At 46.7% G+C, this 70,987-nt stretch overlaps 5 protein-coding genes across 5 annotated transcripts; 1 reads left to right on the top strand and 4 right to left on the bottom strand.

Annotated features, from left to right (window-relative positions):
- Positions 1–25,995: 25,995 nt before the first annotated feature.
- On the bottom strand, positions 25,996–27,602 carry LOC103654249 (uncharacterized). Its single transcript, XM_008681080.4, has one exon. The coding sequence runs from the start codon at positions 27,346–27,348 to the stop codon at positions 26,335–26,337; it is 1,014 nt and encodes a 337-aa protein (XP_008679302.1). The 5' UTR covers positions 27,349–27,602; the 3' UTR covers positions 25,996–26,334.
- A 1,068-nt stretch (positions 27,603–28,670) lies between these two features.
- LOC103654250 (protein ALP1-like) lies at positions 28,671–30,290 on the top strand. Its single transcript, XM_008681081.4, has 2 exons — positions 28,671–28,943; positions 29,022–30,290. Exons 1-2 carry the CDS (start codon positions 28,696–28,698, stop codon positions 30,061–30,063), a joined length of 1,290 nt encoding a protein of 429 aa, XP_008679303.1. The 5' UTR covers positions 28,671–28,695; the 3' UTR covers positions 30,064–30,290.
- A 260-nt stretch (positions 30,291–30,550) lies between these two features.
- On the bottom strand, positions 30,551–32,800 carry LOC103655750 (glutathione S-transferase T3-like). Its single transcript, XM_008682451.2, has 3 exons — positions 32,703–32,800; positions 31,227–31,662; positions 30,551–31,141 (listed from the first exon to the last, which is right to left on the bottom strand). Exons 2-3 carry the CDS (start codon positions 31,659–31,661, stop codon positions 30,551–30,553), a joined length of 1,026 nt encoding a protein of 341 aa, XP_008680673.1. The 5' UTR covers position 31,662; positions 32,703–32,800.
- A 4,770-nt stretch (positions 32,801–37,570) lies between these two features.
- LOC100282651 (wound/stress protein) lies at positions 37,571–38,604 on the bottom strand. The gene is made up of 2 exons (NM_001155559.2): positions 38,448–38,604; positions 37,571–38,345 (listed from the first exon to the last, which is right to left on the bottom strand). Exons 1-2 carry the CDS (start codon positions 38,538–38,540, stop codon positions 37,875–37,877), a joined length of 564 nt encoding a protein of 187 aa, NP_001149031.2. The 5' UTR covers positions 38,541–38,604; the 3' UTR covers positions 37,571–37,874.
- A 2,233-nt stretch (positions 38,605–40,837) lies between these two features.
- LOC100280116 (uncharacterized) lies at positions 40,838–44,111 on the bottom strand. The gene is made up of 3 exons (NM_001153052.1): positions 43,700–44,111; positions 41,438–41,597; positions 40,838–41,292 (listed from the first exon to the last, which is right to left on the bottom strand). Exons 1-3 carry the CDS (start codon positions 44,067–44,069, stop codon positions 41,076–41,078), a joined length of 747 nt encoding a protein of 248 aa, NP_001146524.1. The 5' UTR covers positions 44,070–44,111; the 3' UTR covers positions 40,838–41,075.
- Between the last annotated feature and the right edge of the window lie 26,876 nt (positions 44,112–70,987).

The following is a 70,987-nucleotide window of genomic DNA, read 5'->3' on the forward strand; positions in this document are numbered from 1 at the left end:
CTTGAGGGTCCCTTGGGTTTCAGACTTATCCTGCAAAAAGAATACCCAAGTGAAGCGGGAAAAGTCATCAACAATAACTAAACCATACTTACTCCCTCCTATGCTCAGATAGGCGACGGGTCCGAAGAGGTCCATATGCAGCATCTCCAAGGGTCTTGATGTCGTCATCACATTTTTGGTGTGATGAGAGCCTCCCACCTGTTTCCCTGCTTGACAAGCTGCACAAGGTCTGTCTTTTTCGAATTGAACATTAGTTAGACCTATCACGTGTTCTCCCTTTAGAAGCTTGTGAAGGTTCTTCATCCCCACATGTGCTAAGCGGCGATGCCACAGCCAGCCCATGCTAGTCTTAGCTATTAAGCATGCATCTAGACCGGCCTCTTCTTTTGCAAAATCAACTAAATAAAGTTTGTCGTCTAATACACCCTTAAAAGCTAGTGAACCATCACTTCTTCTAAAGACAGACACATCTACATTTGTAAATAGACAGTTATATCCCATATTGCATAATTGACTCACAGATAGCAGATTATATCCAAGAGACTCAACTAAAAACACATTAGATATGGAGTGCTCATTAGAAATTGCAATTTTACCTAAACCTTTTACCTTGCCTTGATTCCCATCACCGAATATAATTGAATCTTGGGTATCTTTATTCTTGACGTAGGAGGTGAACATTTTCTTCTCCCCCGTCATATGGTTTGTGCATCCGCTGTCGATAATCCAGCTTGAACCCTGTTGGGGACTTGTTCTCAAATGCTAAGAATTAAGAACAAGGCAACACAAAAAATGTTAAGTGTTGAGGTCCTTCGTCCTCCATAACGATATATCCCTTCGGGATATAAAGCATCTCGGACGAAGGTTACGAAGGACATACCTTCGTAAGCATAACAACGAAGAATGAAGCATTCACATAAATCATGGAATAAACATTTAAATATTGTCATAGAATTATCTATACTTGTATTAATGAATATAAATGACTTTGATTTACAAATGTACCTTCGGTCCTGCGGAAGGCAGAAGTACAAGCGTAATGCAAAAGCAAATGACAGGTTCACGTGAACAGTACAGAGGTACTGTTCATCTATTTATAGGCACAGGTCGCAGCCTGTGACAAATTACAATTATGTCCCTTGCGAAAATTTACAGCATTGACTCAGACCTATATGTATAAAAAGGTCATTCTATCTCTATGTCGGTTTAAAACGCCGAAGCTCCATGAAAAGGGACCTTCGGCCATCTCTTGGAGACGACTTCAGCCGAAGCTGTTTCTTCGTGTGAGACCTTCGGCGCACCGAAGCACAACCCCAACAGTAGCCCCTTTCGCGGTGCTAGATCGTTCTTCGTAACGAGCTTGACCCGTGAAAAAAGCCTCTTCAGCTTCGGGAAGCCGAAGGTCCAAAAAACACCTTCCCTGAGCTCGTTGCGGAGAAACGATCCGACTTCCGAGCGCGTGTCGGTCCCACCTTGCAGAGTCACTGTTTGATCCTTGCGGCCCACTGCGCAGCGAGTACAAGTTACTGCGCGCCTGGTGTAACAATTCCGCCGCTTCGCCTTCTTACCTGCAGCACTATATAAACTGACAAGTAGTTGTGAAGTTACCACAGCATTCATTGCTATTTGCACTGTTTTGCTGCCAAAATTTTTAACCATCGCCGAAGCTTGTTTGTCAGAATTGAACGAAGCTCCATCTTGAAACCTGCTTCGGAGAAAAAAGTATTAAAGTTTCACAAGTTCATAGTTAAATGGCCAGAATCCGTTCTACTGCTAGGATTGAACGCGAGGGGGAGGAAACTGGAGCTTCGGAGACCGTCCCTATCTCCGAAGCCATGCAACGGTCCGGGCTGGTGATTTCGGAAAAGATTCCTACTGATGATGCAGAACAAGCAATCGCTGAAGCAGAAGGAGAAGAAGCTGAGGAAACAGACTCCGAAGATGATTATCACCTTGCCACACCAAGCAAACCCAGCCATTTGGACTTCGGGAAATCTACTGTTTCGAAGGCTGACTTGTCCAAGATGGTAAAGTCAGGCTATTTTACTGAAAATCAAAAGAAGTTACTACGCTTCGGAGGAGAAGAGACTACCCCAAAGCCGGAGAAAGATGAAATTGTTATTTTTAAAAGCTTCTTAAAGGCTGGGTTGAGATTCCCCCTTCATGGGATTATTGCAGAGATATTGAATAATTTTGGAATCTACTTTCACCAGCTAACCCCTAACGCTATCGTTAGGCTTAGTGTTTATATTTGGGCACTCCGAAGCCAGGCGGTGGAACCGTTTGCGGACAGCTTTTGCCGAGTTCATGAACTGCACTATCAGACAAAGGCTAGAAAGGATGGATTACATGACAACTTTGGTTGTTATAATTTTGCTTATCGGAAAACTACAAAGTGTCCTGTGATTAGCTACCGAAGCAAATGGGCAGCGGGGTGGAAATCGGAATGGTTCTATGTTAAGGTTGATGATGATAAAGAGAAGCTTGTGCAAAGCCCACTGGAACTGACCTTCGGAGAAACCCGCCCCCAGTGCCACATGTTACCAGAGGGTGCAACTCAAAAAGCAATGTATGAATTCAAAATAATTGCAGAAAATATCAGTACAAGGGACCTGGTCCAGGAATTCTTGGCTTTCAAAGTTTTCCCTAGTGTAAAAGAGTGGGAAATGCCGAAGCTGGAGGGGGAAAAGAAAAAGGGTGAACTTGTACGCTTGCCTTACTACTTCAAATTTAAGAAATTCTTTAAAACTCCTTGCCAAGAGTGGCTAGATACGATTGAAGTGATGTGCAACGAAATACTTGGTAATTATTCCAAGAAAGAAGATCAATTGATGACTGCAGCCTTCGGCAGCCGTCCAAAACGAAGGCTGAATCGAGTATTGGACGCCCTGGGCTTCGAATATCCAGACTACGAAGATCTGAACAAAGGTGCCAAGGGCCAAAAAAGGAAAAGAGCAACTGAAGCCTTAGATGAAGGTGAAAAAGAGCCAATAAAGAAGAAAATTCAAAAGAAAAAGAAAACTTCTTCTCCGAAGCAACAGATGTCCGAAGCAGAAGAAACCCCCGCATCGCCTTCTGCTGCTGTTGTTGGGGAAATTCTGAAGGTAATGACTGAATCCTTACCTGCGAAGCTAAGTCCACTAGGTCCTCAACTGACAAAGTTTTTTCAGAAGGACAAGGAGCCCGAGAAATCAAGGAAAACAATCAAGGCAAAGAAACAAAGAATCATTACCGTGACAGAGGTAATTGACAAAACGCCGCCAAGAGCTTCGGCCCAAAAAACACGAGCGGCTGGAGAGGGAGCAGATATTGAAATTGCACCTTCGGAGGCCGCAGCCGCCGAAGTTACTTCAGCTGAAGATTTTAATTTAGAGAGCACAATTGAACATATTGACCAAATGCTGCTAGACATGGCTGCAGAAGAAGCTACTACTGCTGTCGGAGAAACTGTGACCGTAGCGTCAAAGAAAGGAAAAGAAATTGCTGACGAAGCTTCAAAAAACGAAACCTTCGCGTTTCGAAACTTAGTTGGAGAACATCTAACAAAAGCTGAAATAGAAGAGCTTAAAGAGTATGCCCAATCCTGCGGATACAAACCTGGGGCACTCCTCTTCGGAGGTGTTGATGATGAGAAGTTAAAGTGTATTCGGGACCAAACAGGGGCCAGAGTTATTAGCACTCTGTCCAAGAGTATTGGATTTCCGAAGCTAGAAGCAGATATCAGCCGCTACCGACGACAGCATGTCGTTGGTAGTTTGTTTTACTCCAACTTCAAGGTAAATGACTTGTCCCCTAACTTTTATTGCTCCTAACAAAAACACGTCTGATGAAGGTTGTGTTTGTGTAGAGTATGCTATTGAGCAAGGCCTTGCAAATGCAGCAGGATCTTGAAGATAAAAAGCATGAAGTTATAATTGAAAATTTGGAAAACAAAATAAAGGAACAATCAGATGCTTTTGAGAAAAAGAACTTCGAACTCCAGGCAGCCGAAGGTTTACTGGCGGAAGCTGAAGCAAAAATATTAGAACTGAACACGAAGCTTCTCCGCCAGTCTGAGCAGTTCGAACAAGAAAAACAAGATCTCAATGCAAAACTTGAAGCCGAAGCTCAGCAAAATTCGGATTTGAGAAAATTACTGACAAATCTTCAAGAAAAATGCCTAGAATTTAGCAACAAGTGCATTCAGCGACTAAGAAAGATTTTTCATTCGGTTGGAGCTAGCAGCGAAAAATTTACCCCCTCAGCTGAAGACCTACCACAAACCTTCGAACACATTGAGGGGGAAATTGACGAGCTCGACGAAGTCATAGCTGGGCATGGTGATTTCTGTGCCTGGGTAGCTTCTCGAGGGACTGCTGCAGCCTTCATGAAGGCTGGCTGTGAACATGGAAAAGTTGTTAACAGGCCCAACTTCGCCTTATCTCCATCAATCCTGGATGATATGCCTGACCTTGCCCGAAGTATCTCTAACAGATTTATAAAAATGATATGGACAAAAGGCGGGCGGGAGAAGGCTGGAGATGAAGCACGAAGCCATCTTGAACCAGTAAGAGATAATACTTCGTACTTACCTTTTTCTTTGCACTTGATTTTTACTCACGATTCCTTGATTTATGTAGGATGACGAAGGTGAAGATGATGCCTAAGCTAAGTCGCCGAAACTGTCGCCGAAGCTGAAGCTTAATGAAGATCAGTAGAAATGTACTATAGGAAAAAACTCAGGATACTTTTGTAACAAGTTTTGTAAATACAACTGAACTGTTCTCAAGGAACTTTGTACATACCTTGTAATGTATCCTTACCCTTCGATTGAGTCGCTTTGATGTGGACGAAATCAGTATTTTGAGCCGAAGGCGAAAAAACACCTTCCCTTCTTTTCGTACACAACGAAGCCTAAACGGTCGCTTCCTCTTTTTGCCAAAGCTTTTCTTCACATAGCAAAACATAAAAAACTACTTCTTCTTTCTGCCGAAGCTTTTACATAGCAAGACATAAAAGACTACTTCTTCTTTCTGCCGAAGCTTTTACATAGCAAGACATAAAAGACTACTTCTCTTATATACAACGATTCATAAAAACCACTTCTTCGAAACCTTTCTTTTACATAACAAACCATTTATCCGAAACTTTTTCTCTGTGCCGAAGCAACCATTTAAGAACACAAATGCTATGAATGAATGCTTATGCATGCAAATGCCATGATGCAATGTGCAAATGAATGTCCGAAGCGTATGTCCGAAGCCACACTCATCCATCATTTTCTTAGGAGCAAACACACGTCAGCTCTGCATTCCCTTAGGAACGACTTTGGAGCATCTTTGCCTTTTACTTAGGCAGTATCAGCGTTGACTTTTCGCTGTAAGCTCTGCATCCCCCTAGGGACGTCTTTGGAGCTTCTTCGTCCTTTACTTAGACGGTATAAGCTCTGCATTCCCTTAGGAACGACTTTGGAGCTTCTTCGCCTTTTACTTTCGGCGGAATCAGCGTTGACTTTTCGCTGTAAGCTCTGCATCCCCCTAGGGACGTCTTTGGAGCTTCTTCTCTTTTTTAGTTTCGGCACTCGATGGTGCGTTCTCAGCTTTTACATGTACATCTTTGGGGGATTTTGCTCTTATAAAACTAAAAAGAAAAATTACATGTGATGGCCCCATTAAAAACCTTTCTCCCCCTTTAGAAAGGAAAAGGGTGCCATGAAAAAGAAAAGAAAAGTCAAAATTACATCGAGTTATACATAAAACCGCCGAAGCTCATCCGCATTCCAAGATCTTGGAATTTCATTGCCATCCATGTCCTTCAGTCTGTACGAACCAGGCCTTGACGAAGATGCTACTAAGAAAGGCCCTTCCCATTTCAGTTGCAATTTGCCCACTGTATCCGGATTGGCCACTCTCCGAAGCACCAAGTGTCCTGGCTCAATATTTTTTAGCCGGACCTTTCTATCTCGCCATTTAACTGTTTCAGCCTGGTACTTATTGATATTCTCCACGGCCTGAAGCCTGATCCCTTCTAAGGCATCTTTTTCCACGAGACAAGTATCTTCGGGACCTGATTCTGCCGAAGCTACCACTCTTATTGATCCAGCTTTGGCCTCTTCCGGGGTTATTGCTTCGTCACCAAATAACAACTTAAATGGGGTAAAGCCTGTAGATCTTGATGCTGTTGTGTTATGGCTCTATACCACTTTGGTAAGCTGATCTGGCCACTTTCCCCTTGGTTGATTGAAGATTAGCTTCATTATTCCTGTCATTATGATGCCGTTGGCCCTTTCAACAAGCCCATTCGACTCCGGGTGCCTGACTGACGCAAAGTGGATCTTCGTGCCAATTTGATCACAAAAATTTCTGAATTCTTCGGAGTCGAATTGTGTTCCATTATCTACAGTTATAGCCTTCGGCACTCCGAAGCGACAGACAATATTCTGCCAGAAAAATTTTTGGACAGTGGCCGAAGTTATTGTAGCTAATGGCTTCGCCTCAATCCACTTGGAAAAATATTCCACAGCAACTACAACATATTTCAGATTGCCTTGAGCCGGTGGTAATGGGCCCAGCAAATCGAGGCCCCACCTTTGCAATGGCCAGATGGGTTGTATTAGCTGTGTTAAAGACGAAGGTTGTTTTTGATCTCTTGCACATTTCTGACAACCTTCGCACTTTTGAACTAACTCAGCTGCATCCGAAGCTGCCTTCGGCCAATAAAATCCTTGACGGAACACTTTTCCAAGTAACGGCCTGGATCCGATGTGGGATCCACAAAGGCCTGCATGTATCTCCTTCATCAACTCTATACCTTCGGCTCTAGACAAGCACTTGAGCAGCGGGGCACAAACTCCATGCTTGTATAACTCCCCTTCTATAATGATATACGGGCGAGCTCTTGCCTCTATTCTTTTATTATAAGCTTCGTCATCTGATAGGAAGTTGCCCTGAAGGTAAGAAATTATTTCAGTTCTCCAATCTTCACTGTATACAGGAGAAATAGTAAGAACTGCTCTTTCAAGTAACTCTACTGAAGGTGCCTTTATTGTTTCGAAGAATACATCCGAAGGTAACGGCAGCCCCTGTGCTGCAGACCTGGCTAACAAATCAGCATGTTCATTTTGCCCTCGAGGGATATTCTTAACAGAAAATCCTTCGAAGGAAGCTTCGATCCTTCGGACTGTGTCTAGGTATTTTTCAAGCTTCGGGTCTTTAGCCTTGCAACTTTTGTCAATATGACCCGAAACAATCTGAGAGTCAGTTTTAAGGATCGCCCTCCTGATCCCCATCGCCTTTAGTTTCCGAAGACCCAGGAGCAAGGCTTCGTACTCAGCAATATTATTTGTGCAGCTGAAATCCAGTCTTGCTGCATAGCAAGTTTTAACCTTGGACGGCGAAACCAAAACAGCAGCTGCTCCTGCTCCGAAGGTTCCCCAGGAGCCATCACAAAACACTGTCCAAGCTTCGGCATCTTTATTCGCTTCTTCGCCCTGAGCCCCTGGCGTCCAGTCGGCAATAAAATCTGCCAATGCTTGAGACTGGATCGAGGATCTGTGCACATAATCAATGTAAAATTCATTAAGCTCCGCAGCCCATTTTCCAATTCGGCCAGTAGCTTCTTTATTTCTCATGATATCTTTCAACGGCTGCGAAGAAGGAACAATAATATTATATGCCTGAAAATAATGCCGAAGCTTCCTGGATGCCATTAGAACGGCATACAACACCTTCTCCAGTTCTGTATAATTTTTCTTTGAGACACTAAGGACCTCAGATACAAAATATACTGGGACCTGCTTCTTGATTTGTCCATCAAACTTCTCCTGCACAAGTGCCGCACTTACTGCTGAGTGCGAAGCTGCCACATACAACAACAGAGGAGCCCCTGGCATTGGTGGAGTTAATGTTGTTAGATCTATCAGGTATTGCTTGAGTTCTTCGAAAGCTTTTTGTTGAGCTGGGCCCCATTGAAAGACTTCAGCTGATTTTAGCACCTCGAAGAAGGGTAGATTTCTTTCCGCTGATCTGGATATAAATCTGTTAAGAGAAGCCAGTCTTCCTGTCAATCTTTGGGCCCCCTTTCTTGTGGTTGGTGGCTCCATTCGAAGTATAGCTTCGATTTTATTTGGGTTAGCTTCAATTCCCTTTGTTGAAACCAAGCATCCAAGGAACTTACCCTTCTTCACTCCGAAGACACATTTTTCTGGATTCAGCTTCAGACCAGCTTGTCTGAAGCTGGCGAAGGTCTCCTGCAGATCAGCAATATGGTCTTCTTGCTTCGTGCTTTTTACAATAATGTCATCAACATAGGTCAACACATTTCTGCCTATCTGAGATTGGAGAACCTTCGCAGTCATCCTGCTGAAACTCCCTCCAGCATTCTTAAGCCCCTCAGGCATCCGAAGATAGCAATATGTACCACTTGGGGTTATGAAACTAGTCTTCGGCTCATCCTCCTTTTTCATCCAGATTTGATGATAGCCTGAGTAACAATCCAGGAGACTCATGAGTTCCGAAGAAGCTGCTGCATCAACTAAAGAGTCTATCCTTGGCAGCGGGAACTCATCTTTCGGACAAGCTTTGTTGAGATCTGTGAAATCAATACACATTCTCCACTTTCCATTGGCCTTCTTCACCATAACAGTGTTAGCTAGCCATTCTGGATACTTGACTTCTCTGATAACTCCTGCACTTAGGAGTCTTTTCACTTCGTTGCGAGCCCCTTCGGCCTTGTCATCAGACATTTTCCGAAGCCTCTGCTTGCGGGGTCTGAAGGATGGGTCAACATTGAGCGAATGTTCAATAACATCCCGATTCACTCCACAAAGATCGTTGGCTGACCATGCAAAAACATCTTTATTGTTGAATAGAAACCTTATCAAGGTTTTCTCTTGATCTTCAGATAATTGCGAGCCCAATAGCACCTTCTGTTCTGCTATATCCTCACACAGCAGCATGGGCTTCGGCTGATCAGCCGAAGCTGCTTTTTCCCTCCTGAACTTGTACTGTTCACAAGCTTCAACTCCATCTATATTATGAATTGCCTTGGAATCAGTCCAGCTTCCTTCGGCCCTTCTGGCAGCTTCCTGACTCCCATGAATAGCAATAGGCCCTTGGTCCGAAGGTATCTTCATGCAGAGATAAGCTGGGTGAAGAATTGCTTCAAAAGCATTTAGGGTGCCACGACCAATGATGGCGTTGTAGGGGTATTCCATGTCAACAATATCAAACACAATTTGCTCAGTCCTTGTGTTATTAACAAATCCGAAGGTTACCGGCATGGTAATCTTCCCGAGTGCCACAATCTGCCGCCCTCCAAAGCCACAAAGAGGGTGCGTAGCATCATGAATCTTGTCTTCAGGCTCCTGCATCTGTCTGAAGGCTTTGGCAAATATAATGTCAGCTGCACTGCCTGTGTCAACTAGGACATTGTGAACCAGAAACCCTTTGATCACACAAGAAATGACCATAGCATCATTGTGAGGATAGTCCTTGAGCTGAAGATCTTCCTGAGAGAAGGTAATTGGAATGTGAGACCATTTTGACTTAATAAAGGGTCCCTGCACTCCAACATGCTGCACCCTTCTCTGAGCCTCCTTCTTCTGCTTTTTGTTGGCTGGCTCTGAGCAAGAACCGCCTGTTATCGGGAGCACCAGCTTCGAAGCCGAAGCAGCTCCAGCTTGAGTGTTGAACGAAGCCATCAGCTCAGAAAGGTGGAAGTGAGTTGACCGGAGGTGGGCGCCAATGTTGGGGACTTGTTCTCAAATGCTAAGAATTAAGAACAAGGCAACACAAAAAATGTTAAGTGTTGAGGTCCTTCGTCCTCCATAACGATATATCCCTTCGGGATATAAAGCATCTCGGACGAAGGTTACGAAGGACATACCTTCGTAAGCATAACAACGAAGAATGAAGCATTCACATAAATCATGGAATAAACATTTAAATATTGTCATAGAATTATCTATACTTGTATTAATGAATATAAATGACTTTGATTTACAAATGTACCTTCGGTCCTGCGGAAGGCAGAAGTACAAGCGTAATGCAAAAGCAAATGACAGGTTCACGTGAACAGTACAGAGGTACTGTTCATCTATTTATAGGCACAGGTCGCAGCCTGTGACAAATTACAATTATGTCCCTTGCGAAAATTTACAGCATTGACTCAGACCTATATGTATAAAAAGGTCATTCTATCTCTATGTCGGTTTAAAACGCCGAAGCTCCATGAAAAGGGACCTTCGGCCATCTCTTGGAGACGACTTCAGCCGAAGCTGTTTCTTCGTGTGAGACCTTCGGCGCACCGAAGCACAACCCCAACAAACCCCCGGATGCATAAACCTGCAAGGCAAATTTAGGCTTGGGACTTAGGTACCCAACTCTTGTTGGGTCCTACAAGGTTAGTCACAATTTCCTTAGGGACCCAAATGCAAGTTTTATCACCTTTGCATTTTGCCCCTAACTTCCTAGCAATTACTTTTCTATCCTTTCTACAAATTGCAAAGGAAGCATTCAAAGCACAATAAATTGTAGAGGGTTCATTCACTACTTCTCTATGAACATTTGCAACATTTCTTTTAGAAACAACATTTCTCCTAGTAACATTTCTATCATACATATAAGAAGAACTAGGAGCAAACATGGCATGAGAATCATAAACATATGAATCAAAAGCATCATAACTTCTATTTACATTTCTAGTTTGTCTTCTATCATGATACAAAAAGGCATGGTTCCTTTTAGCACTAGTAGCCATAGGGGCCTTCCCTTTCTCCTTGGCGGGAATGGGAGCCTTATGGCTTGTTAAGTTCTTGGCTTCCCTCTTGAAGCCAAGTCCATCCTTAATTGAGGGGTGTCTACCAACCGTGTAGGCATCCCTAGCAAATTTTAGTTTTTCAAAGTCACTTTTGCTAGTCTTAAGTTGAGCATTAAGACTAGCCACCTCATCATTTAGTTTTGAAATTGAAACTAAGTGTTCACTACAAGCATTAATATCAATATCCTTACACCTAGTGCAAATTTCAACATAATCAACACAAGAGTTGGATTTATTTGCTTCTACTAGTTTAGCATTTAAATCATCGTTTATGCTCTTTAAGTTAGAAATAGAGTCATGACATGTTGACACTTCACAAGCAAGCATTTCATTCCTCTTAATTTCTAATGCAAGAGATTTTTGAGCCTCTACAAACTTATCATGTTCTTCATACAACAAATCCTCTTGCTTTTCTAAAAGTATATTCTTTTCATTCAAGGCATCAATTAATTCATTAATTTTGTCTATCTTAGATCTATCTAAGCCCTTGAACAAACATGAATAATCTACTTCATCCTCATCACTAGATTCGTCCTCACTTGAAGAAGCATAGGTAGAGTTGCGAGTACATACCTTCTTCTCCCTTGCCATAAGGCATGTGTGACGCTCGTTGGGGAAGAGGGTTGATTTGTTGAAGGCGGTGGCGGCGAGTCCTTCATTGTCGGAGTCGGAAGAGGAGCAATCCGAGTCCCACTCCTTGCCTAGATGTGCCTCGCCCTTTGCCTTCTTGTAATGCTTCTTCTTTTCCCTCTTGTTTTCCTTTTCCTGATCACTATCATTATCAGGGCAGTTAGCGATAAAATGACCAATCTTACCGCACTTGAAGCATGAGCGCTTCCCCTTCGTCTTGGTCTTGCTTGGCTGCCCCTTGTGACCCCTTAGCACCGTCTTGAAGCGTTTGATGATGAGAGCCATCTCTTCATTATTAAGTCCGACCGCTTCAATTTGTGCCACCTTGCTAGGTAGCGCCTCCTTGCCTTTTGTTGCTTTGAGAGCAAAAGGTTGTGGTTCGTTGATCGGTCCATTCAAGGCGTCGTCCACGTACCTTGCCTCCTTGATCATCATTCGCCCGCTGACAAATTTTCCTAAGACTTCTTCGGGCGACATTTTGGTGTACCTGGGATTCTCACGAACATTATTCACCAAATGAGGATCAAGAACGGTAAAGGACCTTAGCATTAGTCGGACGACGTCGTGGTCCGTCCATCGCGTGCTTCCGTAGCTCCTTATTTTGTTGATAAGGGTCTTGAGCCGGTTGTATGTTTGAGTTGGCTCCTCGCCCCTTATCATCGCGAACCGTCCGAGCTCGCCCTCCACCAACTCCATTTTGGTGAGCAAGGTAGCGTCATTTCCCTCATGAGAGATCTTGAGGGTATCCCAGATTTGCTTGGCGTTATCCAAGCCACTCACTTTGTTATATTCATCCCTGCACAATGAAGCTAGAAGAACAGTAGTAGCTTGTGCATTCTTATGGATTTGCTCATTAATGAATATAGGACTATCCGAACTATTAAAGTGCATTCCACTATCTACAATCTCCCATATACTAGGATGGAGAGAGAATAGGTGACTACGCATTTTGTGGCTCCAAAATCCGTAGTCCTCCCCATCAAAGTGTGGGGGCTTGCCGAGTGGAATGGAAAGCAAATGTGAATTTGAACTTTGAGGAATACGAGAGTAGTCAAAGGAAAAGTTAGAATTGACCGGTTTCCTTTGCTCGTAGTCGTTGTGGTCGTCGTCCTTTTGGGAAGAAGTAGACTCATCACTGTCGTCGTAGTAGACGATCTCCTTGATGCGCCTTGTCTTCTTCTTCTTTCCTTCCTTCCGTCTATGACCCGAGCCAGAGTCGTTAGGCTTGTCATCTTTGGGCTCGTTGACGAAGGACTCCTTCTCCTTATCGTTGATCACGATTCCCTTCCCCTTAGGATCCATCTCTTCGGGCGGTTAGTCCCTTTCTTGAAGAGAACGACTCTGATACCAATTGAGAGCACCTAGAGGGGGGGGGGGTGAATAGGTGATCCTGAATAACTTCAAAACTTAAGCCACAAAAACTTGTTAAGTGTTAGCACAATTATGACCAAGTGGCTAGAGAGGAGTCAAAACACAATAACCACAAGAAATCAATCACAGAGATGACACGGTGGTTATCCCGTGGTTCGGCCAAGTACAAAACTTGCCTACTTCCACGTTGTGGCGTCCCAACGGACGAGAGTTGCACTCAACTCCTCTCAAGTGATCCAATGATCAACTTGAATACCACGGTGTTCTTGCTTTTCTTTTCTCAATCCCGCTTGCGAGGAATCTCCACAATTTGGAGCCTCTCGCCCTTACAAAAGATGTTCACAGAGAATCACGGAGCAAGGGAGGGAATGAGCAACGCACACAAGACTTCAAAAGATCAGAGCAACACGCACACAAGCAGCAATAAGAGCTCGCAACACAACTCAAAGAGTACACAACTCCACAAGAGCTCTATATGCTATCACAATGAATCGAATGCGCTAGATCAATGTCTTGGTGCTTAGAAAGGTTGTAGTAATACTTGGTGTGCTCCTCCATGCGCCAAGGGGTCCCTTTTATAGCCCCAAGGCAACTAGGAGCCGTTGGGAACAAATCTGGAAGGCCATCTTTGCCTTCTGTCTCGTGGCGCACCGGACAGTCCGGTGCACACCGGACACTGTCCGGTGCCCGATTTGTTTCCATAAAAAACTCATCCGACCGTTGCTTTCTGATGCAGATCTGCGCACAGTTGGCGCACCGGACATGTCCGGTGCACACCGGACAGTCCGGTGTACCTTTCCGACCGTTGGCTCGGCCACGTGTCGCGCGCCGATCGCGCGGCCGACCGTTGGCCCGGCCGACCGTTGGCTCACCGGACAGTCCGGTGCACACCGGACAGTCCGGTGATTTTTAGCCGTACGCCGTCAGCAAATTCCCGAGAGCGGCCTCTTCGGCCGAGGCATCCTGGCGCACCGGACACTGTCCGGTGCACCACCGGACAGTCCGGTGCCCCAGACCGAAACAGCCCCTTGGCTGCACACAGCCAAGTTTTCTCTTCTCTTCTTCTTTCTGTTTCTAATACTTAGACAAATATATTAGTACACAAAACCAATGTACTAAGACTTAGAAACTTACCTTTGCTCTTGATTTTCACTTTGTTCATCCATTGGCATTGATTCACATTTAAGCACTTGTGTTGACATTCAATCACCAAAATACTTAGAAATGGCCCAAGGGCACATTTCCCTTTCAGTCTCAAGAATCCCTTTAAAGTCTCTTGGGTTTGAGATTTTTCCTGTAAAAAGAATACGCAAGTGAAGCGAGAATAATCATCCACTATTACAAGACAATACTTACTCCCGCCGATGCTTATGTAAGCAATCGGGCCGAATAGATCCATGTGGAGCAGCTCAAGCGGCCTGTCGGTCGTCATGATGTTCTTGTGTGGATGATGGACTCCAACTTGCTTCCCTGCCTGGCATGCGCTACAAATCCTGTCTTTCTCAAAATGAACATTTGTTAATCCTAAAATATGCTCTCCCTTTAGAAGCTTGTGAAGATTCTTCATCCCAACATGGGCTAGTCGGCGGTGCCAGAGCCAACCCATGTTAGTCTTAGCAATTAAGCAAGTGTCGAGTTCAGCTCTATCAAAATCTACCAGGTATAGCTGACCCTCTAACACTCCCTTAAATGCTATTGAATCATCACTTCTTCTAAAGACAGTGACACCTACATCAGTAAAAAGACAGTTGTAGCCCATTTGACATAATTGAGAAACAGAAAGCAAGTTGTAATCTAAAGAATCTACAAGAAAAACATTGGAAATAGAATGGTCAGGAGATATAGCAATTTTACCCAATCCTTTGACCAAACCTTGATTTCCATCCCCGAATGTGATAGCTCGTTGGGGATCTTGGTTTTTCTCATATGAGGAGAACATTCTTTTCTCCCCTGTCATGTGGTTTGTGCACCCGCTATCTAGTATCCAACTTGAGCCTCCGGATGCATAAACCTACAAAACAAATTTAGTTCTTGACTTTAGGTACCCAAACTGTTTTGGGTCCTTTGGCATTAGAAACAAGAACTTTGGGTACCCAAACACAGGTCTTGGATCCCTTGTGTTTGCCCCCAACAAACTTGGCAACGACCTTGCCGGATTTGTTAGTCAAAACATAGGATGCATCAAAAGTCTTAAATGAAATGCTATGTTCATTTGATGCATTTGGAGTTTTCTTTCTAGGCAACTTGGCATGGGTTGGTTGCCTAGAGCTAGATGTCTCACCCTTATACATAAAAGCATGATTAGGGCCAGAGTGAGACTTCCTAGAATGAATTTTCCTAATTTTGTTCTCGGGATAACCGGCAGGGTACAAAATGTAGCCCTCGTTATCCTGAGGCATGGGAGCCTTGCCCTTAACAAAGTTAGACAAGTTCTTAGAAGGGGCATTAATTTTGACATTGTCTCCCCTTTGGAAGCCAATGCCATCCTTGATGCCAGGGCGTCTCCCATTATAGAGCATACTTCTAGCAAATTTAAATTTTTCATTTTCTAAGTTATGCTCGGCAATTTTAGCATTTAGTTTTGCTATATGATCATTTTGTTGTTTAATTAAAGCCATATGATCATGAATAGCATCAATATCAACATTTCTACATCTAGTACAAATAGTGACATGCTCAATGGTAGATGTAGATGGTTTGCAAGAATTAAGTTCAACAATCTTAGCATGAAGTATATCATTCTTATCTCTAAGATCGGCAATTGTAACTTTGCAAACATCAAAATCTTTAGCCTTAGCAATCAAATTTTCATTCTCTAATCTAAGGCTAGCAAGAGAAATGTTTAATTCTTCAATCCTAGCAAGCAAATCATCATTATTATCTCTAGGATTGGGAATTGAAACATTACAAACATGAGAATCAACCTTAGCATTTAAACTAGCATTTTCATTCCTAAGGTTGTCAATACTCTCACGGCATGTGCTTAGCTCACTAGACAATTTTTCACATTTTTCTACTTCTAGAGCATAAGCCTTTTTAACCTTAACATGCTTCTTGTTTTCTTTAATTAGACAATCCTCTTGGGAGTCCAAAAGGTCATCCTTTTCATGAATAGCACTAATCAATTCATTTAGTTTTTCTTTTTGCTCCATGTTAAGATTGGCAAAGAGAATACGCAAATTATCCTCCTCATCACTGGCATTATCATCACTAGACGATTCATATTTAGTGGAGGAGTTGGATTTAACCTTCTTCTTTTTGTCGTCCTTTGCCATGAGGCACTTGTGGCCGACGTTGGGGAAGAGAAGCCCCTTGGTGACGGCGATGTTGGCGGCGTCCTCGTCGTCGGAGGAGTCGCTTGAGCTCTCGTCGGAATCCCATTCTCGACAAACATGGGCATCGCCGCCCTTCTTCTTGTAGTACCTTTTCTTCTCCTTTCTTCTCCCCTTCTTGTCGTCGCCTCGATTACTGTCACTAGATATAGGACATTTAGCAATAAAATGACCGGGCTTACCACATTTGTAGCAAACCTTCTTGGAGCGGGACTTGTAGTCTTTCCCCCTCCTTTGTTTGAGGATTTGACGGAAGCTCTTGATGACGAGCGCCATCTCCTCATTGTCAAGCTTGGAGGCGTCTATTGGTTGTCGACTTGGTGTAGATTCCTCCTTCTTCTCCTCCGTTGCCTTGAATGCAACGGGTTTAGCTTCGGATGAGTCGCCAAGCTCGTTGATTTTCCTCGAGCCTTCTATCATGCACTCAAAACTTACAAAATGCCCGATAACTTCCTCGGGGGTCATTTTAGTATATCTAGGATTACCACGAATCAATTGAACTTGAGTGGGATTTAGAAAAATGAGAGATCTTAAAATAACATTTACCACTTCGTGGTCGTCCCACTTCTTGCTCCCGAGGTTGCGCACTTGGTTTACCAAAGTCTTGAGCCGGTTGTACATGTGTTGTGGCTCCTCCCCTTTGTGAAGCCGGAACCGACCGAGCTCCCCCTCGATCGTTTCCCGCTTGGTGATCTTGGTGAGCTCGTCTCCCTCGTGCGCGGTTTTGAGTACATCCCAAACCTCCTTGGCGTTCTTCAACCCTTGTACTTTGTTATATTCCTCTTTACTTAGTGAGGCGAGGAGTATTGTTGTGGCTTGTGAGTTGAAGTGCTCGATTTGGGCCACCTCATCCTCATCATAGTCTTGATCCCCTATTGACGGTACCTGCGCACCAAACTCAACAACATCCCATATACCTTTGTGGAGCGAGATTAGATGAAATCGCATTAAATCGCTCCACCTAGCATAATCTTCACCATCAAAAGTTGGTGGTTTGCCTAATGGGACGGAAAGTAAAGGTGTATGCTTTGAAATGCGAGGGTAGCGTAGGGGAATCTTACTATACTTCTTGCGCTCTTGGCGCTTAGAAGTGACGGATGCCGCGTCGGAGCCGGAGGTGGAAGGTGATGAAGTGTCGGTCTCGTAGTAGACCACCTTCCTCATCCTCTTGTGCTTGTCACCGCTCCGATGCGGCTTGTGGGAAGAAGATTTTTCCTTCTTCTCTTTGTGATGAGAAGAAGATTTCTTCTCCTTCCCTTTGTTGGAGGAGATCTTCTTCTTCTCCATCCTCTTGGTGCGGGACTCTTCCGATGAAGTGCTCCCTTGGCTTGTAGTGGGCTTTTCGCCGGTCTCCATCTCCTTCTTGGCGTGATCTCCCGACATCACTTCGAGCGGTTAGGCTCTAATGAAGCACCGGGCTTTGATACCAATTGATAGTCGCCTAGAGGGGGGGTGAATAGGGCGAAACTGAAATTTACAAATATAAACACAACTACAAGCCGGGTTAGCGTTAGAAATATAAACGAGTCCGCGAGAGAGGGCGCAAAACAAATCGCAAGAGAATAATGAAGTGTGTGACAAGCGGATTTGTTTTACCGAGGTTCGGTTCTTTCAAACCTACTCCCCGTTGAGGAGGCCACAAAGGCCGGGTCTCTTTCAACCCTTCCCTCTCTCAAACGGTCCCTCGGACCGAGTGAGCTTCTCTTCTCAAATCACTTGGGAATCAAACTTCCCGCAAGGGCCACCACACAATTGGTGCCTCTTGCCTCAATTACAAGTGAGTGTTTGATCACAAGAAAGAGTGAGAAAGAAAGGAAGCAATCCAAGCGCAAGAGCTCAAATGAACACGGCAAATCACTCTCACTAGTCGCTAGGGCTTTGTGTGGAATTGGAGAGGATTTGATCTCTTTGGTGTGTCTAGAATTGAATGCTAGAGCTCTTGTAGTAGTTGGGAAATGGAAAACTTGGATGCAATGAATGGTGGGGTGGTTGGGGTATTTATAGCCCCAACCACCAAAGGTGGCCGTTGGGAATCCTGTCTGTTCGATGGCGCACCGGACAGTCCGGTGCACACCGGACAGTCCGGTGCCCCCTGCCACGTCATCACTGCCGTTGGATTCTGACCGTTGGAGCTTCTGACTTGTGGGCCCGCCTGGGTGTCCGGTGCACACCGGACAGGTACTGTTTACTGTCCGGTGTGCCAGCATGGGCGATTCTGACTTCTGTGCGCGCTGTGCGCGCATTAAATGCCGCAGCAGGTAGCCGTTGGCGCGAAGTAGCCGTTGCTCCGGAGTCGCACCGGACAGTCCGGTGCACACCAGACAGTCCGGTGAATTATAGTGGACTAGCCGTTGGAGTTTCCCGAAGCTGGCGAGTTCCTGAGGCTGACCTCCCTTGGCGCACCGGACACTGTCCGGTGTACACCGGACAGTCCGGTGAATTATAGCCGAGTCGCCCTGGAAATTCCCGAAGGTGGCGAGTTTGAGTCTGAGTCCCCTGGTGCACCGGACAGGTACTGTTCACTGTCCGGTGGCACACCGGACAGTCCGGTGCGCCAGACCAGGGGTGCCTTCGGTTGCCCCTTTGCTCCTTTATTGAATCCAAAACTTGGTCTTTTTATTGGCTGAGGGTGAACCTTTTACACCTGTATAATCTACACACTTGGGCAAACTAGTTAGTCCAATTATTTGTGTTGGGCAATTCAACCACCAAAATTATTTAGGAACTAGGTGTAAGCCTAATTCCCTTTCAAAGTAGTGTCACAACTTTCGCCGCGTCAGAATTACTGCGTACAGTAGCTTCTGAATTTGCGGGTAGCGGATCTTGGTCTCGGATAGCACTTCACTTATGAAGTAGACCGGCCTCTGGACGAGCAGTGCATGCCCTTCTTCTCGTCTCTCGACTACGATCGCGACGCTGACCACCTGAGTGGTTGCGGCTACGTAGATCAAGAGGGCTTCTCCTGCAGCAGGGGGCACCAAGATGGGCGCATTTGTAAGGAGTGCCTTTAAGTTTCCGAGGGCTTTATCGGCCTCGGGGGTCCAAGTGAAGCGCTCGGCCTTCCTTAAGAGGCGGTACAGGGGTAGGCTTTTTTTGCCAAGGCGTGAGATGAAGCGGCTCAGAGCCGCAAGGCATCCCATGACCCTCTATACTCCTTTCAAATCTTTGATAGGCCCCATGTTGGTGACGGCCGCAATTTTCTCCGGGTTGGCCTTGATGCCCCGCTCGGAGACGATGAACCCCAGGAGCATGCCTCGGGGGACTCCGAAGACACACTTCTCGAGGTTGAGTTTCACGCCCTTCGCTCTCAGACACTTGAATGTCGTTTCAAGGTCAGAGAGGAGGTCAGAGGCTTTCCTCGTATTGACTACGATGTCATCGACGTAATCCTTGACCGTTCGGCCGATGTGCTCTCTGAACACGTGGTTCATGCACCTTTGGTATGTTGCACCTGCATTCCTCAAGCCAAATGGCATAGTAGTATAGCAGTACATGCCAAAAGGTGTGATGAAAGAAGTCGCGAGCTGGTCAGACTCTTTCATCTTGATTTGGTGATACCCTAAGTAGGCGTCGAGGAATGACAGGGTTTCGCACCCAGCAGTGGAGTCCACAATTTGATCGATGCGAGGCAGAGGGTAGGGAACCTTCGGACATGCTTTGTTTAGACCAGTGTAGTCTACACACATCCTCCATTTCCCACCTTTCTTTTTCACAAGCACAGGGTTGGCTAACCATTCAGGATGGAATACCTCTTTGATGAACCCTGCAGCCATCAGCTTGTGGATTTCCTCGCCTATGGCTCTGCGCTTTTCTTCGTCGAAACGGCGCAGAGGCTGCTTCATGGGTCGGGCACCGGCTCGGATATCCAGTGAGTGCTAGGCGACATCCCTCGGTATGTCGGGCATGTCCGAGGGACTCCACGCAAACACCTTGGCGTTCGCACGGAGAAAGTCAACGAGCACTGCTTCCTATTTGGGGTCGAGCTTGGAGCTGATCTGGACTTGCTTGCAGGCGTCGCTGCTGGGGTCGAGAGGGACAGACTTAACCGCCTCAGCTGGTTCGAAGTTGCCGGCGTGGCGCTTCGCATCGGGCACCTCCTTGGAGAGGCACTCCAGGTCAGCGATGAGGGCCTCGAACTCGGTGAGGGCCTCAGCGTACTCCACGCACTCCATGTCGCATTTGTACGCGTGTCGGTACGTGGATCCGACGATGATGACCCCGTTGGGGCCCGGCATCTTGAGCTTGAGGTAGGTGTAGTTGGGGACAGCCATGAACTTGGCGTAGCACGGTCTCCCCAGCACCACGTGGTAGGTTCCTCGGAACCCGACCACCTCGAACGTGAGGGTTTCCTTTCGGAAGTTGGAGGGAGTTCCGAAGCAGACGGGAAGATCGAGTTGTCCAAGGGGCTGGACGCGCTTCCCGGGGATGATCCCGTGAAAGGGCGCCGCACCAGCCCGGATCGTGGACAGATCGATCTCCAAGAGCCCGAGAGTCTCGGCGTAGATGATGTTGAGGTTGTTGCCTCCGTCCATGAGGACCTTGGTGAGCCTGGTGTTGCCGATGACGGGGTCGACAACGAGTGGGTACTTTCCTGGGCTCGGCACGCAGTCGGGGTGGTCACCTTGGTCGAAGGTGATGGGCTTGTCGGACCAGTCTAGGTAGACTGGTGCCGCCACCTTTACCGAGCAGACCTCCCGGCGCTCCTGCTTGCGGTGTCGAGCCGAGGCATTCGCCACTCGCCCACCGTAGATCATGAAACAGCCGTGGACCTCGGGGAACTCCTCTGCCTTGTCGCCCTCCTTCTTGTCGTTGTCTTGGCCTTTGCCACCTTTCGCCGGGGCCCGACCTTATGGAAGTAGCGCCGAAGCATGACGCATTCCTCAAGGGTGTGCTTGACGAGACCCTGGTGGTAGGGGCACGACTCCTTGAGCATCTTGTCGAACAGGTTGGCCCCTCCGGGAGGCTTCCGAGGGTTCCTGTGCTCGACAGCAGCGACAAGATCTGTGTCGGCGGCGTCGCGTTTCGCTTGCGACTTCTTCTTGGCCCTCTTCTTCGTGCCACGCTGGGCGGACGCCTCGGGAACGTCTTCCTGCTGGCGCCCCTGAGACTACTTGTCCTTCCAGAAGATGGCTTCGACCGCCTCCTGACCAGAGGCGAACTTGGTGGCGATGTCCATCAACTCACTCGCCTTGGTGGGTGTCTTGCAGCCCAGTTTGCTCACCAGGTCTCGGCAGGTGGTGCCAGCGAGGAATGCCCCGATGACATCCGAGTCGGTGATGTTGGGCAGCTCGGTGCGCTGCTTCGAAAACCGCCGGATGTACTCTCGCAGGGATTCCCCTGGCTGCTGGCGGCAGCTTCGGAGATCCCAGGAGTTCCTAGGGCGCACGTACATGCCCTGGAAGTTTCCAGCGAAGGCTTTGACCAGATCGTCCCAGTTGGAGATCTGCGCAGGAGGCAGATGCTCCAGCCAGGCTCGGGCGGCGTCGGAGAGGAACAGGGGGAGGTTGCGATGATGAGGTTGTCATCGTCCGTTCCACCCAGCTGGCAGGCCAGCCGGTAGTCCGCAAGCCACAACTCCGGCCTTGTTTCCCCCGAGTACTTAGTGATGGTAGTCGAGGCTCGGAACCGGGTCGGGAACGGCGCCCGTCGTATGGCCAGGCTGAAGGCTTGCGGACCTGGTGGTTCGGGCGAGGGGCTCCGATCCTCCTCACTGTCGTAGTGTCCCCCACGCCTGGGGTGGTAGCCTCGGCGCACCTTCTTGTCGAGGCAGGCTCGACGGTCGCGGCGGTGGTGCTCGTTGCCGAGGCGACCCGGGGCTGCAGGCGTCGCGTCCCGCGTGCGCCCGGTGTGGACCGAGGCCTCCCGCATGAGTCGGGAAGTCGTTGCGTGATGCTCCGGGGGGTACTCTTGCCTTTGGGAGGCAGAGCTCTCGGCCCGTCGGACCGCGACATCCTCAAGGAGATTCTTGAGTTCTCCCTAGATACACCGCCCCTCGGTGGTGGATGGCTCCGGCATCGCTCGGAGTAGTATTGCCGTTGCAGCCAGATTCTGGCCGACCCCACTGGAGGCTGGGGGCAGCCTTGCCCTGGCATCGTCAACGATACGACGCTGGTCGTCTCGGGCCTGATGACGCGCTTCTTCGGCGAGTGCTCGGCCTGCCCACTCCTGCTCGATGTTTTGCCGGAGCTGCACAAGTTGTCCTGCTTCCTCGTCGAGCTTGGCCTGCATCTCACGAATTTGCTCGAGCTGTGTGTCCTGACCCCTCACAGGGACTGGGACTACAGATAGCTCCCGCAGGATGTCAACGCGAGGCGCAGGCCCAGGGGGATCGTCATCCTCCGGCATACCAAGGTGGTTGCCTTCGTCGTGACCCCCTAGATCGACGTGGAAACATTCGCGACTTGGGCCACAACCCTCGTCATCAAGGCTGTGGCCATCATCGGAGCAATCGGAGAGGCAGTAGTCACATGCGGTCATGAAGTCTCGCATGGCACTAGGAGCGTGGAGCCCGGAGAAATCCCAACCAGAGTCGAGCTCGTCTTCTTCCTCGGAACCTGGGGGTCCGTAGGTTGAAGACGGCCGTCAGTCGGTCCCAAGATGACCACATATGGTACCCCGGAAGGTTAGGGTATGCCTTTACGAAAGCGCTCACCGAAGCGGGGTCGCTTGGTGGATCGAAGCTGAATCTAAAGGGCACAAGGTGGAAAACGGACGGTACCTCTTGATCGATGGACGGTGACGAAGTCGCGTCGGGAACGGATTGTACCGTTATCTCAGGTACAAGGCTAACGCCCAGCAAGCACTTCGCGAGTGTGCTGGCGTCATCTGTCCGCTTGGGGTTGGCACGTTGCGGGGAAACGACATCCGTCGTTGTCTCAGTCGCGAGGACAACGCTCGACATGTCCCCCGCTGGGGTGTCGGTGTCATCGACTCGCTCGACAGCCAACGAGGCACCGCGTCCTGCATGGCCACTGTTGCCCTGTCTCCTCCTCCTGCGTCGAGGAGGACGGCGGGACAAACCCGGATGCTGCTCTTCCGCCACGGGGGGAAGACGTCGTCGAGTTCGCCGCCGCCGGCCGAGCTGACGGCCGTCGTTGTCGCTGTTGCACTGCGGAGGGAGGAGTACCATGTCGTAGCTGCCGTCGAGGGACATGAACTCGAGGCTTCCGAAGCGGAGCAGCGTCCCGGGCTGGAGAAGTTGCTGGAGGCTACCCATCTGAAACTCAACGGGAAGTTGTTCGTCAACACGCAGCAGGCCCCTACCTGGCGCGACAACTGTCGGCGTTTCGACCCCGGGGGGTCCCTGGACCGACGAGTAAAATTTGTCGTTGCGTGTCCCAGCCCAGATGGGTTGGCGCGAGATGGAACACAAGGGGGGAAACGCGGCTCGTGTTATCCTGCGCTAGGGGGGTGCGCTCGTAGTAGGGGTTACAAGCGCTAGCGAGGGAGAGAGAGTGAGCCTGCTCGTCAGCCCGTCCTCCCGCGCAACGACCCTCCCGCATGAGGGCCCTGGACCTTCCTTTTATAGATGCAAGGAGAGGGTCCAGGTGTACAATGGGGGTGTAGCTATGCGCTAACGTGTCCGGCAGAGAGGTGCCTGAGCCCTGTGTACATGCCAACGTGGCTGTCGGAGAGGTGCTAGAGCCCTGTGTACGCGGTATCGTGGCCGTCGGAGGAGCGCTTGAGCCCTGTAGAAGCACAGCTGTCGGGGCTGCTGGGATCTTGCTGACGTCTCCTTGCTTCCGTAGGGGGCTGAGAATCACCGTCGTCATGGACGCACGCGAGGAGCCATCATTACTTGTTACCGGGGCGAGCCTGGATGGGACGCCGGTCTTGTTCCCCCGTAGCCTGAGCTAGCTAGGGGTAGGGTAATGATGTATCCCTCGTGGCATGGTCAGTCTGAGCCCAAGGTCGGGCGAGGCGGAGACTCCTCCCGAGGCCGAGGCCGGGGTCGGGCGAGGACGCGATTCCTCCCGAGGTCGAGGTTGAGGCCGAGCCCTAGGGTCGGGCGAGGCGTAGACCACCCTCCGAGGCCAAGGCTGAGGCCGAGCCATGGGGTCGGGCGAGGCGGAGTCCTCCTTCCGAGGCCGAGGTTGAGGCTGAGCCCTGGGGTCGGGCGAGGCGGAGCTTCCTGTTGCGCCTGAGGCTGAACTTGGCTGTTGCCAGCCTCACTCTGGCGGGTGGCACAGCAGTCGGAGCGGGGCGAGCGGCGCTGTTTTCCTGTCAGGTCGGTCAGGGCGAAGTGACTGCGGTCACTTCGACCTTGCCGACTGAGGCACGTGTGTCAGGATAAGGCGTCAGGCGATCCTCGCATTGAATGCACCTGCGATACGGTCGGTTGGTGAGGCGATTTGGCCAAGGTTGCTTCACAACGAAGCCTGCCCGAGCTGGGCTTCGGCGAGTCGAGGGTGCGCCCGTTGCTTGAGAAGGCCCTCGGGCGAGGCGTGAATTCGCCTGGGACTACTGTTCCCGCCCGAGGCTGGGCTCGGGCGAGGCGAGATCGCGTCCCTTGAGTAGACGAAGCCTTGACCTGAATTGCGTCCATCAGTCTCTGCAGCTTGTGCTGATGGTGGTTACCAGCCGTGTTTAGGAGTGTTGGGGGTACCCCTAATTACGGTACCCGACAGTATTCAACCTAATTCAATTTCATCCTCTCCAATATCGACATCCAAACGGAGGATGAATGTTTTAGGTGTGAAAGCAGGACTTTGCCTATGTACATGAACAACACATCTTGGGGTCTTTGATCACTCCAACAGAACTTGCAAATGAGTCAACCGCATTGCCTGAAGAACGGAAGTAAGACTGACAATCCACGGGCCCTAGCCGACTAGGAGTAATGCAAGTAGAGATGGCAATGGGCCCGTTCCATGATTTCTCGTGGGGAATTGCTCCATTAGTGGATCGGGTCGTGGGGAAGGTTCTCCACTCACGGGGATGTAAACGACAAAAAATTCTCCTTTGAAGGGTAAACGGGGATGGGACAGAGAATATTCTCCGTCCCCTTTACCTACGGGGACCCGTTAAACTTACATATGATGATGTTTTTATGTAATATTTAATGATAAAAATAAATAATTACTTTGTCAAGAGATCACTCGTTGTACAAATGTGTTCATGTTAATATACATATAATGATTTCTTACATCTGACAATATGTATAAGTGATAATGTTTTGTATTAATAACAAAAAAAAGTATATCGTAATTATAATTTAAGCGGGGACGTGGATTCTCGACGGGGATTTATCCCCACGGGGAATGGGGATGGGGAAGAAATACCCTCCGCAATAGTTCGTGAGGATCCCTACGGAGAACTTTTTTGTCGCGAGGACGAGGATGGGGAGTTAAAATCCGACGGGAAATTCCCCGTTGCCATCCTTAAATGCAAGATTTGCGAGAAAGCTATCACTTTCATCAACATGGATCTGAGACTTAAACTCTCCTTTAATCAACCTATTACGTTTATTCTCTCTGTTAGGCCCATCAGATGGTAGCTAAGACAGTGACTGTCGTTGGGCAAAGGCAAGTATACTTCTTGTTGGAACATGGAGCATGGCCTTGTTGGGGAGTAGTAGTTGGTTTGTCCAACAAACGAAAGCTCCAGCTAAATCCGACAGACAGACATCACTGTAGTCTGTAGGCTCTGTCCGTAGAAGGGCCTGATCTTGCCGTTCCTCACAGCACAGCTCATATGCGCTGAATAGAGGCAAGCCAATGAACCATGCCGACAAAGCATTCGGTTTCCAGAAAGAAAGAAAAAAAACGAGACATTCTGAAGAGTCCATCATGGAGATTCTGGCCCATCATTAGGCCAGGGCAAAGCATGTGGAGAATTTTATCTGAATGCCAAATAGAAACTTCACTAGCACGAAAGGATGAGCTGTGAAGTTCATCATACAGTCCACTAGTCCAGTACTATTCAGCCTCACATACCACCGGCCAAGTATACCTGGGTAACATTTTGACAAGGGACGTTACAAAACTATTTACAGAGCAGAAATGTTCTGCAGAGAGGCCATCAATACAGAGTGGCCTTGGCTAAATCAATTCTGCTGTGTGCTGATCATGCCCTTCACACGAGCCTTATGCAAAGAGTTGTACTTTATCAAGAGGGGCGAAAAGAAAAATAAAAGAAGAAGAAAACAATCGAAGGAGTAAAAGGCACATGCATTCCTTGTTGAATGAACCGTCACTGCGATCATCTATCTCTTCCAGCTCCGGCAGCGCAGGACGGCGTCATCACCGCCGACGATCCAAGTCTCCTTGGCAATGTCAAGGGACACCTTGAAGAAGTCCGGGGAGTACGTCATGAGCACCAGGCTCTCCCTCTCCTTTTCCGTCTCTTTCTCCGGAGTCTTATTGGTGGCGATCTTCACATCCTCGCGCTCCTCCTCTGCCTCTACCCTCCTCGCTAATCCCTTCGCCGGCGCCGACCGGCACCGCATCAGCATCAGCGCGTTCGCCGGCGGGGCCGCGTCTTCCTCCTGGCTCCGTTCCGGCTCTTGTCCCTGCAGCTTCTTGGTAGACACCTTCTTATTGCCTTCCTCCAGCACCATGAACCACCGCGCCCGTGCCGCGCCGCCGTGCTCCGTATCCTTCTCGGCGCGCGGCACGTCCTCCTCCTCCTCCTCGTCGTCGTCGTCATCCTCCGCGGAAGTGTACCCCGCCACGCCCGCGGCACCGGGGAAGCTGCCGAAGCAGCCGGCGACGTTGAACCTGAAAGCGCCGTGCAGGGCGTCCAAGAGCGCCATGGCATCCTTCTTGATCCCCAGCGCCTGCAGCCACGTGGCCTTCTTCCCACCGCCACTGGGCTTGGGCGGGCGGGCCTTGATCTGGCCCGCGCAGGTCACCTTGGGCGACGTCGGCTCGTCGTCCACGGGGGCGCGATCCGCGCCTCGGTGCCGGTGGATCGGCGGGTTCCTGGCCGTGCACGTGGCCGACTTGTAGAGCCCCGGCCAGCTGGGCGGCAATGGCGTCGGCCCCGCCCGGCTGGTGCTGTGCCGGCGCTTGACGGGCTCGGACGCGGACGGCGGGCGCGACGGGCTGCAGATGGCCTTGGGCGGCATGAGGGCGAGGTGCGCCCGCGACGGGAAGCAGACGAGCAGGTCCGTGGCCGCGCCATTGCCGCTCCCCCTCGTCCCGCTCTTGGTCGCCACCGCTCGGCGCGCGGCTCGGTCGGAGCTCCCTCCCAGCGTGCGGCTCCTCCTGTGAAGCATGGTGCTGCCTGCTGTGTGTGTGTGTGAGAGAGAGAGAGATCTGTTTATACTACTAGGTGTTTGTTGAAAAGCAGGCGGCCTCCAGCTTCCAGTTGGTGCGGCCGTGCCCGGCGCTTAAAAAACTAGGCATCATCATGGAGGGAGAAAAAAAAACTTATGCCAACATGCACTCGCAGTCGCAGCGGCATAATATCGTCGTGATGCTGACGCGTAGACAAGAATGATGTGTGTGTGTGTGTGTTAGTTGCCATGCTGGGTCGTCGTAAGGCAGCGGTATGCTTGAAGCGTGGTGTGTCTGTTCATGTGTTGGCGTAGTGTTTAGAGCCCAAACTATTCGGATTTGGGGGGAGAAATAATTGAGGTAGTTGGTCACGGGGTTGAGGTGAGAGTCCTTTTTTTGTGGTCCTTGCTCTTTTTTTTATGAATAATGTTTTGTTAAGATTACATGATCTATACTACTGTCTAATGGTTTCCCTTTCAAGCTAGATAGGCTATCGTTTCCCTTAAAAAAACTAAAAGATGGGTAGTTCATATGATCATATATCCATCGCCAGTAGATTAGGTAGTTAGGTGGATCCAATCAAAAGAGTAGTATTTTTGTATTGTTGCATTGCATACTAGTAGCATATAACGGAGGATTGCTCAATGCAAAAAGTGATGTGTGTGTGTGTCAGGGATGGATGAATCGCTTCTCATCGTACTGATGATATAAAGTATAGAATAACAGTACTGACGGTACCTATAGATCCCGGCATCAACCACTACCTGAATCTGAAGCAACAACCATATGGGTACGTCCAGTGAGACGCGTACAGGCAGGCCCATAAGACTGTCTCCAGCAGCGTCCCCTAAATTTCGTCCCCTAAAGGAATATTCTTTGTCCTTTACAGAACACTCTAAAAGATTCTGTCCTCTATATATTCTCCGTCTCCAGCAGCGTCCTCTAAATTCCATCCCCTAAAGCTACAGTGTTAACAGATTCTCATTTTCCATTTCTTTTTCATTTTTCTTTGTTTTCTTCTCATTTGACACTATATAAATGATCCGAAAAAATTGTATTTATTAATTTTTAAAGCAATAAATTCGAAATATCAATAATAATTACATTGATTGTTTTGTTGTTGTGTAATTGTTGTGGGTAACGCGGCACATAGTACAATATCGTTGCCAAAATAAGTTTTAAAATGGACAATCTTGCACCGTAAGCCAGTACTCTTCTTCGAGAAGGCATAGCCTTGCTTCCTTGCACGACAAGCGCTTGTCTTCTATCCGAAGCGTACTTCCTCTATAAATACCAAGTGACCCTTCCATACTTCACTCAACCTTGGCTTTACAAACTCGACTACCATGAATCCCTACTTAGAAAACAATTTTCTTGTGCGCTTGATGGAAGAAATGGAAGAGGAAGAAGAAGAGTTGCAGTTGGCGAGGCACATGGTCAATAGGAGGCGACGTGCACGCAATGAGCGTCGTCATGGTGGTTCGATTCCAGGGCGTGTTAGGATTCATCGTGATCACATGAGCGGCGATGCAAGAATCCGAGCGGACTACTTTGGAGCCAACCCGGTGTACACGGATGCTCAATTTCGTAGGAGGTATTTACAATTAACACATTATTTTTACCATGTACAAAACTCTACGACCCCTATTATGACACATGAATTCTATGGTAGGTTCCGCATGCGTCGTCATGTCTTTGAGCGCCTTGTTGATGCTGTGCAACAAGTGGATCCTTATTTTATTCAACGTCCAAATTGTGCGGGTGAGATGGGTCTTTCTGCTCTACAGAAAGTTGTTGCTGCTGTTCGAATCCTTGCTTACGGTATTCCAGCTGATGCCGTTGACGAATACGTGCGTATTGGCGAATCTACTGCTCATGATGCATTGAAACACTTTTGCACGGCCGTCCAAACCGCGTTTGCTCCGTATTATCTCCGTGCACCAAATGCAGAAGATATCGCACGCCTTCTCCAAGTTGGCGAGTCACGTGGGTTTCCTGGTATGCTTGGTAGTGTTGATTGCATGCATTGGGAGTGGCGTAACTGCCCAAGTTCATGGAAGGGGATGTTTACAGGGCGTGGTAAACATCCTACCATGATCTTGGAAGCTGTTGCGTCGTATGACCTGTGGATATGGCATGCATATTTTGGTCTGCGAGGTAGTTGCAACGACATAAATGTTCTTCACCGTTCAAACCTTTTCGAAAGGCATCTTAGCGGTGACACACCACCTGTTTCATTCACTGTGAATGGGCACACGTACAATATGGGATATTACCTAGCAGACGGGATTTACCCAGACTGGCCCGCATTTGTGAAGACAATCCGTAACCCCTACGACGTTAGAACCCAACACTTTGCAACAATTCAAGAGTCTGCTCGAAAAGATATAGAACGAGCTTTCGGTGTACTCCAGAAGAGATGGGGTGTGGTCCGTGGACCTGCATACGGTTGGAGTCCTGAACACATTGGGGACATCATGAAAACATGCATAATATTGCACAACATGATAGTAGAAGACGAAGGTCCATTGTCTTTGAACACAACCTTTGAAAACATCGGAGTGCTGGCAGACACAACTCAAGGTTCAATGGAAGAGCGCAACGACTTCGTCAATCAAAGGTACAACCAACTGAAAGACCGCAACAAATATACTCAGCTTCAGGTTGATCTGATACACCATCACTGGGCGCGGCATGGATCCGGAGTTGCATAGGACACAATGAAACAAGTTGTGTCATGGCTGTTCTTAAATCTACTGTCGAACTGTCTTAGTTTACTTGTCATTGTTCTACTGTCTGTGTCAGTGTCATGTCTGTTCTACTTCATGTGTCAAGTGTGTGTAATGTGTGTCTGAGTGTCCTAGTGTAGTAGTGTCATGTCTGTTCTACTTGATGCTGCTGTTTCAATTCAATAAGAACGAGTACTACTGTCATGCAACCACATGTGTGTACAAATGCTAAACAAAAACTGCACCAAGCTCACACTTCATGAAACCAAATAGTTCAACACATATAGTAAAACATTCAGGTACCAAACAGGACAAATAGTTCAAATCAAAAACTTGAAAACAAATAGTTCAAAGACGACCTAAAAAATCTGGAACAAACCAGATTACGATCTCACGACAGCAAGCTCACAGTAACAAGTCCGAGTACGCCTCAATTCATAAACGAGAAACAAACATATTAAGTAAGGAACCTTCACTGCCCAGATGAAGTAGACCCAGTAACCCTTGCCAGAATCTCTTGTTGCTTGGCTTCATAGTACTGCCGGAGGAGAGGGTTACATTTGCTCAAATCCATGCTTAAGATCATTATCTCCTCTTCCTTGTCCTCCTTTAGTTTCTGCCTTTCAAGCCTTAATTTCTCTAGGTTCAACTTCTTCTTTTCAAGGAGCAATTTCTGCCTCTCATTTCTGTTCATTGAATCTAACTTCTTTTCCTCAGTTGTAACAGCTGTTTTGTAAACTGACAGACGCTCCAAAGATAGATCACCCATGCGTGTCATAAACTCAGAATCTGATGAAGATGTGTCCACAGATTTAGTCCTCTTTGCCTTTTCCTTCGAAGAATCTCGACCAAGGGGCCTCTTGGATGTGAAGCTTGATGGTACAGATTCTTCTGCATCCAAATCGACAGTGTTAGAATGTGTGGGATTAGCGTTGCCTTGCTGATGTTGTTGACCCATGTGGTTGTCCATCCATTTAGGTTGGTCCTTAAGAATGGCCCAACAGTGTAAAAAGTGGAAAGGCTTCTTCTCAATTGCTGCAAACCTAGAAGCTGCCAGTGATGTCTGCCACATATAACAAATGGTTACAACAGGAACCTACAAACAAACCACTACATAGTGATGTGAAAATGTTACATGACAGATTTACCTTGTCTGCGTCACTGAGTCCACTAGGATTCTGTCGGAGGACTGCCATCATGTATCCAGCGAAAGTGGAACACTGTGTTTTGATAGTATCCCATCTACTCATCAAAGATTTTGTGGACCTTTCTGGCAATGTTCCTCGTCTAGAGTTGTATGCTTCAGTAATTCTACTCCAAAATCCTTGACGTTTCTGGCCTGTGTTAATAATGGGATCGCAACTAACAGCAAGCCATGCATGGCATACCCTTGTGTCCTCTTCAGCAGTGAAGTTTGCTAGCTTAGTTCTTTGAGTTGGCTTTTTAGTAACAGCTGGTGTTCTTGAGCCCTCGGGTTGCCCATCAACTGGAAATTCAGAGTGTTGTGTTCCGATAGGCTGTTCGTCAATCTGGCTAAGGAAGCTTCCATATTGAGACATCACCTGGTTCCAATCACTCCCCATTCTATGCAATACAGGTAGATCAAAACATGATATAAATGAGCATGTACTGAACATGTGACATGGTATAAAGTAAGGCAAACACAGTCCAAGAAAACACATTAATTATTGTAGTAACTGAACTGGATTCAGTTTACATAGACCACAACATTAAACTCCCCCAAAAGCATGATCATACCAACCGACAAGTACACCTTAACATAGACCTAAACATGCTACATTACTTCTACTGAAGTTAAACCTAGAACACTAGTACGGATATGTGTCGTCGGTTGAGTAGTCACGACCATCGTCGTAGCCCACAAGGTCTTCATACTTAATTGGTGAAGCTTCGTCTATCAGTAGCTCGTCTTCTGAACCATCTTGTATGAGAAGGTCCTCTACTTCTTCCTCTTGTTGTGGATGTTCTTTGACTACACTCTTAGCCATATTTTCTACCTCCCACTGCGTTTGCACTGCTACGTCTTCAAGATCCTTGGCGAGGTCGTCAATCTCAACTAGTGCTCGGTTCAATTCGTCCAGCAAAGGTGAGTTGAAAGGCTGGAAGGCTGATTTGACGACATCAACGATGTCACAACTACGCTTTTGAACAACTCTGAGCAGAGTAGCCAGTGCTTTACGGAGCTTTTCGTTCTCCGAATCCATGGCTACATCAAACACAGTGTTCAATTAGTTAACACCGACTACAATTTAAGTATGTTATACAAACTACTCAATCCAGCGGATTCCAAACTATGAGTAGAGAGTTCAAATTTGCAGATTAGGTTACCTGTTGCATCTATGTGAACCTGTTATAAATTTGCAGATTAGGTTACCATGGATCCCGCAACAATTTTAATCTGGACAGAACGGAGAACCCCCCAAACCCGAAATGGATCCCGCAAGAATAAGCCATTGATGCATGAAACTCATGCGCAATACTTACAATGCTCTAGATCGTAAACCCTAAACAATCCACAAACCCTAATCTATACTACAGAATACGAACAATAGAATACGGTAATGATTAAGTACTACACAAAAAAGGATTTCTGTAGTGCGTACCTCGCTGTTCGCGGATCTGCCTCGGTGGACCGAATCGAAGACGAAGACGACGGCGGCGAGGAGGTTCTCTTCCTTTTGCCGGCTGCCTTCGACGAAGTCGGCGGACGACGAAGCCTTTTGCCGATGGCGACTCTCCGGCGACGAACAGGGGGAACCTGGCTTGGATCTTCGCTTACGGGGGGTCGCGCGGCCTCGGTTGCAAGGGGTGCGAGCTCTATGCCGACAGACCCGCCTCCGCACGGCCGCTTCTCCCCCTCCTGCCTCGATGCCGGCGGCGAAGCGCGCCGGATCGAGGGCTCGAGCCCGGAAGAAGCAGTCGCCAGCGCGGGGTACGAATGCGGGGAACTTTCCTGGCGGCGGCTGGTGGAGGAAGAGCGCGGATAGCGCACTCCCGGAGCCCTCCACATTTAGAGTGTCTGCCACATCCTCTAAAATTTAGAGGACGCTATAGAGTGCCTTGCTGGAGCCGTAGGGGACCTGACAGTCCTCTATATTTAGAGGACAGGACCCTTTACAGGGTGCTGTTGGAGACAGCCTAATAACTCCCGCCGCCCAGCACCATGTACCTCGTGACAGTCACGGCATTTCCGAGTGGCGAAGAAACACATTGCCACGAAGATGTACGTATATTATAACCCCTGCATCAACGATCCTAATCGAACGATTAGCTCCAATAAATCGTCACCACGACTGGTGGCGCGGCGCTGCGCAATTGCCTGTTTGTTTAGCGGAGCCGCGTGCCAATGATGAGGGATGGGCTGCTGCGCTAGTAGCGAGCGCCGGGTGACGTGTAAAGATTACAAGAGGAGCCGTGCCTTATTTAAGGAGGAGAGGGAGGCGCACCATTATGAAAGGGGCCGATGCACTTGAGAGCTTCCCCTTCCCCCCGATGGATGGCCGATGGCCCTGGCCCCTACCGCGTCCACTCACAAAGATTCCCAATCCACAGACCATGCCATTTGGATTTGGGAAGTAGCAGAAAGAAACTGTAGGCAGGTTTCGTAAGACCGCCACCAGCCGTTTACATATGGCACTGCAAAACAATATTTTACACGTAGAGTGAAGATTGAATATAGAGATGAGAATAAATAAATTGTTAGAGATAGTCTAAGAACCGATTTAATCTTGGAGAATTCTTCACGTAAATTCGTGAATCCCGAACGCTTGATGTATGGGTGTCCAAACCACTTGTTTTTGTTCTTTAGCGTCATGCTCTTTCTGTCCTCTGTTTGTAGTTTTGTACTCTCCATCCATCACGAAGACAAGCACACAAGAACTGGCCCATTGGAGCGCAGCCGAGCTTCTAGGCCTGCGTTAGCTAGACGACTCTAGGCTGGGCCTGATCTCAACCAGTCTAGGCATATGAGATCCATGGGGAAATTCGGATAGGTCTGTATGTATCCGCTGAAAATAAAAACCGACTTATCTGTCTTTATTGATCCTAGTGCTCGAAATATGGTTTAGACTTTTTGGACAAACACAAGCACGACTTAAAAACAGGAGACCAAAATATGACCCAACATAAAATGATTTAGATCAGACTAGCTGTCTAGCACGCCCTAAAGGCGGGCCTCAAATTCCGTCCTATCAGACTCTAGACACGGCCGCACGCAATGGTCGAGCTTGGGCCACCTGGCCCAGTGAAGCCCATGCATTTTAGTTTCTTTGATTTAGTAAGCCATGGACTTTATGTTGTTCTAATATTTGGATTCTATGTGGCCAACTGATATTTGCATTGTTCACTATTTTTAATTTAGTAAGCTATGGACTTTATGTGGTTGTAATACTTGGACTTTACGTGTTCAAATATATGGGCTGAACCTGAGTTGGCACGACGTGCTTTAGGGCTAGGCTAGGCTATTCTACTCATTGGGCTGGCACGACACGACTCGAAAGTTTTTCAGGCCTTGTCGATCTGAACATGTTTAGGCCGAAACACGATGGGCTTGAACCGGCCCAATTCTCAGCAATAAGACACAAAACCTCTAATCTTATCTTGGTCATGCAGTCGTATGCAGTGACATGCCCTTGGTCATATCTCGGTGTCCTCCTAGAGTGGTAGAAGTAACTATCATGGAGCTAGGTATGTCCTATCGTATCGTCATGACAAACATAGTCTGTGTCATCGAGGTACGACAAAGTTGGCAATCAATGTAGCATTCTACACTTTATCTTTACATCATGATATACATACACACTCAAGCGTAGGCGTGGCTACATGGCCAATGACACTTGTTAGATGGGTATCTCAAGCAAACCTGCTAACTTGTGGCATGGCTAGGGGTGAAAACGGAAACAGTAATTTTCGATTACCGGGAATCGTTTTAAGAATTTTACCAAAATCCAGGGTTAAACTGAAACGAAAACCGTTACTGAAAATACAGAAAGAAATTCAGTAATAAAATTCAAAAATGAAATTGGAAACGATTTGGATCTCTTCCGCCCGTTTCCGGTAATTGCCATATTTCTTCGGTATTTCACCCTCGGTAATGAATTCAATTTTTTTAGAAAAATATTAAATTTGAAACTATCTTTGTAAATTCATAATAAATTTGTCTTAACTTAGATAAATATATATTTATTTTTTTTATTTTTCCTAAAATCAATATATATATCTAGTGGTATGCAGTTTAGAGTTGTTTTATACTTTTATGTACCTCATTTATAATTTATTTCTAATTATTACTCTTGATACATATATTCATAATTTAGACGAGAGCCAGAGAAGGATCAGGATAATACCGATTATGTTGACTTTCTAACTATATGTACATGTACTCAGCACCACTTGTATTTGTGAGATGTTACTCTTTAATGCTTTTGTGAGATATGCTTTAACCCTTCATGAATTTGTGGATATTTATATATCATTACTAATTATTATGTAGATGTACAACTTGTCTGAATTTTTGAAGTCAAATGAGGGTACATGTTACGGTGTATTTTCGTTTCGACCGTAACCAGTGTGTTTTTCCATAACGAACTTTCGTTTATGATTTTTCTAAATTATCGATATCGTTTCCGTTTCTGGAGTTATTATTTTTATTTCATTTTGAGGAAAATATAAAAGCAAAAATGGTTTTAATGTTTATCGATTGTTTTCACCCCCTAGTCGTGGCTACATTATGTATGTAAAACCACAACATCACACAACATGTTTTATATGATGTAAGATCGTCAGTTTGGTTCAACTTATTTCTGAGGAGCTTGTTTGAAAATCTGGTTATAGGGAGAATCTAGCTGTGGAAAGAATCTGGGTATCGTGGAGATTACATTCAGAAGAAGATAAAAGTGTTAATAGGGTTTATGATGTAAAAAGTGACGGTTTTCTACTATTGCAACGACTCGAACAATTCAGTGTTCACATTTATTTTAAACGTTTTTGACTAAAAATGATTTTCATAGAAGCAGACTAAAAAACTGAGTGTTTGACAGTTTATAATAGCTTCTGATGGCTAGAAACTAAATAACCGAAACAAACAGGATCTTAAAGTGCCAGTACATGTGAACTTGATCTTGGGAAAGGGGCAGCTATATTTTTTGTCTGGTAGGAGCTCCCATACTTAGCGGTTTCAAGAGCTCCTTTGTTCTAAGGTAGAGACCTTAGAAATTCAGGGGTCCACAGCCACCGTGACTAAGAGAACTCAGAGGATGTTTAGGATGACTCTAGATTCCAGCTCTAGTGTAGAGCTATAATTTATAATATCAATTTAAATAGTTTTATAAATATTTTTAATCTAAATAACAAATAAAATGACTTATCTAAATGTCTTCTAAAGACCTACAGTTCCAGCTTCACGATTTTCTAGAATATTTAATAACCTGTTTCACGAACTCTACTAAATTTTCTAGAGCTGTCCCAGACAGGGCCTAAGTCTTAGGGTTTATGTTGTCCCCATGAAGTGCGATGGCCGGATCAACCTTATTGCTCCGAGATTTTTTAGCCATAAGATCAAGTCCTCCAGTAATGGAAAGACCCTATCTCTAGAGCCAAGGTGGATCCTCGAGTCATGGGTCCTCGAAGCATCGGTCCGACAGTAGTGGGACCTCTATTAATTTTTTTCATCAAAATTAATAAAAGACATCTTGATAGCATCTAGTAGCATTATGATATTTCATGATGACAATTATAAAAAAAAATAGTTTCATTGTATACCTGTCAGGCTTGGTACTTGGGTTATCCAAAAATAAGTCTTTTTAGAACTCCGAGTTAAGGCGACCATCTCTGTTCGATACTTGCAGGTCATCATCTGCACAATCTGAAACAATTGGAAGGAGCGTTGCAGGAGGGTGCTCCAATAGCAAGTTGAAACTCATCTACCACTTTACTAAAAAAAAAAGAACTCCGAGTTACCGGAAATGCTAACTCACCCGCTGAAAGATGCTACTGATTTAGGTAATACTAGTTTGAAAACTCAAATCCTCTTGAGATTAGAGAGAAATTAGTTCATTTCCACCCCCAATTTCCTTACATGGCCAAAGAGATTTGAGTTTTCACCCAACTCACTCCAATCGCCAAGAAATTTGAGTTTCCACCCCAATCCCTCTAATTGTCAAGTGGATTTGAGTTCCCAGACTAGCAGTAAAGTTTGTGTCCACTCGTACCCATTATAAATGGAAAAGAAAAAAGAAAAAAGAAAAATAAATTTCCTGATCCAATGATGCTGCTGTGTGCTGTGCCAATTCCGAATACTAGATCTAGATCTCTAGAGCCAATTTATTTGGAAAACCACGCATTTTTTTTCGCCAGCCGAAATGCCGAATAATTCCTCAACTAGGATGAAAATCAAGGACGGTGCTGTCCATGATAAAGATCTTGGAGGAACTTCAGTCGGTATCCAAGCATTGCCAGCAGCAAGAAACACGCATGATAACGCGGATTACCATTTCTCAAAGATCAGATCAAAACATGGATCAAGATCCAACACGTCCATGTACAAAAACTAGCCACTACACATCACGCGAGGTGGCTCCCGATTATTCGACTTGCTGCACGGCTCCAATTCAGTTCATCACCATACACGCATGCATCGTGGCGCACGCCACTCACGAGCGCGGCGCCCATGCGCCCACAACTTATTACGACTCGTCACCAACCAACCAAACCAAGCCACCCAGCAGGTCCAGTCCAGGCGTGTGTGCTGTGCTCTCCTCTACCGGCCGCCGGCCACGTCACGCCGCCGAGGCGCCCTTGGCGTCGCCGCTGCAGTAGTCGCGAACGGCCTCGAGCTTGAAGGGCGGGGCGTCGGTGGCGAGCCACTGCTCGACGGTGAACAGCTGCTGCCCGCACCCCTTGTGCGGGCCCGTGGTGGTGACTTCCACGTAGTTGCAGTACCACCCGTGGTGGTCGCCGGTGCCGTCGGTGGCCAGCCGCATCCAGCACGGCGCCTTCGCCATGCAGGGCCCGCGGCCGCTGAAGATGTCCAGGTTGCTGCGCTCGAAGTAGGAGTAGCCCTGCCCCATGAGCCCGCCCCAGGCGGGCAGGTTCGAGATCCCCACGCCGTTGCCGTCCGCGGCGGCCAGCTCCAGCGTGACGTTCGCGTCCGTCCCGGCCTTCAAGATCGACCCCGTCCGGATGAACACCGTGTACACGCACTCCATGCTGTCGTCGCCCACGCCGGAGGCGTCCGTGCCTTTGATGAGCTGCGAGTGCGACGACAGGGATGACGGATCCACCGCATGGACGGACCCGACAGGGGATGCATGTCAAGAGACGCATGAAAGGACGGGCGGGCAGTTGGTTACCTTGATCTCAGTCGGGGTATCGCGGCCGTGCGCCGGCACTGTGGCGGACGCGGCCACGGCGAGGAGGAGGAGGAGGACGGCGAGCTTGGCCATGGGATCCCAATGCAATCAGGCGACTGGATTGGATGAGCTCGGCCTTCGGGGAATGGGGGTATGCGGATCATATTCATATAGGGACACCGAAGTGTAGTTTTTGTGTTTGTGGCCTTGTGGGGTCCACTTGTCACTGTGGCGCTGGTCCGATCCGATCAGAGTAATGTCCGCCCATTTGACACGGATCCATGCATCGAGCGATCTGGAGGATTATTCAAAGGAGAAATTCATGGGCAGATGGGGCCCATCTCACCTGCTGTCGTACAAGCTGAGCGGGTGTGTCATGTGTGCACGATATTGTCACTGTCACCACCCCCCACTCACCGTCTTGTACGAATTATAGCGGTAACAATGCTCAATCACCTTGGGCCTTGGCCATCCACTGTTTTTAATCGTAACTTATAGAGTAGTTTATAGATAATAAAATAAGATCTATAATGCATAGTTCTATTGTACAGTTTCATATGCCTACCAATTAAATAATCGCATAACAATGTTATGAAATAAATTGTTTTTAGTGAAGTTTTACTTAGACCCGTTCCGAACCATTAGAGCTAATTGTTTTTAGATAAAGTAACAAGTCCGTCTTTCGCACTCATAGATGAGGCTTCAGGCCAAATTATTACAGCCCACAACTAAATGAATTAGCGAATAAGTTGGTGGCTGATTAATTTTAGCTGGGTCGAAGGAGCTAACAACTAATAGCTATTTGAAAAGTACAATTAATAGTTGGCTAGTTTATTAGCTGATTAAATATTAATTTTAGAGGTAAAGGACCTTAGTTTCCAACGTAAAGGGATAAAGCATATGAGAACATATCCAGTGCACATATTAAATAATCATTATCTATCAAAGATTTAACGTTTCTGGTTAATCATTGTAATTTACAAATAACACCTTCCACCACTACACCCCACCACGTCGGAGGGTGTTCTTAGCACAATATACCAAACAACTTGAGACGTTAGATTTAAGGTGATTGATGATGATTTAATATGTGCACCATGTATACTAAACTTTCATGTACACCAGATATGTTATCAAAGCAAGACGCTATAATAAGTGAAGCCTCGCTATATTTTCGATGTGTGGCGCTTCATTAAATGAAAATAAAACTCTCTCTAGTACCCACAATATAAAAGGAAAAAAATGTCATAAGCAAGTTCTACTACAGAATTTGACCACAACATTTGTGGCAATGCACCTCAAGAAAAAAATCCACAAGATTACGGTGCATCATAGGACAACGGACGACTAGAGAAAGAGAAAGAAAATAAACAAAGATGCTAACTGGAGGATTAAGACTGTTCCATGGGATTAGCACCGACTGTGCTGATTTTGTATTAGTATGAACGTGGGATCCACATATTGAATCATAACAACCATGTTCTATAGTTCATGTAATAATCCTGTTTACATGGACCATGTATGGGTGATTCATATTGTCCTTGCCCTAGTAGTCATAAAATATAAGGCATTCTAGAAATTTAAGAAAGATAATAAGATAAATACACGATCACACTTCGCATTGCCTCGTGCAGTCGTGCCCTGAGGTTCTAGCTTAGCAAACAAAACCAAGGGCGTCCCTCCTAGAAATTTTGGCCATGAATGTATTATTTTGTTGTGTAGGAGGAGCTGACCAGATCATAGCTGTCCCGAGGTTGAAGACGAAAGAACCTCGATTCGGGGCTAGAAACTTTATTTCAGGTGGCCCACCATGAATGAATATATAAGCCCAGCAAAGCTCAACTCCCGTTCTACTTCGTCCGTGTGCCTAAGCCTAATCTCGTTCGACGATCCCTTACTCCCTCCATCACCGCCGCACGCTAGGCCGTTAGCACTTAGCAGCGAGCGGAGACGGCGCAGGAAGGAAGGGCGCCGGCGCGCCCAACTTTTTTGAATTTTAGCTATTTTTGGGTTTTTTTCACAACTATATCCTTTGCAGTTTTATTTCAAAAAATGAACTCCAACCTCGACGCCATCATCATTGGCGCCAAAATAACGCACAGCGACGCTAGTACCTTTGACGCTAACTTTTCCTATATGGCAGACGATGTGGCAAGTCCCAAGGGGTCGGCGCTATAGATCTTGGCACCGACCCCCTTGACGGCAAGGTCCGGCGCTATCCAGAGGATCGGCACCAAGATCTATGGCGCCGACCCTTGGGACTTGCCACATCGCCTGCCACGTAAGAAAAGTTGACGTCAATTATATCGGCGTCACTATGCGTTACCTCGGCGCCAATGATATGGCGCCGAGGTTGGGGTCCATTTTTTGAAATAAAACTGCAAAGAGCATAATTGTGAAAAAAACACTAAAAGGGCTAAAATGCAAAAGGCGCGCCAACGCAAGCGCAAAATGGCTGAAAAATTAAAGCAGCAGATACAAACAAACACAGCGTTGGTTCTGGCTTTCTGGAACCTAGTGTGAGGCACAAAGGACATCATATGGTACATTACACAGAGCTAAAAAAGGTTTTCGCAGCGTACAGTTTACCCAGTACTCCATCTAAATATTGGGCACCCTAACTAGTTATCAGTCGAATTGTTGCCGAAGAGCCATCTCGGTTTCACTCTTCCATGATGCATGTGACGATTGCCCCCTCATCCTCTTGACCTTCTCCTTGTCTTTGACAGTGGAACCCTTCTTCTTTTCGGGCTCTTTTGTCTGCATCGGTCTACCACCACACTGAGGGCACACCATACCCTTTCCATGTGAATAGGTCTTTGGTACACCACATTGTAGACACATCCTAATCAATGAGGCAAAGTCACAGTTAAGACCACTAATATATATCATGAGGAATCCTGATAGATGTTATTAGAGTTCATGTAAAGCTTGCAAGCTATTTTGGTATACATGTTTCATTCTGACATTGATAGAAAAAATAACCATACCTTAGAAGATCAGCTGCGTCTTCTGGCCCAGGATTTGCAGCACCTATTACTCTTTTTCCATCAATAGAACCAGCTGTCACTGAACCTGGGGGGTTGGCTCCAGTTGTGGTAACTCGCTCGCGGATAGCAACTATCTGTGGTTTTGCCACCACAACAGCACCTGAAGATTATTTCACAGTTGTATCATAAGGGATGTAGCATATATCTGAATCATATGCAAGCACTCAAGATGAAAACTGCTCTACTATCATCTCAGCACCAAGCTTAGAAATATTGAGGTGGTAAAACCATAACAGAACAGTAAACAGGCACATGGGAATATGGTATGATGTATGTATGTTCTGGTGTATTGCGTTTGAGAAAGCAAACACGCTTTGCTACCATTTCAGTGTCAAGCTCAGAAATATTGTGGTGGCAACATACAACAGAACAGGTAACAGGCACATGGGATGATGTATGAATGTTCTGGTGTATTTTGAGAAAATAAACCTGCATTACTATCATCTGAGTGGCAAGCTCAGAAATATTGAGGTGGTGACCCTAACAGAGCAGTTAACAGGCACATGTCATGATGGGTGGATGTTCTGGTGTATTACGTTTTGAGAAACCAGCTTTTACAAATATTTCCAACCGCCACGTTTCAATATAAATGTAAAACCATAAATTAGACACCAAAACATCTTATTTACTTGGCTTGGTGGGGGCCAACTAAGTATTTCTGTAATAGTCACAGCACAAAGACCATATATGTGTGTCATTATTGCGTCATCCTGAAAATGTTATCGTGGTTTTTGCTTGATAAGTTAATACTAGCCCCAATAATTGCAGTGCACAAATAAGTATAACTTGTAACAATAGGCTAAGAACAATCATCAAACAATAATATGCAGTCAGTAGAAGACGTCATGCTGAAGAACAAATTATGCAGTGTTTCTCGTCTTTCACTGCATGATGCCTTCTGTTTTTTTCTGAACAACCATGTTTACTTGGTCAAATGCAGTTGTGAATCAAAGAATCGCCATAACAGTGAAACAAACAAACAGAACCAATAATTATTGCATCTTTTGTTAAGTTCTGTTTCCTCGAGAGTTATCCATAGTGGATGCTTTTTCTTTAGTGTTTTATTAGTAGCTTGGTTGGTTCTCTTCTGAGACATTCATGTCTAGCAGTAGTGGCTTCTGATATTTGCTTGAGAGCTGATGTATCCAGCAGAGTTGATTACGGTGTTTTGTAAAACTTTATATGCTTTATTATGAGCAGAGTCTTCCTTTCTCTAAAAACAAAACAAATAGAAGTATAGGACCAATAAATACTACTTTAGCTCCAGAGACACCGCCAGCACAATTATAGAGTATAGACTACACATTTATATTTTCAAACTAAAACAAACTCTAGAAGTGTACCACCTGATTGTACAAAGATTTATGCCATGCAATTGAAAACAGATGAACACAAAACTGATGCTATAGCCAGTGTTCTTAAGGCGCCTAGGCGAGCAAGTGCACCAGACAACCGCCTTAGCGCCTAGGCGACCCCTAGGCGGGTAAGGCGAGCAAGGCGGCCAGTTTTTCCCGAGCGCCTGGACGCCTGGGCGTCACCTAGCGCGACAAGGCGACGCCTTAAGAACACTGGCTATAGAAAATTAGCAATGCAATTGTATGATCAAATATCTCCAACAGCAGAGCTTCATGGTGGCCGAGATAGATCGTTGCCTTTTCATTCAGACTTGAAAAACAGTGACGTATTCACATTCCAGCTCACAGATACTAGCTAAAAGGGTAGCTGTATCACTCTACGTGCAAAGGAAATACACAGTACATCAAATTTGCCTATTCCTAATTCTTGGTCAAGTTTCACCATCAAATATCTTGGGAACTCGGAACTGAAATTGCATCCAGACTCTGTTAAATGCATCTTAAAACGCTACATGTACTGCTATAAAATCTACGTCAATTCTCTAACAATGCAAGACCTGCAACTACATTGGTAGCAATCTAATCGACCTCCATTCCTCTACCGAGAGATTTTGATATTTGCCATCAGCAAGAAACAGGTTTGTAAAATTGCCATCAGGCCCACATTTCATAGACCCAGCTGGACCCACAATTCATAGACACAGTGGTAATTATAACAGGAAGACAACATTGTGAGTGGCAAAAATACAATTATCTCTTCCTCTACCATTACCAAAATAAACAGGAGAGGATAAAAAAACATTAGTCTCCAGTTTCCACAAAAAAATGAGTATTTAAATCTACTTACCTGGAGGCGGCTGTTTGCTCCCCTCTTTCCCACGGCGATCGAGTACACCGAGGGCCTCCGTCCCTTCCTCTGGCTCGGCAACCCTGTGCCTCAAAAAATCTGGTGGTCCCGAGACATCAGCGAAGGCCTCCAGCGCGGAGGGCAGCAAGGAGCCCCCGTCGCTGCCGCCGGCATCTCCCCCCTTAGGGTTTGGTCGGCGGCGGAGCTTGGGGGGCGGCTTTGGAGGAGCGGACTCCTCGTCTTCGTCCGATCCGGCTTCCTCGGCTGACGAATCACCAGACTCGCTCAGCTCGGTGCCAGCGCCGGCGCCGGCGGCGGGATCGTCGTCGTCCTCAGCGGAGGAGTAGCCCTGGAGAAGCGTTAAGCTCATTGTCTGGTTATTTTTTGGTTCTTTCCGTTCGGCTCAACTGCCTGCAAATCTAGTATAGCAATTTCATGCCGTATAATAGAGGGGTGTTTACGGGCTTAACTTTCAGCATTATCGGGCCCATACGTGGGCTGTATGGGCTTACTATTCGGATGGGTGAAAATATATGGGCTTACTATTGCAAAACATCTAGAATCTCCAGAGTCCAGACTGAAAGAAAAGGAAAAGAAAGTCTATTCTACGTCCCAAGTATCACTATGCTTGTTTTTATTTTTAAATTTTAAAATCAGACATCTCACGCTATAAATTATTTAAATAATTATTTACCCTGTTTTTTATAGTTTGGAGTGGTACTGAAGTTAGGTAAATATTTGATAAGGTTTTTAAACCCAAAAATGTCTATATATTTTTAACATTTTCCGATGAAAATCTAAATCTAGAAAAATAGAATTTTTAAAAAGGTAAGCTATGTTTTATGGTCTAAAAACATCATCAAGTATTTTCTGTTTTTTAAATAAAAAGACAAACTTACCTTTAAAACCATTTCAAACCAAGGTAAGAAGATAGTTTAAATGTGGTTATGAGAATTTAGAGGGTATAGAAACTCCAACAACATCCTCTCTCTCTCTCTCTCTCTATCTCTCATATATATATATATATATATATATATATATATATATATAGCTCTAGATTTTTGTATATATTTATTTATCATACACTCAAATATAAATAAATAGAGGAGAGGATATATAGTTTCTATATAGAGGATGAAGGAGTGTTCTCCGTATTTGGAGGACATTTTAGAGTACACTGCTGGTGTGTATAGAGGAGAAAAATCTTCTCTAAATACAAGGTAGGAAATTATTTAGAGGAGTTGTTGAAGACAACCTAAGATGTTTGATTTTGGATCAAGTTCATTGAAAGAGAAACATCAAACTACTACGATTGTTCATGCATGTAGGATCAAACGACTTGTTGCTGCAAAAGCAACCACACCTAAACAAGGAGGAATGTCAATAAACTATCTAGCTAAAGCAAAGAAAATCCTCAAAGAGATGCTTCTCCGAAGTCCAACCAGAAGAGTTGGAAAGAAAAAAAACAAATGCATTTCCAAACGACCGACCACGTTCTTAGGTCTACTGGTGGGTAGCGCACACGTGCGCCATTTCCCATGTGCCCGATCTTCCTTTTTGCCAACCTGACACACTTCATCATCAATGAGTCGTCGATCATGGCTGGTTAGCAGAATCCAGTAGCTAAACTTTCCCCACATTTTCCATGCACACAGTTCCCAACCGTATAGCGATCGAGCTCCAAACGACGACCCGGCCGTCACCTACGATTAGGTGTTTTTGTAGGCATTTCCTAGGCAGCGCCAGGTCGGGCAGTAGTTGTAGTTGACCCCGCCCGCCGTCGCGAGTGCGCTACCGATCGGCGCCCAAGGGTTGGTGTCGAGCACAGTCAGCACCTCGCGATGCTCCGGCGGCGATCTCATTGCTCACCGGGATCTCATTCTTTAGCGGCGGCGTCGTTGTCAGGCACCTGTCTTTACATACCTCAGAATTGTCTGAGATTTTTCAGTCCACGAGCTGAATGCGTGGAGTATATAGTAGTGGTGTGGCCGGGGCATCTCTTATGCTGCGTTTTTTTTTTCTTTTTCTCATCTGCTGTCACTCTCGTGGATGCTAATATAATGACTGCCAACCCCACACCAGAAATGGAGTCCGAATATGAACTCGTGAGGATATGCAACAACAACCGTCACTCTCTGAGAGTGCGATCGCGATCGTGACGGTTTAACCACTAGGAAAGAGACCGCGCGGGTCCATGCATGTGGATATGGACGGGTCGTCGTTATTGTTTATTTGGCGCTAATCAAGTAGTCAGAAAGAAACGGTTTTAGTTGGAGCAGCTGCAGGTTGGCAGTGCCAATCAGCTGATCTTAACTGGTCTCTTAAAAACAGGTAATAGGATTCGAACAGTTGACCTAGCGAGCTGAGAGTCATTTCGCTGTCGTCGTCGAATTATTCGCTGGCAGTATAACCTTGTTTGCTTGCTGCAGCTACTTTGATTGGACTCTCTTTTTTTTTGTCTGCTATGTTTGAGATTGAGATAGAGGTTCATGTGCTGATCTAATTTGCTTTGTCTAGCTATGTGTGTCTGTCGTCACGTAGATGGCCACGGTTTCTGAATACCAAATTGGCCGTACGCGCCGGTGAAGTCTGAAGTCTGAACGGCACTTATAAAACTGGACTACACGGAGTGCAATCAATAGCAATGAGCCAATGGCAATACCGCGCTCCAGTCTCCAACTCAATGACGGGTATTATATAATCACACGGACTATCTATACTACCTATTAAGGCTCTAAGGGGTAGGCTGCCTCCCCTGGTTCTGCCTTCAGCCAATCTGCACCGTCCATCTATATGCGTCAAATCATCACCGTTTGTCCCGTCGCCTCTGCTTCGAGCCTCCTCCATCCATCGATCGCAACTGCTCCTCTCTCCCGGCTCCCCACAGTCCCACGGCACATCCCTCGTTCCCCCCTGCTCCGCAAGCGAGCGCGGTTCCCTCCTGCTCCGCAAGCGAGCGCGGGCCGTGCGCGTCGCGACCACTTCCACCACCTCCTCCACTCCCCTCCCGCTCCCCTCCTCGATCTACTCTCCCAGCTACGATGACGAAGGCGAGCCGATCGTGAACCTCGACGAACGGGAACCCTCCCCTGAGCATCAGCCGTATGAAGACCTCGATGACGACCTCGACGACGGCGGCGATTGGACCCGCGACCGCTCTCCGACCCCCGTCCATGGCGACGACGGCGGGGCAAGGTCCTCCTCCAAGCCCCGAAAGCACATTCTCAAGAAGAGCGGTGGTGTTCTGCCTCCCCCACCCTCTCCCCCGCGCTCCGTCAATCACGCAAACCATCGCCCGACCGCCCATCCGCAGCACCCCCACCCCGTCCGCCAGATCCGAATCCCGCCCCCATCGGCGCCTCCTCCCCCGCCCGCCCGAGACCTGGATCCCGTCGCTAATCTCGCCGCCACCACGCTGCTCACGCTCCCGTCCTCGCTAATCTCAACGGTTCTGCCCTCGCCCTTCCCCCGTATCTCTTTGTAGTCATCGTCCCTCCCCACCGCGCCTGCGCCCCCACCCTCGCCGCACCCGCCCCCAGTCCTGGATCCGCCGTCCCATACTGCAGTTTATTGCGCTCGTGCTCCCACCTCCTCTCCCTCTGCCACAATGCTGACTGCCACCACCTTCGTCAAGCCTCCACCACCGCGACATCGGACTCCGGCGGCTGGGGCAACTTATTCGTGGTTGTGGCGGGCTCCAATTTCGCGGTCGACATCGGTGCTGCGCTCCTCATCCACGCCGATTTCGCGGTCGACATCGAGGAGAGCCAGGTCGTGTGTATCTAGGGCATGGATAGATGCCCAGAGATTTGGCTCTACTGCTGGCCGGGTCGACGAGGAGAGGAGGACCGCGAGCGCGTGGGGTAGGTGGTCGCGACGGCAAGAAGTAGATCCGCATCGGACTCTATTTCTTCACGCGGACACGATGCAGCTCAGCTTCAACGACACGTCCATGAAGGCCATCTGCGGGCACCCGTCGCGGAGCCGTCCGCCAGCACAACTGGCACCACCTACACGCTGTCTCCTCGCTGTCGGCTTGGGCAGCCCCACGCACGCTCGGCAGGAGATGGTGACGGAGGGGAAACAACACCTAGAGGAGACATCGGCGCCACCTGCACAACGGTGGAATGTGAGGGGAGAAACATGAGATCCTGGTGCCCTGCTGGCTCATGCTCATCAAGATATTCAACCACAAGTCCCAAACTCTTACCATGATTTTTTAGTGCGGCCAATAATTGTTATTCCGACGTGTCTTTGTTTCGTTCTAATCTCTGTTGAGATATTCTGTGCTATGCTCACAGTGGATTGTTTGGTGATTGCGTAGGGTAGGGAGAGATACGGTGTCGCAAGGCTGGAACCATCTCTGCATCTGATTGATGAGCCAACCCGTGTTGGGTCTGTTCAAGCCTTTCAATGTGCTGTTGTTGCGGGTTGGGTGGTGACGGATGCCTTCAATATTATCCTGAAGGGCTTGACTACATTGAGGTAAGCATAGCATGTTGTTTTATCCCACATTGTGTATGATATGATACATAGCAGATTCCATGATCCCATCAATATCCATCGATTCTGATCTATGTTGTGGCTTGTAACTAATGCGAGCTGAGTTGTATGCAATGCACCTGCACAACGACTGTAGTCTTCATAATTGTAGCATCCCTTGCATTGACAAACAAGGAAAATTTCTACTCTATCCAACCTAGCCTAAGAGATGGATTGGTATTAAGAGGGTTCAATTCGAATCACACAGATATTCGATGAACACATCACAACAAAAACATATTAGAGAATTTTAGCTACAGCACCAGAAGTAGTGGTTACCAGGGGCTCTATAGAAGTAGAGGCTTTTTTCTGAAATTGCAACTCTGGTTCATCAGTCCTCCAGTGTTCCTCACCAGAAACCAGAAATTTTCTTCATTACCTGCAGCAGTATGGCTAGCCTCTTTGTAAACCAATGGTCATTAAAATATCATGATCTAGAACTCGACAAGGAAGCAGAGAATACATGGGTGGATTGCTACATAGAGTAGTGGTTTGGGCGGAGGATTTATTTTAGGAAGCGCACCCGTATCGATCGTTAGTACCCTATTTTAAATTATGAGATGTTTTTGGTTTTACTTGATTACTTGATACATTGTTTTTATTACATGTCTTGACATAGCATATATCTAAGTGTGTATCTAAAAATAAAATATGTTCAATTTAAAACAGAGGGAGTATTATATTTAGAGATCTTTGGTGTCGATAAATTACTGAACTTTTACGGCGACGAAGAAGGAGCCCCGCTCCCGCCCGCCGGTGTGGCGCCACTCCGCATCCGGTCGCAGCGCCGGTGTTCCACGGTAACCGCTCCTCTCCTCATCCTCCTCTCTCTCTCTGGACACCACATCTATAGATGCCCGTGCGTTGTTTCTCCTGAGATGTTTTTTAGTTCATGTCCTAGGACCGTATGAAACCTGTGTCAGTTTGTTCAGAATGTTCACCACAATTGTGCAAGGGGGTATACAAGAGAAAATTGGGTTGGGGCAAAAACACAGCTATAGACCAGTGATTTTGACCTGATGTAGCACAGTTCATAATTGCCAGCCCAGTCATCCAACACAACTAATCAGACAATTGATCATGATTAGCCAACGACTAATCAGACAACCAGATTTCTGGTCACCCTAATTGAGTCCAGAGAGTACCAACAAATGTGGGTCTAAAAATGCTAATGCATGCTTCAAAGAATTGGCTGAACATTGCACCCTGCATAAATACTTATCAGATCCAACGTCAAGTGACATTCAGAGATGAGAGATTGCCTGGATTTCTAGCAAGGTTCATGCAACGTCGGGAGGTGGAAAAATATTTTTTTGTCAACCTAAAAGTATGCTTCTTATTACCAACTAGGACTACATCCCAGTTAGGTTCAGACTCTGTAAACAAAGGCCAATACCCTGTCAGCACAGCTCACACTGCTCCAGGTATATGCACAATGTTACCAGTGAAGTATAATTTCAGACAGGTATATGCACAATGTGGCACCTGATAGTTCAAATACCATCATGGAAAAAATCAGTGAGTATGACGAGACCCCGTTTTTCTTCTACGAAACAATAGGTTCTGATGCATGTGTGATATTGACTATGCTTTAGATATTAGTTCTTTAGTTCAAAGATCACACATTCTTTTCTGATAGTTTTGACATTTCATCGAAGATAACTTTTTTACTTTGTTTCAGTCTTGCGGGAAATCAGTTCATTTGCAATTCGTCGTCAACGACGTCAAGTGGAGGGAGCAGATGTAGGAGACTTTTACAACGTGGTGGTGCAAAGGTTGGGCTACTACCTCTTTGAAAATTAATAGATCTAGGTTTATTATCAAGGAAATGCTTCTGTATGAGACTTTGGATGTACTTGCAGTTAAATGAGAAATTTGTCAGTATGCTTGATTATCTGTCATTTCAAAATCATCGGTGTATAGCTTTTGAGATGCTTGGTCAAAACCTATAACCTTACTTCTCAAAAACGTTCTGTGTAAAAGCTTCATCTTGTTTCTAACGTAATAATATGATCTCTGATCACATGGACTTGTTCTCCCTCAAAAGAGAAGTCTTGGCTTGATAGTTGGTACTTAATATCATGACAAAAGAGAAGTAATGTTGCTATATTCTGTTGCATTTCTTCTGAATATTGAAATACATTACTAACACCATCGATAATTAGTACAATTTCACCATGGGTTGTATGTTCTTCCACAAAATTGGATATATGCATGGTTCGAAAGATTTGAGCGTGTAGGTATCACTTGGTACTTCTCATTTTTCCTAAATAACAGTGGAAAATTTTACACGTTGAAGGAAATGGGTGACGCCTAAGAGGGGGGGGGGTGAATTAGGACTTCTAAAACTTTTACTAAACTAGGCCACAATTAAATCCCTAGAGCAAAACCTATGCAAGTAATCAAAACTAGAATGTGCAAACTAAGTTTTGTCTAAGTGTTGCTATCTCTACCGCAAAAGGCTAAGTTTCAATCTACACTAAATAAGTATGACTACAAGATTGAAACTTAAATGCTTAATATAAATGCGGAATGTAAAGAGCTAAGTAGAGAAGCAAACTCTCGTGGATGACGCCGGTATTTTTACCGAGGTATCCGGAACCGCGCAAGGTCCCGACTAATCCTCGTTGGTGCCCCTACGCAAAGGGAAGCCCACGCGAGGGCCAAGCACCTCGGTCGAGTAACTCCGTAGAGAGCCGCGGGCCTTCTCCACGCGCAAGTGGTGCTCCGCTTCCGGCTCCTCTCGGACGCTCCCCGCCGTCTCCACTATCGAGCTTCCGGCCGAAACGCCGCGGGCCTCGTTCCCTCCGGTACACGGTGGCGGCCGTGACACAAACACGGTTGTCACGGTCTCGCAAGACTCTCGCCCCACTCGGTACAATTACAACGGCTCGCGCAAGAGCCGAGGGGTTGTGAGGTTTATCTAAACTCACTCAACTAACTAGGATTCACCTAGAGCAAGCGCTAAAGCGGTCTAACTAACCTAAGCACTTCGCAAAGCACCTATGCTAATCACCGAGTGATTCTATTAAGCACTTGGGTGTTTGAGCACTTGGAAATATGCACTATGTGTATTGGAATGTTGCTTGGGCTCTCACACTTGAGAATGGCCGGTTGGGGTGTTATTTATAGCCTCCACACCCTCAACTAGCCGTTGGACAGAAAGCAGCAGCTTTCTGTCGTCGGGTGCACCGGACAGTCCGGTGCACCACCGGACACTGAACAGTAGATGTCCGGTGCGCCTATGTCAGCCGACCGTTGGCGTCTGTAGCAGTCGACCGTTGGATCCGACCGTTGGATTCGACCGTTGCCGTCTGCCCGTTGGCACACCGGACAGTCCGGTGCACACCGGACAGTCCGGTGCTACAGCCCGAGAGCGCCTACCTGCGGCCTCTCTGCGCAGACCGTCCGGTTGTCCCACCGGACAGTCCGGTGCACACCGGACAGGTACTGTGCACTGTCCGGTGCGCCACCAGGCGCTGGCTGACAGCCCTCTTCTCAGGTTTCTTTGCTGATTTCTATGGGCTTCTTTTGTTCTTGAGTCTTGGACTTCTATGCATCTTTTTATGTCTTCATTTGAGGTGTTGCATCCTCATTGCCTTGGTCCAATCCTCTTCGCATCCTGTGAACTACAAACACAAACACTAGAAACCTTATTAGTTCACGGATTGTGTTGTTCATCAAACACCAAAACTCAATTAGCCAAAAGGCCCGGGGTCCATTTTCCTTACAATCTCCCCCTTTTTGGTGATTGATGACAACACAACCAAAGCAAGTAAATAATACAAGTATTTGAATTAAAAAGTGCAATCTACTTGCTAGAATGCATGATTGTCCCCACAAAGTGACATTATGGACTTAAGCCTCCCCCTAACTCCATAATTCACTTACTTCCTATTTTTGGACCAAATAACCAAAACCACTTGAAAAGTCATTTGTAGTTATAAAATTTTAAATTGGTGGTGTTTGGTGTTTGATATAGTTTTCATTGCTTTGGCCCCTAAACTTCTCCCCCTTTGGCATCAACCACCGAAAAGGAAGACATTAAAAGCATGTAGGAAGTAAATAAAAGCTTGCCCTCAACAGATGATATCACTAGAAGTATATTAAATTAAGCCATGAATGATACCACTTGTAGATCATGAAAGATACCATGAGTAGGAGTTCCTCAAAAGATTATTTCTCCTAAATGAGTATTCTCCTTTGGAAAGAGTTTTTCTCCCCCTTTAGAGATGAAGAAATACTCCCCCTGACAGAGATCCTCTACTTAGGAAAAAGCATGTGAAAATTAGAGGTGCAAGACATGATTTGAAAAGACTGACTTCCCTTATGCATAGGTAACAGAATATGAGTTAACTACTTATGCATTTTTAGCAACATGGAAGCATATGATATGAAATATAGTCTAATCAAATATTGGAGAAGACATGTAAATGATACTGAAAGTAGTCTCAAAAGATACCAATTGAAGATCAATGGCGAGCTTGAGAGACATGAGAGTTCTTGGAGATTTTGCAGTGGAAGATTGTTGTCTTTCTCAGGGGACTTCATTTTCCTTACAATGAGACTATCACATGAAATAGACTTGAAAAGGTGTTAGTCTCAAAGTGTTAGATTATAGAGTAACCTCCCCCTAAAGGTGTGCATACAAGTTTTGAATACTTGTAGGAGACATGCACTCTGATTTGATATCAAGAGGGGCAAATTATCCATAATCCTAACTTTGGCACATATAAGTTAGATGATACACTTGTAGGAATCAAAAATTTTCAAATTATGCATCATTTATTATGGAGTGATATAAAAGCTATGTGCCGTGCTCTAACTAAACATTTTAAGCCATGTAGGTTTGCTTAAGTATATGAATTCAAAAACTAGCAATCCTACCATATGATTTACCTAGTATGCATGATTTTGAACAAAAGTACATAACAAATGTAATACTAGGCAAGAAAGGTAAACTAGATAAAAGATAAATAGATACGCATATCTAAAAACGAGGAATACACTAAAACTAGTTACCTTAGTCATGGGTGGGAAATTTGGGTCTAAAATTTTCACTAACCCACTTGGCAATAAACTTGATCCAATATGATGTATCCCATGATATACATCCCAATTTAGCCAAGTCTCCAAATTTCCCGATGACCTTTGGTTCACTCACTTCCCTTTCGGGATCCAAACCTTCTTGGTGCTTTTCATGGTTGAAATTATTTCTTTTGGCACCCAGATGCGTTTGGCCCCCTTTCCTTTGTTGGCTTGCTTGTTGGCCTTGATTGCTATCACCTTTCCATTCTTTTTCTTCTTGATCAAATATGGTGTAGCGTCCTTTTTGTTCACCTTTTTGATGTAGGTGCTGGAGATTTTGCTTGATGGCTTTTGCTTGAGCTTTTGCCTTTGTTTATCCCCGGTCATCGCCTTGCATTGGAAAGACTTGTGGCCTTCCTTGTGGCATAGCCTACAAATCACAGTTTCTTCCTCCATAGGCTTGTTCACTCCCGCAGTGGTGTTATCCTGTGGAGGTTGGATTTGTTTGGCTTTGCCTTTCTTGTCATACAAAGCCTTGCCAAGGCGAGCCACTTCTTGCTTTAATTGTTCATTTTCCTTTGCAACCTCATCCGTACATGTCTCTATAACAATATTCTCAACAGCGACTTGGTTGCAGGTGTTAGAATCATCAATTAAATCAAAGCAGGAAGTAGAAGCATCTTTCTTAATTATTTCAGATATTTCAACTAAAGATGCTGCTGGGGTGCTACCAATGCTTTCTAGCTTAGTAGTTAGCTCATTATTGTGTATGCTAAGAATTTCCATTTTCTCTAGCAAATTTTCAATAGCTTCTTGGGAGCTAGCTAACTTAGCCTTAAGTTTTTCATTCTTTTTAATAAGGCTATCATCGGTAGCAGTGGATGGAGCACTAGATTCTAGCAGCTCAATTTTAGTTGATAGCTCACTATTTAAGTTTGCAAAAGTTTCAAATTTTTCTAGCAAACCTTTGTAATCATTTTGAGAGCTAACCAACTTATTTTTCAAATTTTTAAGTTGAGCTTTTTGCTTAGTGCAAACATCCTGAAAAAATTCTACGGCTTCTGCAAGCTCATCTAGAGAGGCCTTTCCCTCACCTTCATCATCACTACTACTTTCATCACTAGAGGATGGAATGCTTTTGTTACCTCTTGCCATAAGGCATTTGTGTGATGTCCGTGATGATCGTGACGAGGACCGGTGGCTGCGCGTCCTTGGAGATTCATCTTCACTTGAAGAGTCATCCCAAGTTCTAACACTTGTGAGCGCCTTGCCTTTGCTCCTCTCCTTTTTGGGTTTGGCCATATTTGGACAGTTGTCCCTGAAGTGGCCCTTCTCCCCACATGCGAAGCATCCTCTCTTCCTTTGCTTTTTCCTGTCAATGTTAAAGAGAAGATCCTCGACCTGCAGGGGCACACCCATTAGATTAATCTTGCGGATCATCCTCATTACCTTTCCGACGCGTCGGATTGTTTCTTCGTCCTCGGAGGATGATGTGCATGGTTGATTATCTTCATCATCATCACTTTCTTCTTCTTCTTCCTCTTCTTCGCTTGAGGAACTTGGAGTGGGAGCCTTCTTTTTGCCCTTCCTTTCATCACATGCAAAAGCATATGGCTTTGAGGAAGTTGGCTCCTCTCCCCGACTCATTTTTCGCGACATCTCAAAGGCCGCGATTTTCCCAATCACAATGGTCGGGGTCATGTTGCTCAAGTTCTCCATGTTGTGAAGGATGGTGATGATGCTCCCATATTTTTGTTGTGGTAGCAGGGAGATAATCTTCCTCACAATGTCCGCATCACCTAGCTTATTAATGCCAATAGAGTTGAGCTCATTGATTATTAGATTCAAACGAGAATACATGTCTCTAACAAGCTCATCATCTTTCATAGCAAAAGAATTATACTCATTTAAGACTAGGCAATGTTTTTGCTCACGGACATTGGATGTGCCGTCATGGAGCTCATGCAATTTTAGCCAAATCTCATTAGCAGTTTTCAGAGTAAATACTTGATTGAAAATATCCATGCTAAGAGATTCATACAAGCAATTTTTGGCTCTAGCATTTAAATGGATTTCTTTTTCCTCACTCGTGGTGGGTTTCTCGGGATTCTTGAGGGGTTTCATCCCGTCACGAGTGACTCTCCAAACACCTAGATCAACGGCCTCTAGGTAACAAGCCATTCTAGCACTATAATATGGGAAGTTAGTGCCGTCGAAGTGTGGTGGCCTATGGGTATCCATCCCTTCCTCTAAAAAGCGTCGGCTCTTTTAGCGGTGAAGCTAAAACGTTTCAAAAGAGCCAAACCGGGCTCTGATACCAATTGAAGGAAACGGGTGACGCCTAAGAGGGGGGGGGGGGTGAATTAGGACTTCTAAAACTTTTACTAAACTAGGCCACAATTAAATCCCTAGAGCAAAACCTATGCAAGTAATCAAAACTAGAATGTGCAAACTAAGTTTTGTCTAAGTGTTGCTATCTCTACCGCAAAAGGCTAAGTTTCAATCTACACTAAATAAGTATGACTACAAGATTGAAACTTAAATGCTTAATATAAATGCGGAATGTAAAGAGCTAAGTAGAGAAGCAAACTCTCGTGGATGACGCCGGTATTTTTACCGAGGTATCCGGAACCGCGCAAGGTCCCGACTAATCCTCGTTGGTGCCCCTACGCAAAGGGAAGCCCACGCGAGGGCCAAGCACCTCGGTCGAGTAACTCCGTAGAGAGCCGCGGGCCTTCTCCACGCGCAAGTGGTGCTCCGCTTCCGGCTCCTCTCGGACGCTCCCCGCCGTCTCCACTATCGAGCTTCCGGCCGAAACGCCGCGGGCCTCGTTCCCTCCGGTACACGGTGGCGGCCGTGACACAAACACGGTTGTCACGGTCTCGCAAGACTCTCGCCCCACTCGGTACAATTACAACGGCTCGCGCAAGAGCCGAGGGGTTGTGAGGTTTATCTAAACTCACTCAACTAACTAGGATTCACCTAGAGCAAGCGCTAAAGCGGTCTAACTAACCTAAGCACTTCGCAAAGCACCTATGCTAATCACCGAGTGATTCTATTAAGCACTTGGGTGTTTGAGCACTTGGAAATATGCACTATGTGTATTGGAATGTTGCTTGGGCTCTCACACTTGAGAATGGCCGGTTGGGGTGTTATTTATAGCCTCCACACCCTCAACTAGCCGTTGGACAGAAAGCAGCAGCTTTCTGTCGTCGGGTGCACCGGACAGTCCGGTGCACCACCGGACACTGAACAGTAGATGTCCGGTGCGCCTATGTCAGCCGACCGTTGGCGTCTGTAGCAGTCGACCGTTGGATCCGACCGTTGGATTCGACCGTTGTCGTCTGCCCGTTGGCACACCGGACAGTCCGGTGCACACCGGACAGTCCGGTGCTACAGCCCGAGAGCGCCTACCTGCGGCCTCTCTGCGCAGACCGTCCGGTTGTCCCACCGGACAGTCCGGTGCACACCGGACAGGTACTGTGCACTGTCCGGTGCGCCACCAGGCGCTGGCTGACAGCCCTCTTCTCAGGTTTCTTTGCTGATTTCTATGGGCTTCTTTTGTTCTTGAGTCTTGGACTTCTATGCATCTTTTTATGTCTTCATTTGAGGTGTTGCATCCTCATTGCCTTGGTCCAATCCTCTTCGCATCCTGTGAACTACAAACACAAACACTAGAAACCTTATTAGTTCACGGATTGTGTTGTTCATCAAACACCAAAACTCAATTAGCCAAAAGGCCCGGGGTCCATTTTCCTTACACACGTGTAGCTGCCAGTTGATACTAGCACTTCATCATCCAATTAAACCAGGTCAACTCATGCTCTGATATGTAATGTTTATTACTAATCACTTCATCTTTGACTTCTTTTCAGGGTTTTGTCATGGATCTTTAACCACCTAAAGAAGAGGTAGGCCTTGACATCCGGCATCGTCCCCTCCAGATCTCCTTTGCCCGCCCCAGGTGAGCATCCATGGCTCGTTCATCGATGTGCTCGTTTCAATTCTATTCGTTTGTGTTTGGGAATACCATAATTGCAGGAGCTGTAGCTTTTTTAGATGCAGACTGCAGACATGTGGGCTCGTTGCATTGTAGTAGGTGAGTGTTTCTTTGCCTGTTTTGACAAAAGATATTTTCTAATGGAGCTTTTAGTTCACAAATCACAAATGACTTGACCTCCTCGAAAATGACCTTATTACTTATACGAGATGATTGATGATAGGAATCAAAATATGCTTGTCGTTCGATGAACCCAATGAATAATCTATTAAATGGCTGGTTAGTTCAACTAAGATATTACATGTTATAGAGATGCTCTTTTCCCTTTTTTTTATTTAATTCACAAAATATATTCAGATCTATTAGTGAGTGCAATGTTAGCTCATGGTTTAGGGTTTTCTTGTTGCACGTAAGTCGTGGCTCATGAGTTAACAAGTTTCTTTCTTTAGTGCTATCTGTGTTAACATGTGTGGTGCACGATGCCTAAATGCTTGTAGTGCTAAAAACGTGATAGTTCTCCTCCTGATGACATATTTGTGGTTTCCAGAATACGTGTAAATTAAATACAAAGGTAGTGATGTGGCGCCTCTGTTGCTGCAATTGCCAAGTGGATGGAACAAATCAGTGTGAGAGTGGTCATGTCAAGGACACAACCAACAAAATCGACGGTATGTTCATTTCAATGTACTTGTACCATCTGTTCATACGTTCATAACCTGTTGGCAGTTATTAAAAATGTGAAACATCCTTGTGCTGCTGTATTTAAAATTCCATCTTCTAAAGTCTATAGAAAATTTGATGTCATTGTATCCTTTTCACTAGGGGTGACGAAGGGTTTGAGGGATTCTGCTACTACAAAAGTTGAGCCACACGATGATGCTCCCCCTATCGATGTCCCTGTTCTATCCTTGGATGATCTGATAAAAAAACTATTGACTTGGTTCAAGAGCCTTGGTAGGTGAAGGTATTTATGGTTGGGTATGTCTGTCCACTTGCACTTGAACTCATGTCAAGCCTTCGCATATCATGCCCTAGACCCTAGAGTAAGAATCCTTTTATTAAAGTAACTATTTGTGTTACTTAACTTTATTTGTGCTTTCTGTTTTTGCATGTATTGTCCGATTAATTTTCGAGTAGGACAGCAAGATGGATGGTGTTTGTTTCTAAACTGTCTGATAAATTTTTTTAAAGTATGCCTTTTATTGCTGAAGTTGAACACAAAGGAACACATTATGATTTGTTTTCCCCTTCGATAGAATTTCTTATGCTATTAGTATTAGATGCAGGCAATCCAGCTGTTCAAGTAGGTGCTAGAAGCAAACATTTTGTTTGGTCCATAAAGTACGCAAACATTTACCATAAAGTACGCAAACATGTAATCAAACTCTCTTGGCGCCTTTTCGGGGGGAAAACTTGTGTCCGATGCTTGGCAATAGAAGCTCAATTACATGTACTTTTTGTCGGGGACCATAATTAGGGGTACCCTCAAGTCTCCTAATTCTCAGCTGGTAACCCCCATCAGCATAAAGCTGCAAAGGCCTGATGGGTGCGATTAAGTCAGGGATCGGTCCATTCGAGGGACTCGATCAGCCTCGCCCGAGCCTAGCCTCGGACAAGGGCAGCCGACCCCGGAGGATCTCCGTCTCGCCCGAGGCCCCCCTCCAGCGACGAACATACTTACGGCTCGCCCGAGGCCCTGTCTTCGCCAAGAAGCAACCCTGACCAAATCGTCGCGCCAACCGACCAGATCGCAGGAGCATTTAATGCAAAGGTGGCCTGACACCTTTATCCTGACACGTGTCCTCCAGTCGACAGAGCCGAAGTGACTGTAGTCACTTTGCCGCTCCACTAACCGGCCTGACAGAAGGACAGCGCTGCCTGCGCCGCTCCGACTGCTGTGCCACTCGACAGAGTGAGGCTGACAGGCAGTCAGGCCCGACCTCAGGCACCATAGGAAGCTCCGCTTCGCCCGACCCAGGGCTCGGACTCGGGCTCAGCCCCGGAAGACGACGAACTCCGCTTCGCCCGACCTAGAGCTCGGACTCGGGCTCAGCCCCGGAAGACGACGAACTCCGCTCCGCCCGACCCAGGGCTCGGACTTTGGCTCAGCCCCAGAAGACGACGAACTCCGCTTCGCCCGACCCTAGGGCTCGGACTCAGCCCTGGCCTCAGCCGACGGTCTCCGCCTCGCCCGACCCAGGGGCTCGGACTCGACCACGGCCACGGAAGACAGACTCGACCTCGACCTCGGAGGAGCCTCCACATCGCCCAACCTAGGGTGCGGACCGACCACGTCGGCAGGAGGCGCCATCATTACCCTACCCCAAGCTGACTCAGGCTACGGGGAACAAGACCGGTGTCCCATCTGGCTCGCTCCGCCAGATAGGCAATGATGGCGCCCCGCACGCCCTGTGACGATGACGGCTCTCAGCCCCCTTACGGAAGCAAGAGGACGTCAGCATGGACTCGACAGCCCCGACAGCTGTCCTTCCGCCAGGCTCCAGCGCTCCTCCGACGGCCACAACACCACACGAACCGGGTGCCAAAACCTCTCCGGCTGCCACGACGGCATGTACTTAGGGCGCTAGCTCTCCTCCGCTAGACACGTAGCACTCTGCTGCACCCCCCATTGTACACCTGGATCCTCTCCTTACGCCTATAAAAGGAAGGACCAGGGCCCTCTTACGGAGGTTTTGGTCACGCGGGGAAGAGGACGGGACAGGCGCTCGCGTGAGTGAGAGCACCTAGAGGGGGGTGAATAGGTGATCCTGTGAAACTTGAAAACTTAAGCCACAAAACTTGGTTAATCGTTAGCACAATAATTGCCAAGTGGCTAGAGAGGAGTCAAAACACAATAACCACAATAAATCAATCACAGAGATGGCACGGTGGTTATCCCGTGGTTCGGCCAAGACCAACGCTTTCCTACTCCATGTTGTGGCGTCCCAACGGACGAGGGTTGCAATCAACCCTTCTCAAGCGGTCCAAAGACCCACTTGAATACCACGGTGTTTTGCTTGCTTTTTCTCAATCCCGGTTGCGAGGAATCTCCACAACTTGGAGTCTCTCGCCCTTACACTTGAAGTTCACAAAGAAACACGGAGTAAGGGAGGGAAGCAACACACACAAATCCACAGCAAAATGTGCACACACACGGCCAAGAATCGAGCTCAAAAGACTATCTCAAAGTTCTCACTAGAACGGAGCTCGAATCACTGAGAATGACAAACGAATGCGCAAAGACTGAGTGTGGATGATCAAGAATGCTCTAAGGTTGCTTAATTTCTTCCTCCATGCGCCTAGGGGACCCTTTTATAGCCCCAAGGCAGCTAGGAGCCGTTGAGAGCAAATCTGGAAGGCCATTCTTGCCTTCTGTCGTCTGGCGCACCGGACAGTCCGGTGCACACCGGACAGTGTCCGGTGCCCGATTTCTTTCCTTCTACGGCGAAGTCGACCGTTGGTAGCCAGAGAGCCGTTGGCGCACCAGACATGTCCGGTGCACACCGGACAGTCCGGTGCCCTCTTCTAGCCGTTGGCTCGGCCACGTGTCCCGCGCAGATCGCGCGGCCGACCGTTGGCCCGGCCGACTGTTGGCTCACCGGACAGTCCGGTGCACACCGGACAGTCCGGTGAATTATAGCCGTACGTCGCCGGTGAATTCCCGAGAGCGGCCACTTCGCTCGAGCCATCCTGGCGCACCGGACACTGTCCGGTGCACCACCGGACAGTCCGGTGCTCCCAGACTCAGCAGAGTCTTGGCTGCTCGAGCCAAGACATTTACAATTGGATTTTCCTGTTTCCAGCACTTAGACACAATACATTAGTCCATAAAACAATGTACTAGGTCTGAGAAACATACCTTTATCCTTGATTTGTACTTTGTCCACCTTTTACACTTAGGCACTTGTGTTGGACACTAAATCACCAAAATACTTAGAAATGGCCCAAGGGCACATTTCCCTTTCAATCTCCCCCTTTTTGGTGATTTATGCCAACACAACATAAAGCAAATAGAACAAGTACAAAATCAATTCAAATAAGAACTCAAATTGTTTTGATTCAAATTTGACATATATGGATCACTCTTTGCCACCACTTGGTTTGTTTTTGCAAATCAAACTCAAATTTCTATCTCTAAGTCAACCACACATGTTAAGACATAAAGAGAGTTATTCCAAGAGAAATTGATTCAAGATTTCAAAAACTCCCTTTATTTTTCATAATCAACACTTCTCCCCACAAGAAGCCATCTTTTGACACAAGAGACCAAAAGCTCTATTCTACTATTTTCAAAATTTCTCAAGTGGTAACTGATCCATTTATCGCTTTGGCCTTTATTTTCTCCCCCTTTGGCATCAAGCACCAAAACGGGATCAATCTTGGCCCTTTAACCCCATTGCCTCACCAAAATCTTCAAATAAGAACACAAAGGCAATAAGAGTATAAAGATGAACTTGGAAAAGTTACTCGTTTCATCGGAGTGCAGTGGAAGTCTTGCATGGTCCAAGTCCACCTTTTCCCTTTCAATTCTCCTTGGAGACTAAAACAACCAAACTCAAGAACATGGTTAGTCTCAAAGGGTCAAGTTGTAGCACAGCTCCCCCTAAATATGTGCATCACTTGCAAACAGGACTTGTGAGGTCCAGGGAGTGTTTGTACAACTTGAGCACCACAATAAGCCACAACATGCAGAATGAACATGATCAAAGGCATAAACACATGTATGCTACATTTCAATCCAAGTTTCGCGAATCTAAGATATTGAGCTCACTATGCAGCCTGCAAAAGGTCTTCTCATCTAGAGGCTTGGTAAAGATATCGGCTAGCTGGTTCTCGGAGCTAACATGAAACACTTTGATATCCCCCTTTTGATGGTGGTCTCTCAAAAAGTGATGTCGGATGTCAATGTGCTTTGTGCGGCTGTGCTCAACAGGATTTTCCGCTATGCGGATAGCACTCTCATTGTCACATAGGAGTGGGACTTTGCTCAGATTGTAGCCAAAGTCCCGGAGGGTTTGCCTCATCCAAAGTAGTTGCGCACAACACTGTCCTGCGGCAACGTACTCGGCCTCAGCGGTGGATAGGGCAACGGAAGTTTGTTTCTTAGAGTTCCACGACACCAGGGACCTTCCTAAGAATTGGCACGTCCCCGATGTACTCTTCCTATCGACCTTACATCCAGCATAGTCGGAATCTGAGTACCCAATCAAGTCAAAGTTAGACCCCTTTGGATACCAGATCCCGAAGCAAGGCGTAGCGACTAAATATCGAAGAATTCGCTTCACGGCCACTAAGTGACACTCCTTAGGATCGGATTGAAATCTAGCACACATGCATACGCTAAGCATAATATCCGGTCTACTAGCACATAAATAAAGCAAAGAACCTATCATGGACCGGTATGCTTTTTGATCAACGGACTTACCTCCTTTGTTGAGGTCGGTGTGTCCGTCAGTTCCCATCGGCGTCTTTGCGGGCTTGGCGTCCTTCATCCCAAACCGCTTTAGCAAGTCTTGCGTGTACTTCGTTTGGGAGATGAAAGTGCCGTCCTTGAGTTGCTTCACTTGGAACCCAAGGAAGTAGTTCAACTCGCCCATCATCGACATCTCGAATTTCTACGTCATAACCCTGCTAAACTCTTCACAAGACTTTTGATTAGTAGAACCAAATATTATGTCATCGACATAAATTTGGCACACAAAAAGATCACCATCGCAAGTCTTAGTAAAAAGAGTTGGATCGGCTTTCCCAACCTTGAAAGCATTAGCAATTAAAAAGTCTCTAATGCATTCATACCATGCTCTTGGGGCTTGCTTAAGTCCATAGAACGCCTTAGAGAGCTTACACACGTGGTCGGGGTACCGTTCATCCTCGAAGCCAGGGGGTTGCTCCACGTACACCTCCTCCTTGATCGGCCCGTTGAGGAAAGCGCTCTTCACATCCATTTGGTACAACCTGAAAGAATGGTGAGCGGCATATGCTAGCAAGATACGAATTGATTCTAGCCTAGCCACAGGAGCAAAAGTCTCCTCAAAGTCCAAACCTGCGACTTGGGCATAACCTTTTGCCACAAGTCGAGCCTTGTTCCTCGTCACCACCCCGTGCTCGTCCTGTTTGTTGCGGAACACCCACTTGGTTCCCACAACATTTTGCTTGGGACGAGGCACCAGTGTCCAAACTTCATTGCGCTTGAAATTGTTGAGTTCCTCCTCCATGGCCAACACCCAGTCCGGATCTAGCAAGGCCTCTTCTACCCTGAAAGGCTCAATAGAAGAGACAAAGGAGTAATGCTCACAGAAATTAACTAATCTTGAACGAGTAGTTACTCCCTTGCTAATATCACCCAATATTTGGTCGACAGGATGATCCCTTTGGATCGTCGCTCGAACTTGGGTTGGAGGTGCCTGAGGTGCTTCTTCTTCTTCACTTTGATCATCCTGTGCTCCCCCTTGATCATGCGCCTCCACTTGAGGTACCTGTTCGTCATCTTGGGATGGGGGATGCACCATAGTTGAGGAAGACGGTTGATCTTGCTCCAATTGTTCCTGAGGCCGCACATCTCCAATCGCCATGGTGTGTATCACGGCCGTTGGAACATCTTCTTCATCTACATCATCAAGATCAACAACTTGCTCTCTTGGAGAGCCATTAGTTTCATCAAATACAACGTCGCTAGAGACTTCAACCAAACCCGATGATTTGTTGAAGACCCTATATGCCTTTGTATTTGAATCATAACCTAATAAAAACCCTTCTACAGCTTTGGGAGCAAATTTGGAATTCCTACCCTTCTTCACTAGAATGTAGCATTTACTCCCAAAAACACGAAAGTACGATACATTGGGTTTGTTACCGGTTAGCAGCTCATACGACGTCTTCTTGAGGAGGCGGTGAAGGTAGACCCTGTTGATGGCGTGGCAAGCCGTGTTCACGGCTTCCGACCAAAAACGCTCGGGGGTCTTGAACTCTCCAAGCATAGTCCTCGCCATATCAATGAGCGTCATGTTCTTCCTCTCTACCACACCATTTTGCTGAGGTGTGTAGGGAGCGGAGAACTCGTGCTTGATCCCCTCCTCCTCAAGGAACTCCTCCACTTGAAGATTCTTGAATTCGGACCCGTTGTCGCTCCTTATCTTCTTCACCTTGAGCTCAAACTCATTTTGAGCTCTCCTGAGGAAGCGCTTGAGGGTCCCTTGGGTTTCAGACTTATCCTGCAAAAAGAACACCCAAGTGAAGCGAGAAAAGTCATCAACAATAATTAGACCATACTTACTTCCTCCTATGCTTAGATAGGCGACGGGTCCGAAGAGGTCCATATGCATCAGCTCCAGAGGTCTTGAAGTGGTCATCACATTCTTGCTGTGATGAGCTCCTCCCACCTGTTTACCTGCTTGACAAGCTGCACAAGGTCTATCTTTTTCGAAATGTACATTGGTTAGACCTATCACGTGTTCTCCCTTTAGAAGCTTGTGGAGGTTCTTCATCCCCACATGTGCTAAGCGGCGATGCCACAACCAGCCCATGCAAGTCTTAGCCATTAAGCATGCATCTAGACCGGCCCCCTCTTTTGCAAAATCAACTAAATAAAGTTTGCTGTCTAGTACACCCTTAAAAGCTAGTGAACCATCACGTCTTCTAAAGACAGAAACATCTACATTTGTAAATAGACAATTATATCCCATATTACATAATTGACTAACAGATAGTAAATTATATCCAAGAGACTCAACTAAAAACACATTAGAGATAGAGTGTTCATTTGATATTGCAATCTTGCCTAAGCCTTTCACCTTGCCTTGGTTCCCATCACCGAATATGATTGAATCTTGGGAATCCTTATTCTTGACGTAGGAGGTGAACATCTTCTTCTCCCCCGTCATATGGTTTGTGCATCCGCTATCGATAATCCAGCTTGAACCCCCGGATGCATAAACCTGCAAGGCAAATTTAGGCTTGGGTCTTAGGTACCCAACTCTTGTTGGGTCCTACAAGGTTAGTCATAATTGTCTTAGGGACCCAAATGCAAGTTTTATCACCCTTGCATTTTGCCCCTAATTTCCTAGCAACTATCTTCCTATCCTTTCTACAAATAGCAAAGGAAGCATTTAAAGCATGATATATTGTAGATGGTTCATTAACTTTCCTAGGAACATTAGCAACATTTCTCCTAGGCATATTATGAACAACATTTTTCCTACCAACATTTCTATCATGCACTTAGGAAGAACTAGAAGCAAACATGGCATGAGAATCAAAAGCATCATATGCATTATAACTCCTATAAGCATTTCTATATTGTCTCTTGTCATGATACATAAAAGCATGGTTCTTTTTAGCACTAATAGCCATAGGGGCCTTCCCTTTCTCCTTGGTGGAGATGGGAGCCTTATGGCTTGTTAAGTCCTTGGCTTCCCTCTTGAAGCCAAGTCCATCCTTAATTGAGGGGTGTCTACCAATCGTGTAAGCATCCCTTGCAAATTTTAGCTTATCGAAATCACTTTTGCTAGTCTTAAGTTGGTCATTAAGACTAGCTACTTCATCATTTAATCTAGAAATTGCAACTAGGTGTTTACTACAAGCATCAATATCAAAATCCTTACACCTAGTACAAATTATAACATGTTCTACACAAGAATTAGATTTATTTGCTACTTCTAATTTAGCATTTAAATCATTGTTAACACCTTGTAAAGTAGAAATGGTTTCATGACAAGTAGATAGTTCATAAGAAAGCATTTCATTTCTTTTAACTTCTAAAGCATAGGATTTTTGTGCCTCTACAAATTTATCATGTTCATCATATAACAAATCCTCTTGCTTTTCTAAAAGCCTGTCCTTTTCATTCAAGGCATCAATCAATTCATTGATTTTATCAATTTTATTTCTATCCAATCCCTTGAACAAGCTAGAGTAATCTATTTCATCTTCATCACTAGATTCGTCCTCACTTGAAGAATCATAAGTAGAGTTTTGAGTACATACCTTCTTCTCCCTTGCCATAAGGCATGTGTGACGCTCGTTGGGGAAGAGGGATGACTTGTTGAAGGCGGTGGCGGCGAGTCCTTCATTGTCGGAGTCGGACGAAGAGCAATCCGAATCCCACTCCTTGCCAAGATGTGCCTCGCCCTTTGCCTTCTTATAGTTCTTCATTTTCTCCCTCTTGATCCCTTGATCCTGATCACTATCATTGTCGGGACAGTTAGCAATAAAATGACCAAGCTTACCGCATTTGAAGCATGAGCGCTTCCCCTTGGCTTTGGTCTTGCTTGGCTGTCCCTTGCGACCTTTAAGTGCCATCTTGAATCTTTTGATGATGAGGGCCATCTCTTCATCATTAAGTCCGGCTGCCTCAATTTGTGCCACCTTACTAGGTAGCGCCTCCTTGCTTCTTGTTGCCTTGAGAGCAAGGGGTTGCGGTTCATTGATCGGACCATTCAAGGCGTCGTCCACGTACCTCGCCTCCTTGATCATCATCCGCCCGCTAACGAATTTTCCAAGGACTTCTTCGGGCGACATTTTGGTGTACCTGGGATTCTCACGAATATTATTTACCAAATGAGGATCAAGAACGGTAAAGGACCTTAGCATCAGCCGGACGACGTCGTGGTCCGTCCATCGCGTGCTTCCGTAGCTCCTTATTTTGTTGATAAGGGTCTTGAGCCGGTTGTATGTTTGTGTCGGCTCCTCGCCCCTTATCATCGCGAACCGTCCAAGCTCGCCCTCCACCAACTCCATCTTGGTGAGCAAGGTGACGTCGTTCCCCTCATGAGAAATCTTGAGGGTGTCCCAGATCTGCTTGGCGTTATCCAAGCCGCTCACTTTGTGGTATTCATCCCTGCACAATGAAGCTAGAAGAACAGTAGTAGCTTGTGCATTCTTATGAATTTGCTCATTAATGAACATGGGACTATCCAAACTATCAAAGTGCATTCCACTCTCTACAATCTCCCATATACTAGGATGGAGAGAGAACAAGTGACTACGCATTTTGTGAATCCAAAATCCGTAGTCCTCTCCATCAAAATGAGGAGGTTTACCAAGTGGAATAGATAATAAATGAGCATTTGCACTTTGAGGAATATTGTCACACCCGGTTTTAGAAGGCAAACCGAATGCGAACCATGTACGTGCCAGGATCAGTTATTCACGTACACAGCAGTTACATAACATGGACATCATCACACAGTGCTCAAAATAGTATTAAAAGGGAATAATAGTCGATTACATCATACGTCTGAGACGTCCATATAGTTCTTACAGTAAATCAAAGTGCGGAAAAGAAACGTAGATAAACGCGGCCTTCACAGGCAGCCGACTGGGGGTTGCCGCTAACCCACACCTAGAACTCGTCGTAGTCTTGGAACTCCTGGAAGTCTCCTTCCACAGCTTCATCTTCGCCTGAGCAGTGGTTGCAATGCTGACAACCTGGGGGGGGGGTTTGGTGTGTAGAGCAAGGGTGAGTACACATCAACATACTCAGCAAGTATCCTGTTTGGCTGTAGTGGACTAGCTTTATGTGGGGATAAGTCAAGCAGTTGCTTTTAGTTGGTCAGATTATTACTTACTAGTAGAAAGCCAAGTTTTAGCATTAACCCAAGTTATTAACCCAAACGTACTCCTTTCCAAACGGAAAGAGTACCACTTACCAACACCAGAGTCATAACCAGAACCATCAATCTCATAACCACCTGTACCAAAGTATCTCTGATCAAGTACCACTAATCACTGGAGCTCCCTTGGCCGCTCATAACCGTGAGCACGGCTGATATATCAGTTTTCAAACACTCTGCAGAGGTTGTGCACTTTACCCACAAGCCGTGATTCCCATTCTGCCCGGAGATCATGACTCTCCATTGATCACTACCAAGGTGACCCAGCAGGGCATCACTACGTAGCCTTTACAAAGATTCCCCGGGGCTGTAGCCACCCGTTAGGTTTCCTAAATGTACCACACTCCTCCCCAAGGGACAAATCAACCTTGGCAGAGCGAGCCGCATACTGAAAGGGAAATGTGCTCTTGGGCCATTTCTTAGTATTTTGGTGATTGAGTGCAAACACAAGTGCTTAAATGTGAGAATATGCCCATGGTTGAACAAAGTGAAAATCACAAGTAAAGGTATGTTTCTAAGCCTTAGTACATTGGTTTTGTGTACTAATATCTTGTCTAAGTGTTAGAAATAGAAAGAAGAAGAGAAGAGAAGACTTGGCTGTGTACAGCCAAGGGGCTGTTTCGGTCTGGGGCACCGGACTGTCCGGTGGTGCACCGGACACTGTCCGGTGGTGCACCGGACAGTGTCCGGTGCGCCAGGCTGCCTCGGCCGAAGAGGCCGCTCTCGGGTTTTTCTCCGGCGACTTCGGCTAAAATTCACCGGACTGTCCGGTGTGCACCGGACTGTCCGGTGAGCCAACGGTCGGCCGGGCCAACGGTCGGCCGCGCGATCGGCGCGCGACACGTGGCCGAGCCAACGGTCGGCCGCGCGATCGGCGCGCGACACGTGGCCGAGCCAACGGTCGGAAGGAAGCACCGGACTGTCCGGTGTGCACTGGACTGTCCGGTGCGCCAGATCTGCAACGGTCGGCAACGGTCGGCTGCGCCTATTAAGGAAAGAAATCGGGCACCGGACAGTGTCCGGTGTGCACCGGACTGTCCGGTGCGCCCGACGACAGAAGGCAAGAATGGCCTTCCAGATTTGTTCTCAACGGCTCCTAGCTGCCTTGGGGCTATAAAAGGGACCCCTAGGCGCATGGAGGAGACAACTAAGCAACTCTTGAGCATTCTTGATCATCCACACTCAGTCTTTGCGCATCCGTTTGTGATTCTAAGTGATTCGAGCTCTGTTCTTGTGAGAAACTGTGAGATAGTCTTTGAGCTCGATTCTTGGCCGTGTGTGTGCGCATTTCGCTGTGGATTTGTGTGTGTTGCTTCCCTCCCTTACTCCGTGCTTCTTTGTGAATCTTAAGTGTAAGGGCGAGAGACTCCAATTTGTGGAGATTCCTCGCAAGTGGGATAAAGATAAGCAAGGCAAAATACTGTGGTATTCAAGTGGGTCTTTGGACCGCTTGAGAGGGGTTGATTGCAACCCTCGTCCGTTGGGACGCCACAACGTGGAGTAGGCAAGTTTTGTACTTGGCCGAACCACGGGATAAATCACCGTGTCTCCTCTGTGTTGAATTCTCTGTGATTATCGTATTGTGCAAGATTTCCTCTTTAGCCACTTGGCAACTATTGTGCTAACCCTTAACAAGTTTTTGTGTTTATAAGTTAAGTTTTTACAGGATCACCTATTCACCCCCCCTCTAGGTGCTCTCAATTGGTATCAGAGCCGTTCTCTTCACAAAGGGACTTACCGCCCGAAGAGATGGATCCTAAGGGGAAGGGAATCGTGATCAACGACAAAGAGAAGGAATCCTTCGTCAACGAGCCAAAAGACGACAAGCCTACCGACTCCGGCTCGGGGCATAGACGGAAGGAAGGGAAGAAGAAGAAGACAAGGCGCATCAAGGAGATCATCTACTACGACGATAGTGATGAGTCTACTTCTTCCCAAAAGGATGATGACAACGACTACAAAAAGACGGTCAATTCGAACTTTTCATTTGATTATTCTCGTATTCAACATAGTTCGAATTCGCATTTGCTTTCCATTCCTCTTGGCAAACCCCCACACTTTGATGGGGAGGACTACGGATTTTGGAGTCACAAAATGCGTAGTCACTTATTCTCTCTCCATCCAAGCATATGGGAGATTGTGGAGAATGGAATGAAATTTGATAGCTCGGATAGTCCTATGCTTATAAATGAACAAATTCATAGAAATGCACAAGCTACTACTGTTCTCTTAGCATCTTTGTGCAGGGAAGAGTACAATAAGGTGAGCGGCTTGGACAATGCCAAGCAGATATGGGACACCCTCAAGATCTCTCACGAGGGGAACGACATCACCATGCTCACCAAGATGGAGTTGGTGGAGGGCGAGCTTGGACGATTCGCCATGATAAGGGGAGAGGAGCCAACTCAAACTTACAACCGGCTCAAGACCCTTATCAACAAAATAAGGAGCTACGGAAGCACGCGTTGGACGGACCACGACGTCGTCCGCCTACTACTCAGGTCCTTTACCATTCTTGATCCTCATCTCGTGAACAATATTCGTGAGAATCCCAGGTACACGATGATGACGCCCGAGGAAGTACTTGGAAAATTCGTGAGCGGGCGGATGATGATCAAGGAAGCAAGATACGTCGACGATGCGTTGAACGGTCCACTCCACGAGCCTCAACCCATTGCTCTCAAGGCATCGAGAAGCAAGGAGGCACTACCAAGCAAGGTGGCGCAAATTGAGGCGGCCGGGCTTAATGATGAAGAAATGGCTCTCATCATTAAGCGCTTCAAGACGGCGTTAAGGGGTCGCAAGGAGCATCTCAACAAGACCAAGACGAAGGGGAAGCGCTCATGCTTCAAGTGTGGTAAGATTGGTCACTTTATCGCTAATTGTCCCGATAATGATAGTGACCAGGAAAAGAAGAGTGGAAAATGGGAAAAGAAGAAGAATTACAAGAAGGCAAAGGGCGAGGCTCATATTGGAAAGGAGTGGGATTCGGATTGCTCCTCGTCCGACTCCGACAACGAAGGACTCGCCGCCACCGCCTTCAACAAGTCATCCCTCTTCCCCAACGAGCATCACACTTGCCTCATGGCAAGGGAAAAGAAGGTAACC

Source organism: Zea mays, chromosome 4 (genome assembly GCF_902167145.1).
Source record: "Zea mays cultivar B73 chromosome 4, Zm-B73-REFERENCE-NAM-5.0, whole genome shotgun sequence".
Classification (NCBI taxonomy): domain Eukaryota; kingdom Viridiplantae; phylum Streptophyta; class Magnoliopsida; order Poales; family Poaceae; genus Zea; species Zea mays.

Bases quoted from the DNA above. Each gene is read 5' to 3' on its own strand.
- LOC103654249 (XM_008681080.4), bottom strand. From the start codon at position 27,348: ATGCTTCACAGGAGGAGCCGCACGCTGGGAGGGAGCTCCGACCGAGCC.
- LOC103654250 (XM_008681081.4), top strand. From the start codon at position 28,696: ATGAATCCCTACTTAGAAAACAATTTTCTTGTGCGCTTGATGGAAGAA. The intron at 28,944-29,021 runs GTATTTACAATT...ATTCTATGGTAG, and splicing joins GATGCTCAATTTCGTAGGAG to GTTCCGCATGCGTCGTCATG.
- LOC103655750 (XM_008682451.2), bottom strand. From the start codon at position 31,661: ATGGGGAGTGATTGGAACCAGGTGATGTCTCAATATGGAAGCTTCCTT. The intron at 31,142-31,226 runs GTAAATCTGTCA...TATATGTGGCAG, and splicing joins GACTCAGTGACGCAGACAAG to ACATCACTGGCAGCTTCTAG.
- LOC100282651 (NM_001155559.2), bottom strand. From the start codon at position 38,540: ATGGCCAAGCTCGCCGTCCTCCTCCTCCTCCTCGCCGTGGCCGCGTCC. The intron at 38,346-38,447 runs GTAACCAACTGC...TCGCACTCGCAG, and splicing joins ATACCCCGACTGAGATCAAG to CTCATCAAAGGCACGGACGC.
- LOC100280116 (NM_001153052.1), bottom strand. From the start codon at position 44,069: ATGAGCTTAACGCTTCTCCAGGGCTACTCCTCCGCTGAGGACGACGAC. The intron at 41,598-43,699 runs GTAAGTAGATTT...AATAATCTTCAG, and splicing joins GAGCAAACAGCCGCCTCCAG to GTGCTGTTGTGGTGGCAAAA. The intron at 41,293-41,437 runs GTATGGTTATTT...CTCATTGATTAG, and splicing joins GACGCAGCTGATCTTCTAAG to GATGTGTCTACAATGTGGTG.